The sequence below is a fragment of the Apus apus genome, chromosome 2, assembly GCF_020740795.1.
Source record: "Apus apus isolate bApuApu2 chromosome 2, bApuApu2.pri.cur, whole genome shotgun sequence".
Classification (NCBI taxonomy): domain Eukaryota; kingdom Metazoa; phylum Chordata; class Aves; order Apodiformes; family Apodidae; genus Apus; species Apus apus.
The window spans coordinates 126,897,723-126,969,811 of NC_067283.1; the positions used below are offsets into that span (position 1 = coordinate 126,897,723).

Consider the following 72,089-nt stretch of genomic DNA (forward strand, 5'->3'; position numbering starts at 1 on the left):
TCCCAGCCCCTACCCACAGACTCCTGCTGGGCCTGTGTCTGTCCCTGGTTCTTCTGCAGAGCACAGAAACACAACTTCACCAGTGCTAAGCAAACCATACTCACTCTCTGCTCAGACCTTGACTCTGTACTAATATCTGCAGCCTGCAGGACTGAACCCGAGGTTACTCACAGCGCACAATACTTGGGCTTGAAAGTTGGCAACCTAATGTGCAGGGGATTTATGGCACACCAGTGTGCGTAGCAGAATCAGATTGTTAATCCAAGAAATTGGACCAAGCCTCATCCTGACCAAGCTAGTGGTAATTTTTCTAATTGATGCATTGGGAGCAGTTCTCAGGAACTATACTGAAATGTAGTTTTCCATTAGGCTCCACCGGGCTGCAGTTTTACAAGGTGACAATTATTCAAATACCATTTCATTGTAAAAATTACAGTTTTAAGCTGTGTCATGGGTTTTGACATTTGATAAATTCATTATACATTTTACTACATGTTCCAGTTCAGGTGCTAATGTGCAAAATCCCACAAATGCAACAACATACAACAAAACTTCTGGCTTAAGATAGTAATTAGGTGATTAAACTGTCACACAAGATTTGTTTGTCCTTTGTAAATTAGCAGTGTCAATCCTCACAATTTATAAGCAGAACAAAAGACAAAACAAAAGGCAAAGGCTTGGTTCACTATGAAAACCACTAAGCTTTTACACAAGGCCCAAGCAGCCTTGGAAAAGTGATTTTCCACAGCCTACTCAGTCTTGAATAGGCTCTGCTTTGTAGAAGACGTTTCATTGAGAGAAGCCAAAACTCAACATAGCTAAGATCTTAGGAACGACATGTAATTTGCTCCATTATTTTTACTGTCATCAACATCATATTTTAATCTCATGCATTAAAGTGGGAAGAGTAAAGAAAAAATTAAAAATTGCATTTTATTACAAGGGTAAGAGAAGGGCACTATGTGAGATCTTTAGTAAAATGTGGACCATGGGAGAAGGAAAACAATTATTCATTATTTTTCACAGAAATAAGCTATGGATAAAGAGCAGATTTAAGGTAAAGAGGAGCAGGGATTTTTGTACCGTGTACAACTGTGGAACTTGTTATTGTCGGATCTAAGGACAGTCAGCACATAAATAGCCCTAGACAAATTCAGGGGACAGGACACTAAACACAGCATTTCAGGTGCTGCTTACAAAACTTCCTGACCAGTGATCTCTAACAGCCAGGAAAACCTCATCAACCTGGTCTGTCTTCTGAGTCTGACTTCGCTGTGGGCAGCAGGTTGAACCACAGACCTCCTGAGTTGGCTTCCAACCCAAACTTCCCTCTATACATGCTCTTTTCTTGCACTGGCTGGGACCAGAAACAAGTTAGAGGGCTATATGAACAGTTGATCTGAGTTGGTATGTAAGCTTCCACATGGTGGTAATAGACAAAATTGTGTCACCTGATCCAAGATATATGAAAGTCAACAGGTTTCAGTAGCTTCTCTGGTCACTGGATTGCTCTAGTTAATTTTGCCAGGATTACTCATCACAGTGCTTAAATCCAGAGGTGCCATTTGTGATCACCTAATCTGATCTACTTATCACAGACCATTACCTTTGTACTGAGCTCAATAACTTTGTGTTTGACTTAAATGCATCTTCCAGAATGACATCCCGTCTTAATTTCAAAATGAGAGATGGGAAATCCATCTCTTCCCTTCATCATATATTTCAATGATTAATCACTCTTCCTGTTAAAAACGGGCACAGAATCTCTAATTTGAATTTGGCTGGTGGCAGCTTCCAGTCATTTCTTTTGTACTTAGAATTTTCTTCTTCTGAACATGCTCACGCATTTTAATAAGGTCACCTCTGAGTCTTGTTTTTAATTCACTAACATGCCAATTTATTTATTTCTCCTGGGATGAGGTATTTCTTACAGCTCATAAATCATTTTGGTAGTTCTTTCCCTTGCTCTCAAATCTTTCAACAGTTTTTTAAATATGAATATGAATTGGATACAATATTCCCTTTCTGTGCAGGGGAAACATCTCCACAACCCTATTATGAATCTATTGATTGCAGCATACAGATTGGATTCCTTTGGATGACATAAAATCATATTGGAACACTGACAGTTACTGTATGACAGGATCTTTGATATACAAAGGTTTAGTTGAGAACTCAGCTTACTGAGTAAAGAAAAAAAATTCTTAGTGCAACATGCTGACTCTCAAGCTGTGGCCTTTCAAGTCACAATTATCACCTGACCTCACCTTCCATAACGATAAAATTGGAACAAAATCTTGTTAACCCTGAGACGCCAAGAAAAAGAAAAGCTTGCTTGCTGTATTACCATCATAGCAATTTCAATTTTCACCACAACTGAAATTTTCAAGTAATTACCCCACCTTAATATTAAAAAATTAATTTTATGCTTCAGTCCTTTCTTCTCCAGAGGCTGTTCAAAGCAAATTCTAAGTCAACAGAACCACCGTAGACACAAGAAATGCTACTGTCCTGCTGCTACAGTGGTGAAATACATGACTACTGAGACAAAAAAGGGTATGAGCTGTACTGTGCGAGTTCAAACCTCCTCAATTTTGCTAACTTTTAGCTGATAATTCTCATTTTAGAATCACTGCTGCCCTTATTGATGTTTAATAATGCCAATTTAAATGCATTGCTGAATTGAAAATCTGAGATCTCCAAAATATGCCTTATTTACTTTCAAAATTATTCCTTTTTTTGCCATAGAGACCCATGGTTTCTCAGAAGTGGCAGATGCTGCAATCCTTTTGCTGCTCAGGATTCTCATCACCCTTTCAGACCATTTAATTTCTTCCATTTGTAAAATTCATAACCAGAGGAAGGACTGTAAGTAAGACCCAATGACTGGAATCAGAACTGTTTTGGCAATACAGGAATACTTCATTGATCTATACTAATACCTAGGAATCCCACCTAAAAAATAAATAAATAAATAAATAAATAAATAAATATAAAAAAATAAAATGTATTTACTTACTCTTAGGAATTTAAACTTGAGCAATAACATGAAAAAGCTCATGAGGGATATAAATCTGTTACATTAATATAAAATATTGCTGTAAGATTCACTTCATCTTGAACTAATTTTACGGTTTGATTTTTGGAAGTGCCCTAAATAAATGTGACCACATGGAATGTCAACAGGCTGATTAACCAGAGACACTGAAGAAAACAACTGCGAGCAGACCATCTTTATCCAAAGAGGTACTTTCTAGACAGGTTCCCAAAAAAGGATCTGCTTTAAATCAGATGCAAAGCAGCATGTCAGTAATCTAAATGGGACTATTAAAGTGATGATAGAAGACATGAAAATACTAATAACGTTTGTGACTTCATATATAATTATTTGTATAATGACTCAGAGAAAGTAATAGCCATTTCCAGGCTTCAAAATTTATGAACTGATGACACTCTACTGATTGGAGCATTTACTGCACCTTCAATTGGTCAAATTAATGAAACTGCTCACAGAATTAAACACAGTACTTAGCAGGATGGCACTGTGCCCCAGTTCCTTGCAAACACCTCAACATTCAAACACTTTCGAGCTCATGGAGTGGCCTACTGAGGAGCCTACTGCTTCTCCTAATGAAGCCAGGGAGTGTTTCGTATTAGCTTCAGGTATCTTATGCTTACCTACATATGAACATAAACCTACTCATGAAACAAGTAAATCATAGCATGTGTTACCTGATGAAATAACAGTGTTAAAATACAGGTGTAAAATAATACTTGGTTCATTTTTATTTTATCAGTTATCTTTAAACTGTTATTGCAGTGATGAAGATGTAGATGGTCACTGCAACACCTGGAACCTATGTAACAGATCTGGAAAAATAGAATCATAGAATTACCATAGATTCACAGCTGGGTTGAAAGGTACCTCTAAAGGTCATATAGTCCAACCCCCCTACAAGAAGCAGAGACATCTTCAACTAGAGCATATTGCTAAGAGTCTCATCAAGCCTGACCTTGAATGTCTCCAGGGATGGGGCCTCCACCACCTCTCTAGGCAACCTGTTCCAGTGAACAGGTCCACATCCTTCTTGTGCTGGTGGCTCCAGAGCTGGATGCTGTACTCCAGGTGCCCAGGTCTCACCAGGGCAGACTAGAGGGGCAGAAACACCTCTCTCCATCTGCTGGCCACACTTCTTTCGATGCAGCCCAGGATGAGGTTGGCCCTCTGGGCTGCAGCTGCAGCTGTCCAGCTTTTCATCCACTAGTACCCCCAGGTCTTTTCCACAGGGCTGCTCTCTAGCATGTCTTCCCCCAGCCTGTATTTATATCTTGGGTTACCTTGGCCCAGGTGCAGGACCCTGCACTTGGCCTTGTTGAACCTCATGAGGTTCACCTGAGCCCACTTCTCCAGCTTGTCCAGGTCCCTTTGGATGGCATCCCAGCCCTCTGGCATATCGACCGCACCACCCAGCTTGGTGTCATCAGCAAACTTGCTGAGGGTGCTCTCAATGCCACTGTCAATATCGTTAATGAAGATATTAAACAGTACTCATCCCAGTATGGACCCAAGTGACACCACTTGTCGTAATTTTCCAACTGGACATCGAGCCATTTACCACTCCCCTCTGGATGCAACCATCCAGCCAATTCCTTATCCACTGACCAGTCCACTCATCAAACCCCTATCTCTTCAACTTAAGAGAGAAAGATGTTATGGGGGACCATGTCAAACGCCTTGCAGAAGTCCAGACAGATGACATCCATAGGTATTCCCTTGTCCACTGATGCAGTCTCTCCATTGTAGAAAGCCACCAGGTTGGTCAGGCAAGATTTGCCGCCAGTAAAGCTGTGCTGGCTGTCTTGAACCACCTCCCTGTCCTACATGTGCCTTAGCATGTCTTCCATGATCTTCCCAGGCACAGAGGTGAGGCTGACAGGTCCATAGTTCCCAAAGTCCTCCTTTCTACCCTTTTTAAAAACGGGTGTCATGTTTCCTTTCTTCCAGTCACTAAGGACTTCATCTGACTGCCATGACTTTTCAAACATCATGGCAAGTAGTTTGGCATCTACATCAGCCAGTTCCTTCAAGACTCTGGGATGCATCTCATCAGGTCCCATGGACATAATTTTGTTATATTTTGCAAATAATATAAAATTGCATTTTCATACATTCCAACACAAAGGTATAGATCCAGAAACAGGCAGTCTACCATAACAGAGAACAATAATCTGGCAAGCAGAGTCTGAAAGGTATCTGTAGGTCCCAGCAGAGAAGTGTCATGAACTCTTAAGCAGCTAAACTATGGCAAGGAAAGTGAATTCCATTTTTGAACACACGAAAAGAAAACAAATTAGCAAACGCAGAGAGGCAGTTTTTGCTTCTTGAGATCACCTGAGAATAAATATTCCTGTCCAACAGCCTTTAAAAAAAACAAAAAGAAACAAAACCAAAGAAACACACACACAAAAATAAACACAAAAAAACCCCCAAACAAACAAAACTTTAAAAAGAAGCACAGAAATGGAGTAAGAAGACCCACAAAGCTCAGGCCTAATATAATGCCTTAAAGCAAGAAATCTAAGGGGGCAGGATCATCTTGCTTTTTGAGGAAAAGGACTGAGAAGAGATTGGAAACTAAAACAATGTCCTGGTTTGAGCTGGGATTAAACCAATGACACAGAAACCATAACACAGAAAAAGACACAAAGAAAACCAGAAGATGGACTCAAAGACAAGAAATTAAAATTAAAAATTGAGACATTGTTTTTTAAGAAAGATTAGTGGATTTTTCATGTCTTGTTGCCTTCAGGTGAAGACTAGATACCTTTCTATAAAATTTTTAGGGAGAAAAAAAGGTAGAAAGGTCAGCGGAGTAAGGATTTCAGCTACAGGAGATCAAATTTTCTATCTCAATTAATCCTGTCACCAGAAACTAACTGCCAACCAAGCATCTACCGAGCAGAGTGGAGAGGCTTACACTCCAGAAGGGAGATCCACCCTCCAAGATGACCTACAGAGGCTGGAGGAGTGGGCTAGCAAGAACAGAACACATAACCCAGGAGAGCAGTTGAGACTAAGAACCACCTGCCTGGAGAGCAGCCCTGTGGAAAGGGACTTGGAGATCTTGGTGGATAACAGGCTCAACATGAGTAAACAGTGTGCTGAAGCAGCAAAGATAGCCAACAGGTCACTAGGCTGCATCAACAAGGGCATCACCATCAGAGATAAAGAAGTCATCATCCTACTCTACTCAGTACTTGTCAGACTACACCTGGAATATTGTGTTCAGTTTTGGTCTCTGCTCTACAAAAAGAATGTGGACAGGCTGGAGAGCGTCCAAAGAAAGGCCACAAGGATGATCAGAGGACTGGAGGACCAGCCATATGAGGAGAGGCTGAGAAAACTGGGTTTGTTCAGCCTTGAGAAAAGAAGGCTTCAGGGAGACCTTATTAGCATGTTCCAGTACTTAAACGGTGACTACCAAGAAGATGGAGACTCCCTATTTACAAGGAGTCACAAGGAAAAGACAAGGGGTAATGGACACAAGTTGCTCCTGGGGAGATTTCTTTTGAACACACAAGGTAAATTTTTCACCATGAGGACAGTCAAACATTGTAATAGTCTCCCAAGGGAAGTGGCAGATCACAGAATCACAGAATGTTAGGGGTTGGAAAAGCCCTTGGAATGTCTCCAGAAAAGGAAACTCCACAACCCCTCTGGGCACTCTATGATTCTATCATTCTGTGATTCAGTTTCAGAAAAGCCACATCTTGAAATAATGGAATTCGACCTTGCCTAACTGTTTAATCTATAAATCCACGATCTTAAAATTATAATCCTGTTACATATGTAGTACCCTCCTCATATTGCATGACCTCATGTTACATATACACTGCAATATTATAATGCAACAGGCTCAAAAGAAGAGTTTTATTTTTCTTCAGGTTTTGAGCATCAGTCCACACCAAAATGTTACTTACACTTTAGACGTGTGTTAGAGTATGAAGGACAGCAAAAAGTTATGGGCTAGCAGCTGAATTTTCCACTAGAAGCCATCAAACAAATGTGGTATTATAAATTCTGAAATTTTGGTTAATGAAATATATCTAATTCTAAAGTTGACTTTATTCTAAAAGCTACCAACCTTTGGAAGCTGATATCCTCTATGAGTCCACCAAATATAACTGTGGCTAGCAATAGCAGTACATATTCATCTGTCAGTGTAGATTCCTACTTGAATCTTCCGTAGAAATTAAGTTCTTCACTCTCCAGTTTACAGCCTCATTTGTTCCCCAGGAACTTCCCTCAATCATCTCTCTTTTCCTCTTTCAGCTAAAAAAAAAAAACCCTCCTGTGTTGAGTGAAACTGGAATCTGTAGGATACCAACACTGTGACCCATCCTGACTTCTCTATCTGCCAGCATCTCTGGAGGAATATAAAAAGTCCACTCCAAATCCCCCAAACACACACACTTCAAAGAGCTTTTGAATAATTTGAATTTAAGTTTAAAAGTCAGTATTAACATGTGCTCATAGCTGGTCCCATTCAGCTGCTGAACTCAAAGTTTTGTGATTTTCCATGTTTGGCCATTACAGGGGCTACATACCATGGAGCCATCAACAAAGGCAGGCAGCTTTTGCTCCTTCTTCCATTTTCTGGCTAATGTTAGAGCTGTTAAAAGACTTGAATCTAATAGTATTTTACTGAATAGGAAATCAGAAGTCAGGAATTTTTCAGCCCTAGAAAAGATAGACATGAGTTACTGCTTTAATTGGCTGTTGAACTAGCTCATATGAATAATAGCTCACGGTCTTTTCAAGTTCTGTGGTTTCATAACACTCCCTTTTACTTTGTCTGAAGATTTACTGGAAAGGATTCATTCCCTTTGGACAGAGTGATTACATTCAAACTCCCAAGGTGAAAAAAAGAAATAGCTATGCAAAGCAGAAAGCAAAAACAGTATAAGCTGCTGGTAACACTGTTTTTGTTGTGAGTTACTATGCTCCTACCCGCATCAACTCTTACTATACCATCTTGCATACAGTGGCATTAAAGATGTTCATCTAATCTCCAACAAGGCACAAGCTGTTAATGCATTGCCACTATCTTACATGGCACCAAATAAATCTCTACCTAAGCACTATTTACCCTTAGTGCACCCAACCATACTACTCAAGTATACTACTCTCCCACAAGAGACAACAATCTCCAAAAACTCCGTCATTTTCTACTCTCAGCAGACAGTGCACTCACGAACCTGACACATTTAAAATAGGAGCATAGCCATTAAAGTACTCATCACAAACCTGAAACTTCATACTAGCCAAACAAACAATCCAGCCCTGGATCAGAAAAAGGCACAAGGGGCATCAGGTCATTGTTTAATCCCCATCTTGTAAATCTTACCTGTACAAGGATGGTAATAGCATCCTGTATCTTTGTACTTTGGTACAGTCTTTAATCACTCTTTTGGCATAGGACCACTTCTTCATTCACCAAACAGCTAATCAATATTTTGCTTTCACCTCGAAACTCATTGTGTGGCCCATGCTTTGTTTACTGCCCATTATTCAATTGTGTTTTGATGGCAGAATTATTAATTTCCTCCAGGGCCTCTCAGTAGTGCTCAACACTTCAATATCTGAGAACTGAACAAATGCAAATTAATTTATCTTCACAAAAATCCACAAGTAGCAAAGAAAAGGTAGTACTGTTGTCTAACATATAGGACATGGAGCTAAAGAAAGATTAAGGGAAGAGGTATTCACTGATTTTTGATGTCCTGTCTGAAGCATCACAGTGTAATTTAGAAGCATTTAACTATTTCTCAAACACAGAGGTTGGGAGCATCAGTCACAGGTGTGACTGCCAAGCAAATTGGATTTACAACTATAAAGGTGGCCATTTAAAAATAGATAATTAGAAGCTATTAGAGTAATAGGGCTTCCAAATACAAAGATCACAGATCTGGTTTAAGTGGCTATATGAGCACTAGGCAGCTAAGGTCCAGTGCAACCATGCATTATTTCAGTCACATGACCTTCCTTTACCCTTCTTTGCTTCACTCATTAATGACCTCCCAGCTCAAACAATAAATGAGGCAGGGTCACATGGGCATCACACATCTCTCCTGTGTAGCCCTCATACATCCCTAGAGCAGGTCCATCCTGCACAACACCTGAACCAGAAATCCTGCATAAAAACAGTATCTGATCACACAAGTATCATAAGGGGACTGAGTTAAGGTTGCCAAGCAACCACCTCCCCACAATCCTTGTCCTTCATCTCTTCAGCAAACAAATGCCAGGCCCTGCCTCACAACCCTACTCGTTCCCTTGTCTGCTTCTGTGACCCTAATTAACCATGTTCCCAAAGGCTTCTTCATTGCATTTTCTTTGTCCAGCCAGTACCAGCTTTCCCTCATTACTCCAGTTGTTATTCTGTCTTTGTGTTCTTCAAAATTAGCATTTAGTACATCCCATTCCCTGACCAGCTTTCAGTCCCAAAAGATGAGACAGACACTGTTAAAAAAAATTAAAGCATTCTCAGTGAGGAAAGAAACTTCAGAGATTTTAGCTGCTAAGATTTTAGCGAGTGTCTCCAAAAGCAGTACAAAGCACAGTTTTTTCTAAAGCATTAAAATGTTGCCAAGTTTAAGCAGTATTTTTACAGTGAAAAGACAGTCTGTCTCTCTGCTACCAAAACAACTGCCTCCCAGATTTCAATTTTTATTGCAGAATAGAGCATGCTACTGAATTTCCAATAAAAAAATGATCTGAATAAGCAAAACACTGTCATATTGCATAAAACTTATCCTCAAGACCAGGTAAGAAATCTCAGCTGACTCTTTTCAAACACAAACAATAATCAATGGGCATGCAATGCTGAAAATGTCCGATTAAGATAATGAGGCCTGGCAAAGCTGTGAGTAAAAGCAGTTGTTAAATTAGATTTCCTATAAACTTTTTAATGGGCTAAGAGCAAGACTAAAAAAAAAAAAGTTCATTCTCAAAGTGGTTTTCTGCTGCTGTTTCCCTCTAAGTGTAAATTTCACCCAAGTGCAATCAGTACCTTCAAAACTATTTTATCTATCTTCAGTGTATTGTTACTTTATCATCACTTGTTGTCTTTACTGAGATAAATCACCAAGTCAAAATAAATTTTAGTTGCAAAAATTATGAGCTTGATACCAGGAACTGGATCCTTGTTTGAGAGTCAGTAGTAACATAACACACTGTCCTAAAATGCACATCTCCATGGATAAGCCTGACAAGTCTAGAATATGCATGGAGCATCAAACGGTCGGTTGTTCTTCTCCAAGAGGTGTGTGACAAAATCCATGATGAAACAGCAAATACTAACTAACAAAGAGTCACAATAAATTTAGTCAAGCCAAGGAAGCACGAAAACAGCAAAAGAAAGCTAAAATAATAATGTACATGTCATTGCAAATAGTAAGGGGGGGCAGTGAATTAGGCACTCTGCAGCATACTTCTGCTGTCTATTTCAAGTTACATGTGGTGTTTTGCTGTTCAGAAAACTGCAGTCAGAAAACCATATCAGAATGTGCCAGTATATACTTCATTTCAGTGGGACACTTGGAGGACACTTTCCAACTAGGCCTCCTGGTCTTGGAATGACTTGTGCTTTAGATCTGATGAATGTTGGCACTTTTGTTTTTCTGGAAAAAATTCAATGCGAGGCTCTGAGGTGCAGCAGGTGGTGTTGTCCCCCATCAGCCTAATGTAACTCCTTCTGCATCATCTACTTGTCTTCTGCTATATTAAAAGGAGAAACTGATCTGGTATTTTTGCCTCCATTACTTCTTACTTTAAAGAGTGAGGAACCTTATAATTCTAGGACTGAAAGCATACTTGGTATCCCACATCTAGATAAACGTAATACATCTTGGCAGGACATGTGCTTAAAATAAGCTAAAGAAGATGCCTCTTTACACACCAAGGAGCCAGCCTGTGGAGCTGACTGCCAGGGGACATTGTGGACACTGCAGAAAAAAAGAAATCTCTGTCAAGGGTTACTGAGTAGGAAAATTGTATTGCCCGGCTCAGGCATCTCCTGAGAATAGTCAGTGGCTGGAATGATCCCTGGGGGAGTATGGCACGTGCTTCTCCTACTCTCAGCCTTCCCCCAGCACTCACAGCCACTGATGACAGGGAGAGGGTGGACTACTAGGGGGTGACTAAATGTGTAGAGACCACAGGAAGGCCTCAAACTGCACAAATGGTGAGAATAACAGGAGTTATATCATATATTCTTGCCCCCTACTGCTACTTCTAGGCCTGTATTTATGAGACAGGTGTCAGGTCTTCCCTAAAAATATAAACACCTAAGACTTTGCCTCTGAACAGTCAATTAAAGAAGAAAAAAATTTGGGAAAACAAATAAAAGGGAGTACAGAAGTGGAAACAAGAAGGCAGGGGAGAATCAAAAGCTTACAAATGTAAGGGATTGACAGGGGAACATCAGGCTGAGCATCTCTAACAGCACTTCTGTGAGCACCCTGAATATATGCAATGATGTGGGGAAACTGCCCAGTGGTGGCCGACCCAGAGACACGTCAGGATGAGAAAACCAAAACAGGCCCACAGGAGATGCCCCCTTCAAGGCAAACTTCAAGGTGCCTCCTCTAAGACCTGCAGCCAATAAGTTCACCCAAGGGAAGAACATCACTGACTAGATAATTCTGTTATCTCATTGGGCCACCAGATAATATCCCTCTCTTGCAACACAGGTTTGGTTAAAGGTTGGACTTGATGATCTTAAAGGCATTTTTCAACCAAAATGATTCTATGATTCTAAGGGGAGGATATGCAATTTACAGGCTACTGGATCGATGGCCTCTTGGCCTGATCCCACACAACAGTTCTCATGGCCTCATGAACATGCTGCCCTCTTTCAGAATCACACAGTTGATTTCCTCCTCAACTTCCCCCATCTTCCTCCAGCAGGTCTATGGTGATTTATATATTTTCAGTACAGGACAAACTTCAGCTCCAACCATGTCACTCCCACATGTGGCTTTGTACAGCTCTAGCTCACAGAGGAGGGTGTGAAGGGAGATCTCATTACATACAATCCCTCTCTTAGGACTAAGCCATTGCTTACAGATTTCTAGGAAAAAAAAATCCACAAATACCATAATACCATTATTCAGCTTCCCCACAGTGATCCTGAATGCTGCTGAAAAGAACACCATGTGCAGCTGTGCAAGTATAAAAGCTTGCATTAAACCAGGCAAGCACTAAAGCTGTAGTATTCCAACCTGGATGTGAAATGAGCAGCAACTGAAATCAGTAATGGCGACATTGTCTGCAGCTGGCTTATCAAGCCACTATCAAGCTTTAACAGGATGATTTTTAAGATAGTCTACACCCAGGAAAACAGCACTATTTTAGAAATGGAGAAATGCTGATAGAAATATAGCAGCACATTACTGCTTTATAACTCCAGTGTTACATAAGAAAATTAAAGGATAAGACAAATATTAATAAAGAAGAAAATGGTGACCATGCTTCAGATATAAGACACAGTTGCGCACGAATCAGTGCTCCTTCTTTCTCCTTATGCTTTTAGTACACAGCTAATCTTGTCATCTGCTTGGTGCATTTATACCATTATACAGAAAAATTCAGGAAAAGTCACCAAAAAAGCCAAAACATTGCAAGAATTACAAAAACACACATGCGTATCTTCGTAGTCTTGTCTCTCTAAATTTCACATTAAAATAGGCAGGATTTAGTTGCTTACTGAAACACAAATTATGTTACCATATCCTAATTTCCTCTTAACCTGCTGGAACAAATAAAGCTAGACAAAAGATTTTTTTTCGCCCGTGTTAGGAACATATTGTGTCAAACATTCCTGCAAGAAAATCTTCATTGTACCCATGCTTTCAAGGGCACAGGGGACTGTATCAAGGTTCTGTTTTATTACAACAGAATGAAAATAAAAATAGTGCTTACCAAGGGAGTACCATCCATCTTGTTATGCATGTAGGCAGAATCTGGTGGAAAAAACAGCACATGAGTATGTAATTAAAAATGGAATCATTACATATATGCATAGGAAGTGTACTTAACGTTGCACAGGCACCATTCTTCTCTAACTTCTGAGGACTTCATTGTACAAGCTGAGTATCTTTTTTCCGTAGCCTTCGTTGGAATCAACAGGGATGAAAACAAGCTAATAATGAACGATTTACTAATTAATTTTCTAAAATTGCACAGACACAAAGAGAAAATCCTCATGGAGGCCTAAGGAAGGAGTAGCCAAAGGGGGGGCGGGGGGGGGAATTAAAAATCAGCTGCTCTAAATAAGGTCCATTACATTTCCTAATGATGAAGGTTAAGTGTAATCAAGGGTCCCAAAAGTCATAAGAAAAAGCTGAATGTCTTAAGTTATTTAAGAACCCTAAACAAGGCTGCAGTCTCCCAGACTATGCAAGAGACACAAAGCATGTGACCTACTCCCATCTCTGCTACTTCTATTATTTCAGTGCCAATGTGGTTGATCTTCCTAGCAACAACAGCCTTCAAAGTGCTGCAAAAATATTTATCTTTGCAGTTTCATCTCCCCTTCTCCCTTTCCTGCAAGAGGGTTCAAAAGTAAGACCCTTTCTAACAAATGGAGGAAAGAACAAATTGGGCATGAAGAACAAAAGGTTTTCAACGATCTGGCCAAAGAAACAGAAGTGTCTAACAAAAGTGGTATGAAAGCTCGTTATGTTCCACTGCTATTTAGAAGCAATTAAGGAGAGCTTCACTCAGCAGCACATCTTAACAGCTCGTACATCCACAGAGGTGGAGGTAGGCAAGGCTGCAAATTCATTTTAATGTCAATCAAGAGAAGGCCCTGCCTGTGAATAGGAAAAAAGTCCTAACCTTGCTAGAGCTTAATTCAGGAGCCTCTAAAATGTGAAACACAACGTGGCTCAGAAATTTATATACAGTGTCTAGTTAACTGTTCCCGTTTATGTCAAGGGATTCACACGGTAGTGATCGCCACACAACTTCTTGCACAGCTTTCTCGGCACCCCAAATCCCAGGAGCCCGGTGCCCCCTTCTGCCCCGCTGCCCCCGGCCCGACCGCCCGCGCCCGCTCCCTCGGGAGGGGCTGGGGCACCCGGGACCCGAGCAGACAAGCCGAGGGCCGGGGCGGTGCCGGCAAAGGGAGGGGGAAAACGCCGCGGGCACTGCGGCAGGGGCTGCAGGAGAGGCGGAAGGAAGCGAGACCCTGCAGGGGTGCGGGAATCCTCCCGCTCTGCCCGCCGCCGTCGGCTGCTGCTTTGGCTCGGAGGAGAGGGAAAACAGAATTAAATAAAAAGACGCAGGGCGGGTTCGCTGCCTGCTGGGCGTGCCGCGGCGGGGGATGTGCAGCCAAGCCGAGATGCATTATGGCAACACCGCCCCGGTGTCTCCCCGCCCTGCCCCCGCACAGCTGAGCCCGCAGAGCCCAGCCCAGCGCCCCGCCGTCCGGGCAGGCACCAGGGAGCAGCCGGGCCGGGCGGGGCCAGCACCGCGGTCCCTCACCCGCTCCGCGCTGCGGCTGCCGCGCCCAACCCTGCCTGTCCCCGCCCTGCCTGCTCCTGCCCGGCCTCACCCCTCCTCCTTCTGTCTCTGCCCCGCCCTGGCTGCCTCCCAGCCTGTCTCCTGCCCCCGGTCCGCTTCCCTGCCTCCCTTCCCCCTCTCTTGCCTGTCTCCTGCCTCCTCCCTGCCGGTCCCTCCCCCACCCGGCCGCCGCCCCGGGCGGCACCGGCGCCTCCAGCACCACGGAGAGCGCCCGGGCTCGCTCCTCCCGCCCCGCCCCGCGCCGCGCCGCGCTGAGCCGGGCCGGGCCGGGCCGAGCAGCGGTGGTTGGGCGGTGCGGTGCGGGGCCGGGCTGGGTCAGGCCGGGCTGGCCGCCTTATTCCCTGCGGGGCCAGCCCCCCATCACGGCATGCATGCTCCGGAGTCCGGGGTAGGGCCACACCTGCCCGGGTACTGGGGACCGAGGGGGTGTTACTCGGTTAGGGCAAAGCTCCCCAGCCCTGTGAGGTGTCCACCCTTACATGTGCAGCACTCAGTCATCCCTCGCCATTTCTCTTCAGGAATAAGCTCCTCTCACTACAGACATCCCGGCATGATTAGATCTCTTGTCTCCCGCTCTTGCCAGCCGACACAGCTGAAGGCCCAGAAATGGGCCCCGAACGGCCGCGGGGCCCCCAGGCCGCCTTCCCGCCAAGATGAGGGCAGGGCCTTCCAGGAAGGCAGATCATCCCCCCGCATCCAGGCAACCTGCCTCATCCCGCTCCCGCCAGCGAGCCAAAGCTGCCTCAGCAGGGAGCCATCACAGCATCTGCCGTGCTGCAGCTCACAGGCTGCTGAAACACACCCTCTCTGTGCACCCTGCACGCTTTGGGAATGTTTCCTTCCCGCATCTCACTTCCAGACTTCTCTGTTCACATTCAAGAAAAAACACTTGTTCCTGCAATTCAGAAATCACCTCAAAAGAGAAAGCTGTCCTCAGGCTCATGCGCTGGGCCCTGCTGTACTCAAAGATGCTGTTTACTGACTGCAAGGAAGCTGGAAAAGCATAATCCTACGTAGCCTGTTCTAGGGAAGCACACGGAGGAAGAGCACAGCAGTAAGTGCCAGTGCACTGCATGGACTGTGCAGCTGCACATGTCACCTCTGAAGGGAGGAGAACCATGCCAATGCCCTGCCTGTTCTGGGAAAACACACCTCTGCCCTGGAGACCTCTGCCCATTCTCCTACTTTTTTCAACCACCAATAGACATCACAAAACAACCCCGTAGGAGGGTTTGGAGTGTCCTCTAGATTTCAAGCTGAAGATGTTCTCTGTGCCTTGTCTCTCTGCAAGCAATGTGTGGGTCTGTCATCACTGCAAGCTTTTGACAATAAGGTTGGTTTTCCCCAGGGAGCGGCAAATGAGCTTGAGTTGGACAGCATAAGGATGAGAAGATAAAGATGGAGTGTCCTTTTTGTACCAACGTCTGGGATGCTCACTCCTCAAGGCCAGCAGCTGCTTCCTGCCCTAGGAGGTGTACAAATAGCTCCCATCACTGCCGTGTTTTTAGCAAGAATTTCAATTAATCACCCACATAGTGGCTGTCAGCCATGTCACTAGTTTTCCTCTTGCTGGGGATAGGGGAACCGTAAAATTAGTGTAGAGAGAGTCCTTAGAATGTGTCCATCCCCTTTCATGTAATAATCATATCAGGTCCCATTCTGCACACTTTATCAAGTGAATCAAGCTCACAGACTCCCAGTGAAGAAGGAAATTATTATTGACAGTTCTTTTCACGTTTGTCCCGGTTTTGGCTTTCCAGAGCCCTTTAAGAGTGTAAGCAAGTCCTGCTGCCATTCCTCAAGTTTTAGCAGAGTTTGGGTTGTCCAGAGTCAGGTCTGGGGATTCTAAAATAGATACTGGATTGCAGAAACATCCAGCATAGAACAATTGCATATGGTACGTGTACACATTTGTCGGAAATGGGATGCAGAGGTAAAATTTCTCTCAGCAGCTGTTTTAAAGAAATGGTTTAGAAAATCCCTTGCATCAGTCCCTTTTGTTCTCATATCTTTGGAACAAAATGTGTTAAAATGAATTTGTGGATGTTTTGCAGGTAGCAACAGCACAGCCTTCAACACCAATAGGCTTTTTTCATGTAAGACATAAAACATTTGACATGGACTGTACTATTAAAGGCAGACCGAGGGGGGAGAGGCATTCAAGGACTGATTTCCATTTCAAACTGCATTCTGGCACTTTGTACTCCAGCACCATTGGTGGATCAATATTTAATGCCCGGAGATTCTGGCTCTGCAGGAGTCATGTCAGGGGACCTCTAGAGCCAATCTGCTTGGGTAGAGGAGTGATAATTATTCATGGGCTCCTGCCTCTTGCTCCTTCTCTTGCACAGCCCCACTCTGCTGACTCAGTGCCTTATTCAGTCTTCTCTCCCTCTCTCCACTGCTGTAGCTGGACCCCTTTGCCTTCACCACCTCTGAGAGTCTGCACATCCCACCATGGCTAAAACAGCAATGGGTAAGAAACCGCATCTCTTTTTCTTCAGCCAAGACAACGGCCACTATTTCCTAGGACTGCAACCTACACTGGGTCTTGTCCTCAGGGTCCCGAGGGTTTAGAAAAAATCACGACAATGCTAAACATTATTTTAATTTATTTGATCAGAAAAGAAAAAAAAAAAAAAAGGGAGGGGATGTGGGATCCCGGGGCTCCTTTAATGCCCTGAGATCATTTTCTGACGGGCGAGGTTGGAACAAGAGCATAGCCTCATTTTGAAACGGCTTGCATTAATTTTAAATATGAAAGAATATATATATATATATATATATATAGGTACTTAAATAAATAAATAAATAAGCGGAAAGTTATCCCCGCGATAAATATGCCTCCCACTGCCCCCAAGCCCCCTCGGCCGGGGCCAGCGCTGCCCCCTGCTTCTGAAACGAACGGCGTGGGGACGAGAAGGCAAGGGGCGGGCGGTGGGGCAGCGCCGAGCGGGACTCGGCACCGCGGGCAGACGGGGCTGCGGGCGGCGGCCCTGGCGGGCGGTGCGGGGCGGGCGGGGCGGCGGTGCGGTGCGGTGCGTGGGGCGGGCGGGGCGGTGGGGCGGCTGCGGCGCCGGGGGGGCTGCAGCGGGGCGGGCACCCGCCGCGGAGCGCACTGCGGGCCGGCCGCGCCCAGCCCGGCGCCGGGGGCTGCGGGGGGGCGGGAAGGAGCCGCCGCCTGCCTGCTGCCCCGGCACTGCCCGCACCTGCAGGCTTGGGGAAGGCGGTGGACGGGGCGGGAGGGGGCTGAAGTAGGTCACTGCAGCATGGATAGCCAGTATTTTCTAGCAGGTCCCACCCTGGTTTTCTCTCCCGCGGGGCAGCTCCCAGGGCTGTTGTTCTCTTGCCTTTTTGAGCCGCAAGCAAAGCATCCCTCCAACCCACCTCGGTTCGGCCCCCACGCCCGCAGCTTCCCGGCCAGAAGCCGCACCCTGCGCCCCGCAGCCGCGGCGTGCAGCCCCCTCCCCATCCCGCGGGCCCCGGGGAGCGGCCGGGCGGGGCAGCCCGGCTCCGGAGAGCCCCCGGGGCTCGGAGAGACGTGTGCCGTCGAGTGCTTTCTGGACACGGGGAGGTTGTCCTGGCGGCAGGAGTTAGAGGAGCAGCCGGGCTGCGGCCCCTTTGTTCGAGGGAGGCTGCTGAGGGGAGTGGGTGGGAGAGCGGCAAATGGCAGTGGAAGTGTGGGAGGAGGAGAACAACAGTGGGGTCAGACTGTGGAAAGCATCCGAACCTTATCAGTCCTCGATTTTCTTTTTTCTTTTTTCTTTTTTTTTTTTCCTTTTTCTGGTGGAGGGGAATGAGGCAGGACCTACATTGACGCATTCCAATTCAAGTTTTCACAATCATTCACTCTTAAAGTCATGCACACACAAATCCTTCAAGATAAGGGTGGAGAGCTGCAACGCTATAATTATCCTTTTCCAAGAAGCAAATCTTACTCAAATTCCCATTCGGTGCAGACTCTTCAACACTCATCATCACACTGCACAAAGTTACACCAAATCCCCCTGGCACGGGCTGTAACTGATGCATTATACATTAATTTCTTTGAATGCTGCTTTTCTGCTCCCGAGGAATAATCGGTGTGGATGGAAAGCATTTTAACCCGGCCCTGGCACCCCTGAGAATGAGACATAGAGGAGGGAGACAAGGGCTGTGGGAGTCTGGCCAGCCCTGCAGTGCCGAGCACACGGTCCCCTCCCCACTGCAGCAATCTGGTAATCAGTATTGATAATTTGTAGTCAGTCGGAGGACTTACCACTGCAGAAGGCCCTGTTAGGAATTCTGTCACTAGGGAAGAAGCGGCTCTTCAGCCTTTGATTAATGATCTCGCAGCACACAAATACAAAGGTTTCTGCAGCAAGAGAGATGCCTGGAATCATTGGGTTTGCCCAGAGATAGGTTGGCTGTGTGCTGCCAGCCTGCCTGTTAATACCTGGCTGACAGACTACATAAATGAGCAATAGTAAGCAATGTAACTACCTAGGATTCTAAAAACACTAATTAGAGCAGCATTCAATTAAAAAAAATGTGAGTTTACGTTATTAAAAGCATCTTCCCTCTTTTGACTCACAAAAGGTTCAAGGATTCTCTTCACTGTTTCTTTAAAGCTTCTTCTTTGCTGTAGTTATTTGTAGAGAAAATTTGGCTCTAGGCAATGTATTAGAATAAGACACTTCATTTCAAGAGTTTCATCAAGGCAGCAAATTTTATTTTCCTGTGGAAAAATAGATGTGTTCTCAGTCATACAGATTTCCAGTTAGTGCTAAGTAAGCTATATTTGTTTTGTACTCAAGCTTTACCCAATAGACCACTGAGACAACTACAGAGTGCTTGATTTTTTTCCCCCTGTTGAGCACTGTGTTTTGCAAAGTGGCAATAAAGGCTAGATCTTTCTGCCACTGGAGCCAGCAGAACATTTCAAATCAGCTTAAGCTGGCCCACTATTATGTTTCTGGCCCTGGTCCAGCAAGGCACTTAAGCAGGTGTCTGAGTCTGAGCATGTGAATAGTCCTACTGGCTTTGGACAGAACTCTTCACACAACTCAGGTTAGGCAGATGCTAAATACCTTGATAAGCCTGTGTTTATATTCTGCCACTGAATGCAAAATTAAGCCTCATTTTCTCTTAGGTTTTTCAAGCTCCTGTGACTTACATAGGAATTTCAACCACTATTTCATTGTTTCCTTGCAGTGTTTAATTTAAAGAGTATTTATTATTAAAACATCTTCAGACAATTATTTTATAGGAAGTCTCAATCCCAGTTATGGTTCTTGTTGATTTTTTAGGAAGTTGTTCAACAGAAGTACATGGGGTATGTGTTAATAATGTGTTAAATAAATGTTTTAATTCAGATTACTTTTGAGATAGGAAATTTGTGAGGTTATAAATGGGTGGAATTATGAGGATAATGTGAATTCAGGCAGCCCTGTGCTGCCTACTTTGCATAACTCAGTAAAACTGATTAAACTATTGTAAAAGTCCTTCAGAATTGTTCTTCTGGTTTGTCATTTGCATTTTAGTTACAAGCTCAGATCTTGATGCTTAGACTGATGGGTGCAATGTCACTGCTAAAATTTGTCTGTTACCTGAGTACTGCATGATTGTTCTATCTGGTATGTAAACATACATATGAAGTGATGGTTGTTGAGTTTAACAACTAGTTAATAACAGCCTAGCTAGTAAGTAGACTTTTTTACTGCAAAGGGATAAGCACTCTGCCTCTGATCTTCCAGGACACTTAAACAATTGCTTGATCTTCAACAGTTGCACATGAATAGTCATCTGGACATCAATGACAGTGACAAGCTGCAAGTTAAACAACATAGAATGAAGCGCCAGGCTGAATTTACACTGAACGTGCTCCTTTCTACATTATGCAGTTTTTGGCAGAAGGCTTTAACCTTCCCCATTTATAAATAAATACAGCTCTTTCCCTTTTATAAATGAATGAACACAAGGCAGCACTGAATTATTTTCAACCGTCAGAAAATTACATTATCTATGTAGACAAATAGGAGATTAAGATGAGAATGAATATTGACAAGATTCAGGGAAGTGTTCATTGTCTCATAATGTTAGCAGGAATGTGATTTGACTGGCACCATTAATGCAAATTTTGTCAAGACACAGCAGAAGAAACATTTCAATTAGTTTCTCCTTCTGAGAATGTTGATAACTAAGCTCACTTGAAGTTGCTGGCAAGTAATAATTCACTAGAGAACTGAAGGTTGACACCTATTTACAATCTTTTCCCATTTTAAAAGAGTAGATCACTCTCCTGCCTACTGAGAATTCAGGTAGTAAAAAGTTTTAAAACAGTCCATATGGCTAAGAATTTGTCTTGCCTAGTAGCAGATCTTTACTTACCCTGTGAAGTGTACATGCAGGAGGATGGAGCATCATCTATTCCGTCATCTTATGGAAGAGATCCCATAACATGCTGAGGAAATAAAAATAAAATTCAGCAGCTTGCACACTTCCAAAATGTTCTCTCACCTCCACCTCCGTTGTCTCTTTGTCAAATATAAGCTCTGTTAGACTAAAGGCTTCCCTGTTTAATAATGTATTCCGTTAATTCATTCACATTGATTTTGTCAGTTTGAATTTCCTTTAATTAAGTAAGCCTGGATTTTATTTTATTTTTTCATATCTTTGGTACTTTTACTACAGTAATAGATTTCTCTAGATCACATTTTGCACACCTATTTTTTACTATAAATATACATGTAATCTGACCTCATGGTTAGATTTTTCTCAGGTGACATTTATATTAATTTCTTTAGAAAATAATTCTCCGTTTTCAGATTAATAACATTAATTTTAAAAACTCATTACAGAAGAGAGATGGGACACGCATATCCAGTAATACATTTAGATAGCACTTTAGCTTTCAAAGACTGTACAAAATTAACTAATTAATTATCCTAAGAGCCTTCAGTGAGAAGTAAGCATTATTATGTAGTTTGAAACACAGAGATCAGAGAGTTCTCTCAACAGTTAGGTCTGGGCAATATTTGTCTCGTGCAACATTTTCATGTAGGTCTAATTTAACTACTTTATTAGTTCATAGTCAAAGAAACAAGTGATCTTCAGTGCTTCTGAAAAGCATGAAGCCCTAGGTGTCTTAAAGTAGGTGTCCTAAAATGGTGTCACTCCAGATAATTTGTAGAGCTGGAAAACTAACTCACTGAAAGATTTGCTAAAGATTATACAGCAAGACAGCCAGCACTTGAACGTAAGGGACTGAGAGAAGGCTCCCAACCCAATGACCAATGGACAGCAACACAGCTGGAAATGAAGTCCTCCAACAAGTCATCTGGAATACTGTGCTCCCCCCAGGCTGTGTATGTATCGAGTACATTTGCCCTTCAACTTGGGTTAGCAGGCTTCAAAGCCCTTCATCCTGGCACTCTCCATAGTTCTGCTCAGTGCTTTAAGGACCAAATGTCAGATCATGGAGCAGCAGTTCTTACTTACCTCTGCAGTAACTACCTTCAAAAATCCAATCTTGGTTCTCCATACAAATCACCTCTATAAACAGAAATGGTTGCTGTCATCAGGTGGATTGTAGAGAACATGGTTTTTTTTAGCAGTATCCATGAAATGGTGGATAGATGAACCAACTTGGCAAATGAGTCTTGCCTCACTGGAGTCAGTAGAGTTCAGGCACTGCCCTCAGCACAATTAGCTGATCTATGGCCCATGGGGACACAGAAACTGGTAGCTGATTTGGAGGAATGGCTGCTATTGAGTTCTTTCTAGGCTACACACAATCCTTGCTCTGTTAATTCTGAGGATATAGTCTGAAGTGGTGTTGAGTTTCATTCAGTTTAGAAATACTGTTGATCCAACTTGGAAGTGTGAGTCTGCAGATGATCATCAGCCAGCAATTCTGCCTGGGACACAGATCTCAATCCTGCAAGGTTCTAGGCACCCATTACTATAGTGCAGGCCGTTATCTATTGCTCTAGTTGCTCAGCTCTTCTCAAAAACAAAAACTGGCTTTGAAGACCTCAACTTGCACAGACCTGCATCCTCAGTCAAAGAAATGAACTGATGCAGAAATGTTGGCCCCTGGGAACAAAATACTCAAGACATGGTGTGTCTGAGCATTATCAATGTACAAGGCTGCTCTGTAATTATGTAATTTTCTCTTCCACTTGTTATGTTTTTCTTTTTCCTGTCTGCTAGTACATGATTTGACAAATTAAGTGAATTTAAGCTCTTTCTGCCAGGATGTGCAGTTAAAACCGATGCACACCATCTACACCACACATTAGGCTTTACTGGATACATTTAGAAATGTTATTTTTTTGAAGTTATAGCTGTCTAATACAAGAAGTTAATAAATTATCATCTATGCATTCATTCTAATACACAAAAATAATCATTTTTGTAGCAGTTACTGTGCAGAGAAATTGTGACCCTTCACGTACACAATCACAAAACAGGATTGTTGGGGTTTGGTGGGGGATTTTTTCACCATTTTTGCCCCAGGCAGGTGGTTTAGTTTAGGGAAGTGACTGAGGATAGAGTTAGTAAAGCTCTGAGGCACCTGTGGTGGGTTACAAATGTGGCTGTCCCTCCACAGCTTATGGGGAGAGGACAGCACCTCTAGCTATGGTCAAACAGCACAGTGCTGCTGTCTGCCCAGAGCAGATGTACTCATTAGTCAGTCACCTGGAGAGAAATGCAGGGGGCAGTGGTGAATCTTCAGACATCCTTTGGGCACTTCACCTGTGGCCACAGAGAAGCCCTGCTTCAGTCTTCACCGTCATGGCAGATGGAAAAAGAGGTGGTGATGGATGCACTCCTCCCCCTCAGCTTCTGGGTGTGGCATCGGGATGTGGTGGCCTCTCATCCCTATATGTCCTTCATCCCTGAAGAGTGCTGAAACCATCAAGCTGTGTCCTCTTCCCACCCTCTCGTGGGAATAGCGTCCTGCTGGAGAGAGGACGAAAGTGCACACAGAAGGGAGCATGACCTCCACCTAGTAACGGGGAATCCCTGGCTTACAGGACCATCACTGGATTTTGCATGATACAGCAAAACAGAAACAGGTTCGGGAACAGAAAATAGAACTTGAGTTTCTTTGGGTAGTAATTAGGACTCTTCAGCTTGAATCCCCTCATTTCTGAAAGAAATTGAAGCCAACTCTGGCATTTCCCAGTCAAAGATGCTCCCTCTAGACAGTTGTCCTAAAGGAGTAAGCCAGTAGCTCTTCTGCTCAGATGCCTTTTCAGATAAAGCAGTGGCTGCCCTTGCAGTTCTGAAGGACCCTGTCCTATCTGTGTATGCCAGTGCTCTCAGGAAATAGGCTACACAGGTTACTTCAGAGGATGAGGACTGGTTTGGAAAAACACCAAGTTCCCAATGTTTCAGGATTAAACATTTCCAGTCTGAGGCACCCTTGCTTATACAAAAATGTAGCGTCCTGCAATGCACCACTTATTTGAAGAGCACAGACTGTGGTGTTTATGGATTTTCATTACCTCTCTGAAGCCCTGCAGAAATTTGCAGAATCCACATTTTGGATTTAGAAGTCTGAATTTGTTTTAAATATAATTTAAAGCTCCTAGCTCCTTTATTGGATTTGTCCCTCAATCTTTCTATGACCTGACTTTCCCTTCATTAAGATGGGGATAATCTTATATACTTACATCAGAATTGTGGGGTGAGTTTATGTTCCATACTGTGTGGAAATACATAGTATTGTTACATAACATGTTACAGAAGTTGCAAAACTCCATACTGATCAGATTAGGACATAGAGCAACTTCACTTCTGAAGCTGTTTTAGCATTCTGTGCTATTCAGGTACTTTTTATAAGGCTTAGGGAGTTTCTTAGATAAAGAAAAAAAACATTGTGTGTGTAGTTCATACTCCTGATTGGCATAGAAGTTTACAGATGGAGAATTTACCTGAAGTGAAAGGACCTTTTTTTGTGAAGCTAGCTAAGGTACCTTTTAATGTTTACAGTTTTTACATATAAATATAGTCAGTAGCTATTAAGTAACAATGTAACTATAACTTTTGATCTTGATACTATTTTTAATCATTTGTAAAGTTATTGAAAACACAAATTGCCCTGTTGGCCTAAGATTTCTATTAAACATGTTCAAATTATTCTGATGGTTTTCACTAGGAGAGCTCCTGATGAGATTTCATTGGCCAGGCTTCCTGAAGTGTCTAATATTATTGTGGTTATTATTTTTTCCTTTTCAAAATACTGTAGAGACCACAGACAGGTAAAAGATGCATAAAATTTTTTACCACCATTTGTACATAGACGTGTAGCAAAAAAGTGGAGTACTTTTGTTTACCAGTATTTTTGTACTGTGAATCCTCCAGTTACATGAATTGAGCCATAAGAAGTGTTTGCATGCTCCTGGGGAACTTCCAAAAATTAAAATGTACGCATGAATCCAGGTCTATAGTTTTGCAAAGACATTTTTGGAAGTGAAACTCACTTCTGTAACCAACTTTATTTGCCTTTACTAAATACTAAATTTAACTATTTTGATATATTTGTTTCTTGTATTACTCATGTGAAAAGAAGAGCAACTGTATCACTTGGCAGACATGTTCATAGTGACTTGAATATATAACCTTTATCTCCAGGTACTGGCATTTGTTCGATTTATTGTGTAGATGTAATACAAAAGACTATTTCTAAGGTAATATATTTTCTATGTGTTTAGATAGTTTTTGACACTGTCAATAATGCAGTCAAGGAGCTATCAATATTATATATGTTGTAGATAGGAAAGAAGCCCATACTCATTGTGGTTTAAAAAAGTAAATGTTTAATATTTGTCTACAAAATGCTTGTTCTTAAGGCAAATATCTTCTCGCTGGGAAATTATGATTTACCTCTAAACAATATTTTCTAAGTGAAATATCAATAATAACTTCTTAAGAAGAGAAATAGTAAGATATTTGTTGTAATCTGCATTGAGGATTCAAGTTATTCCCTTTTGAATTGCATTCACACTTTTTACAGTGAAACATTAAAGGAGAATCACACTGTGTATGTGTGTAAAGAATTTCACCTTATAGTGGTGGGAGGCCTGAAAACTGGGATTCAACATGATAGCAGTACTTTTAAGTATTCTGCAAAATTGTAATTACCTGTTTGCGTAGCTTGGCAATGCTATTCCAGAGGACTCAGCTCTGCCAGCATCCTGATTTCTGCACAAAAGATTGGAGCAGTAATGTCAAGGGTAAAAATTTGCAATAATAAGAATAAATACTGAACCCTGGCAGAAAACTCAAGGCATTTAGAGAAACAAGCAAGAGTACTGAACAATACAAAGATTACAAAACTACATTTAATTCATTTCTGTGTAGCTATATGGATATAATTTCCTAGATTAAAAATTCAGAAAAAGTATCCTGGAAACAGAATATTATACTGGATGGACCACAGTCAAGTCCCTGAACTGCTACTCTAATATTTTTTGTAGTCTTCTAGTGTGATTTGTGTATTAGAGGAAAGTATGAGCTAGCAGTCAGGAAGATTTCTGTTTCAGGGGTCTCAGAACTTCCTTGTGAACAATCTGCCATCCTAATGAGTTTCCCGTCTGCTCCATCCCTGCAACCTACTGATTTCCAGTCCAGGCCATTTCCTCAGTACCCTTTTCTTCATTTTCTTAGCCCAATCTCATTATCCAGTTGTTCACAGTGTCACTCTCATTCTTGGTCCGGCTTCACTTATCGCATCTCTTGACTGACTTGACTTTCTGGTTTGTGAGGTTTTTTTCCTTCTTTTTTTAATTCATCTGCTCTCAGCAATTTCTTCCGCCAGACAGATTCAGCTCTCATCCCTTCACTCAGCCCACTCCTTCTGCTAATCCTCCACACTTCTGCAGGACCAGAAGGGGAGGAATTAAGACTACGTGATAGTTGTTTCCCCTTCTGTTTCCAGTTTCCAGCACTCCTTGGGTCCGTGGCAACCAGGAGAAGCAGTTCTTGAAGCATCACTCTCAGCCCATGTGGAATCAGTCATGTCCAGCAGAATGCATCTTCAGAGAAGTTGGCTGTAAAACTTGAACACGTGTCTCCCAGCCACAGATGAATCCTGAAATCAGATCTTTCAATTACTTTTTCCAAGGCTAGGCTTAGGCAGATTTTTAAAATGAAGAATGATTTCCTGGCACAAAGTGCTAGAGACTTTCAAGCAAATATGGGAAGTGCTTGGTTAGTTTACCACATGCAAGCTATGTATTTTTCCCCAGTCGTCTTCCCAGAAATAGTGAAATGGTTGTTGCTAAAAGCTTCTTCACAGTTCAGCAAGAGGTATCCCTCTAGCCAAAAAAACGGTAGGCCAACTCGTTGTAATTTAATAAAGCAACAGTCGGTGCAAGGACAACTCCCATATTTTCTAATGCAGTGGGAGTAAAAAAAGTGGCACTAGATGGGAAGTAGCAATGGCTCACTGTGGTGTATGGCTCACACATTGAAGTGGCTAATATCACTTCACAAAGGCCAGGAACACCAGTCTCACCAATCATGCTGGAATTAGATCCTAAACAAGTACCAATCTACAGTAGTAGAAATCTGATAATTTTCCCCCTTTAAGTCTCCTGGAGCAGCAATTCAGGAAGGAAACATCTCCATTATTGTTTTGAAAATTCATGTCAAAGCCAACTGCACTAATAAAGGAGAATTTGATTACATAGGAAAAGAGATGCTTTTATATGGGAAAAAGAATTGGATTACACACAAAAGAGAAAAACAGGCCATGTTTGGATATTTCCAGCTCCTTTTATAACATGCTGAAAAGTATGATGGCCAAGCCAGTCTCTTATAAACAGGCTGAACAACACTGAAGTTCTGATTTACCTTTAATGAGAGACTATTGATGCTGGCACAGTGCCCTGAAAATCTAGCTATTGTGAGTATCTTTTTTTTTTATTCAAAATGAGCCAAGCACCCTCACATCAGAGCCCCACAGAATTCAATGAAGCATCTCTGCAGGGATCAGCTTCTCTCGTGGTTAATTTAGTAGCAGAGCAGCATCTCTGAATGTATCACTTCTGTGTAAGTGGAGGCCAGTACTGCAGAAAAATGACAGATAGATTGACAGAGACAGATAGACAGATAGCTACAGAGAGATAAACAGACTGTCAAAGCAAATGAATTCTAGAAAATTTCAGTAATATTTCAGGACAGGAAAAAAAATCATTGAACTGAAAAGCAGTAAAAAAAAAAAAGATTTGTTGTGCTCTCTAAGTTAATACTCACTGACAAACAGGATGCTGTTTTATTTGCGATGATTCCAAGAATGAAGTGATCATGTAGACTCTGCAAGCTATACAAAATTTTCCCAGTGAGGCAAATAATTTAAAATAATAGTTGCAATAATTATATTTATTTGCCTTTATGTGTCTTTTTATTGTCTGTCTATTCTGTATGACTTACTGCTTTCTTTGCAAAGAAGTTTAAGTGCCAAGAGAGTTTTTACCAAATGTTAAAGGGTACTTGGAAGACTCCCATTTCAAAAAAGAGGTAGGATGACTGAGGAAGTGGCCTATGATGATGGCCATGTGAAGTCCAGCAGCTGAACAGCTGGAGGGGTCTTCCTGGTGCAGCCCAGACATGGTGCTCTTGGAACATGGGGTTCTTTAGCAAGAAAGGAGGTTAGATGGAGGGCAGTGAATGTGTGATTGGGGGAAGATCCAGGAAAGCAGCCTGAGAGATTTGGTTCAGTAATGTGCTGGGGATGAGCTCACCGAGAGTCTACAGGTAATGCACAAGCCCTGAATTACAGCAATACTGCAGAGATCCAGTGAGACAAGATGTCTTTTTGTTGGGATAGCAAGCACTGTCCTGCTTGAAGAAGGACCATCACCACTTTGTCTAGCTACCTTCTGAATAGGTGGTCTCACAACTTCCCAAGCCACAAACTGTGGCTGTTGTTCCTTCTTCTGTTACCTGGAAGAGCTTGGGTCTGTCATTTCACTGGTCTTTCCTTCAAATAGCTGTAAGCAGCTAGTGTATTGTCTCTTAGCCACCTCTTAGCCCATCTGAACAAGCCTAGCACCTTCCACCACACTTCTCAGACCACATGCTTCAGGTCCCTCAACTTCCTGGGAGCCCTCCGCTGGACCTTCACCTGCTCTTTGTGTCCCTCTTAGACTGGGGGGTCAAAAGCTGGATTAAGTACCTCAGGTGCAGCTCCACAGCACCAGCTACCTTCAACCACTTGCGAATTCAGCCTCCCCTCCTGTTGATTCTCACACACCTCTGCTCTGGCCTGCTTCCTCTTTGCTTTTCTCCAGTCTGACCCCTTTAAGAGGCAGGTTGAAAGAAATAGCAAAAATTTCTTCCTTGTGAGACGTTCAGAGTCAACCTCCATATGCTGAAATTATTTCTGTAAATTTATTTTTAAAAGAGTCACTGGCCCAGTATTTGTGCCTAGTTTGGTGCTTAGACATCATCTTTCAGCATTGATGGTTAAGGGTCTACATAGCCACACACCAAAACATCATCTGAAATCTCACTTGAGAATTTGTACTGTCTTTAGCGCTGTGTAGAAGACTAGCAGAAAATTACTTTATGTCTTTAAATGCTGTGAAAATAGATTTCACAGTGAACATGTTGAATGCTGAAATGTCTACAAGTATCCCAAGTTTCTCGGTTTAGGGACCTTCCAAAATATACTTTTCCTGTTCATTCTACTGCCCACTTGCTAGGAGGTAGTGCCAAATGAAGAGATGAGTTCTGCAGAATCTGTGTTGTGTCACCATGGTTAATTGGTTTTGAGTGCTATCAAAGTCCTTCAAAACCTAAAGGCATAATTTTTGAACCAAAGGAATTAAAATCATAGAATCATAGAATGGTTTGGGTTGGAAGGGACCTTAAATGTCATCTAGTTCCAACTCCCCTGCCATTGACAGGGGCACCTCCTATTAGATCAGGTTGCTCAAAGCCCCATCCTGGGATAAACACACCCTAGACAGGTTTCCTGCCCAGGCAGACTTCCTTAAATTAGGGACTAAAATTCAGTAAACCCAGAAATTCAATCTTTTGTAACATATTTTAATTAAATAAATACAGCCCCTCTCTCCCACATATTCCCAATTGAGTAGGCACTGAAGTTAGTATGAAAGCTTTTAAATTTCTATAGTCTTCATTATGAAAAAGGGGAATTAAGCCATACAATATAAAGCACAAGAGTATAAACCAGAGTATCAGGGTATCTGCAACACAGCTTTCATTATCACATTTCCTTGGATTTAAAGCAAAATTCTCCACAAATATGAGTTACATCAACAGGCAAACTCTAATACCAAACCATTTTATACAGAAACTTAAAAAGTAATTTTCTAGGAGCTTATTTTGTTCTGGCATTCAAATTTAAAATACTATTATTAATTAACACAATTCAATGGTGGATGCCATTGCTTTAATTATTGTAAGAATATGAACCCTTCATTTTTAAGTAATCTACTTTAAAATGTCATTTGCAATCGTGTACAGAATGCAAGCTAATGCCTCTGTCCAAACTGATGAGACATCCTTCTTTGAAATGTCCCACAACATTAAAATTTCATTCAAAAGCCAGAAGGAAAATGGATTTTTTTAAACTGTCTCCTTTCATTGTCTTCTGCATTTTGACATTTAGTCTGCAGTCATGGCAGCCAGTAAGAGTGAGTGTGTAGCATAAAGATGCAATTATACATGTTTGTCTTGGGGTTGACTACATTAAGAACATGTGGATTGCTCAAAATCAACTAAAAAACTTATGTTAAAAAAACCTTTATCTATATATGCACATTTTTATGTATACATATATATCAACTAAATATTGAATTTTTCCATGTGTTTCCTATTCAGACACTATAAAATGGGTTTTGTAGGCTATATTAAATTATTAGTTTGAGGTGTACCTTCCACAGCCTTCACAGCAGCATGTTGTCTCTAAAATGGATTCTCCTGGTAGGTATGGTGTGAAAATAATTGCAATAGATTGTGCACTTAGTGAAATGACTCAGCAAGCAAGGACTGCATTTCATTACTGGAATATAAAGATCAAGTATCCACCCCTACTGTAAATTATAATTGCATTTCTCTCATATAATACAAACACAAGTTTCTACTTAGCTGATTGTCAGCATTTTCTTTGCCTAGAGCAAAACTGCACCTTGCAATAGAATTTACTTACTGTTTTCTGAGCCTTAACTTAGGGCTAACTAGCATTTTGGCTTTCATCAGTGCAAAGCACAACTTTTAAGATGTTGGAAGGTGTGAAAGCTATTAGGACTTTGGACTGGCACAGGGTATCTGTTAGTGAGGGTTGTGGGTATAACGCCTGTATGAGTTACAAAAAATAAGGTCACATTTTATGTTTGACTCACAGTTCTATTAGAACAACATGTATATCTGATCCCAGAAAAATAGCAAGGACCAAACTCGTTGTTAATGGGAACTGATAGCACTGCAGCTCTGTTCCCTTGACTGAGGTACTCCACAGCAGCTGAGACTTCCCAAATGATGACAACAGAAAAAGTTGGATTCTTTACCCATTCTGCCTCAATTGCTTAGGATGAAACATTTTGGGTTATTTCTTTGCTTGATGCTGTGTCAATTACTTGCTTGCAGAACAACTGGGTAATGCTTCAAATTTACTCTGTTGAGAAGGTCAATATGGCTCTTAAAGCAATTTCACTGTAATCTCAGTCTAAAGATGAGGTGGAGGGGTTTCATAATATAATTGAAATTAAATCAGTACAACTCCAGAAAGGATCCACTGTGTCCAGTGGCAGAACTCTTACTTCAATATAAAAAACTGTCAGTATGCCAGGATTATGTCATTACTCTCTGGGTTTCATGTTACGCAGCCTCCATGGAATAAAATGACATCCGATATCTGTGGGTGATGCATGGCTGGCTGGTGCAAGACCAGGGAGAGTTTGTCGAGCCCACATGAAGGGGTCAGCCTGATGTAGAACTAAGCCAGTGGAAGCCTCTAAAGAGGTCATTATGAAAAACTGAATAAATGCACCATTCCAAACACACATGGCAGAGGGAGAGATTCAGAAATATAAATGTAGGCAGCCAGCTCTGTCACATCCTGCTCTAGTAACCCAGTCTTACTGTGCCAAAACAGAACCCAGAGCACGATTCATACCTTGGGAAGATGCTGTTTGATCATAGCAGGCTGTGTCACAAAACCATTGCCATTCTATTTCATCGTACTTGATCTGCATCCTCACTGTAGGGGTTGTTTCACAAGCCAGCACCCAGATTGTCTACAGAACTCTCAAAAGACAGCCTGTGCCAATGGAGTTGTCACCATCCAGAAACTGGGAGACCTGTGTTCCCCACCAAGCTTCCCTACAGTGGGTCTGTGACCTGAAGCAGTTTTTTTCACTTCTGGGTCATTTTTTCCCCAGCATCTCTTGCCTGTCTTGCTCACTTACACCACAAGCTCTTTGGCACAGGGTGTTTGCATACGATGTGTTTGTACAGCAAGCAGTGCAGATCTCAGCTGGGCCTCCATGTCCTCCCACGCTAAAATAACAAGATGACCTTAAGAGCTTACTGGGAGCCAGGAGCCATCTCCAGTAGCCTAGTCCCTGACCGCTTGGTGCTCCAGGGGAAGCTGGTATGCTCAGCACAAGGACTCGATGTTGCCCTTCCCACCCAGCACCTGGATCACTGGCAAGCTGAAGACAGTAGACATACTGCCATTGCGGTGACAGAGGATCATAGAATCATAGAATGGTTTGGGTTAGAAGGCTCTTAAAGATCATCTAGTTCCAATCCCCCTCCATGAGCCAGGACACCTTCCACTAGACCAGGTTGCTGGAATATACATCTAGAATATATATCATACATATCTATACAGCCAGGTTGCTGGAATAGATATCTGCGTGCCAGGTCTGTCAGGGGAAAGCAGGCTCCTGTAAGCTCTGCAGCTTCTGTCCTTCCAGGCTTTAATTTGGTCCACCTCACATCTCACTTGTCATCTCTTGTGGCCACACTGAAGAATTACCATCTCCTTTGCACAGCCTCCCCTGGTGCTTCACCCACCAGTGCAGGCCCAGGACCAAGCCAAGCACCACGTCTTTGCACCCAGGAAGCAGTGTGGCCTCGGGGGCTCATCAGCACTACATGGCCTTTTCAGAGGGAAGGTTCATAAATCTGGGATTGTCCTGCTGCCAGGAAGTCCTGAAGCAAACTCCACAAGGCTGAAGTTAAATCAGACTAGTAGAGGTGGTAACCTCAAAGTCAGAAATGCTGAAACAAGCTAACCTGTGTGTAGGTGAGTTGTGATGGGTGTGTTGAGTCTCCAAGATGTCTTCTGCTTCTCTGGCCTTCGCTTGAGAACATTACTGTTCCTGAAAACACTGCTTTTAGCTTTTCTAGAGAGTGAGGTTCAGATTCAATGCTGCTTGCCAAGGGAGATCTTCAAAGTCACGTTAGTGGAAATTTTGAAGTATCTGGGATTTTATGCCAATTCATATGTAACTTGTCTCAGAAATAGAAGAGGTTAATGTCATGTTGGGCTGGTGAAAAGGTATGTCACAGGCATACGATGTGATACATTACAGACAGTGAGCATTAAATCCTGGAAAGCAAATCCGCCAATTCAGAAATTCCAGGGCTTGAGGTTTTGATCCTTGAATCATTCCTGTAAGACTCTGAGTGATAGCTCAGAGGATAGGGATTTTTCTTGAGAATGGTTAATGATAGGATCAGACCCAGAACAATAATGTGCAGAATCGTTACTACTGCTCTATCAGTAGTCCTAAACCGAAGATTATGGTTTGTCGATAAAACATGACAGAGCCAAGTTTGCTACAATACCAGTCAAAAGAGACTGGTTTCCCCGTGTGCAGGTTATGTAGCAAAACCTGCAACAGTTCTGAAGCAAGTAAGGTGAGCCAAATAAGGAGGGTTGTTTCCCTCTGTTGCAGCTGCTGCCACCTATTCCCTTTTTCTATCTAGTTCACATTCAAGAATATCTTTTCAGTTTATACCATCTCCTAGCTGAATTTCCAGTCTTTTGTGTTTTCACAGAATACAGGAGACAGCAGATAGCAGAATGGTTACTCGGTGGCGCTGCCTTAAACATTTGCAAAGTATTGATGCTTACATGACTTTCACACTTAGGTGATAATAGTGTATCAGGAACTGTCTGTGGCTGTGTGGCCTCTTATGAAGGTAGCCATAAGTTAGGCGTCTTACACTTCAGAATACTGCCAGAGCATCTGAAGAACAGGGGAACTGCAGAAAACTGAACAATTGTTTTCTGTTAACCAGCAGGAAATAAAGCTGTCTTAGGAGCACTGTAGCTTTTGAGGTCATTCCTCACTGTTCATCCTCTCCACTGTCTTCAAAGTCTGTTTTAGTAGCTCACATCCTGTCCTACATCAAAAGTTCTAGGGGAAGGGAGATAGGCTGTGGAGGTAGGAAGGGAAATACGGGGGGCATAGAATCATAGAATCCTAGGGGTTGGAAGGGACCTCGAAAGATCATCTAGTCCAACCCCCCTGCCAGAGCAGGGTCACCTAGAGTACATCACACAGGAAGGCGTCCAGGCGGGTTTTGAATGTCTCCAGCGAAGGAGACTCCACAACCTCTCTGGGCAGCCTGTTCCAGTGCTCTGTCACTCTTACAGTAAAAAATTTTTTCCTGATATTCATCTTAAACCTCCTATGCTCCAACTTGTATCCATTACCCCTTGTCCTATCACTGGTCTTCACTGAAAAAAGCTTAACTCCATCGTCTTGACACTCACCCTTTACATATTTGTAAACATTGATGAGGTCCCCCCTCAGTCTCCTTTTCTCCAAACTAAAGAGACCCAGCTCCCTCAGCCTTTCCTCATAAGGGAGATGTTCCACTCCCTTAATCATCCTTGTGGCTCTGCGCTGGACTCTTTCAAGCACTTCCCTGTCCTTCTTGAACTGAGGGGCCCAGAACTGGACACAATATTCCAGATGTGGCCTCACCAATGCAGAATAGAGGGGGAGGAGAACCTCTCTTGACCTACTAACCACACCCTTTCTAATACACCCCAGGATGCCATTGGCCTTCTTAGCCACAAGGGCACACTGCTGACTCATGGTCATCCTCCTGTCTACCATGACCCCCAGGTCCCTTTCACCTACACTGCTCTCCAGCAGGTCAGCCCCCAACCTGTACTGGTGCATGGCGTTTTTCTTCCCCAAATGCAAAACTCTACACTTGCTCTTGTTAAACTTCATCAGGTTTTTCCCCGCCCAAGTCTCCAGCCTGTCTAAGTCTCTCTGAATGGCAGCACAGCCTTCTGGTGTGTCAGCCACTCCTCCCAGCTTGGTGTCATCAGCAAACTTGCTGAGGGTACATTCTGTGCCCTCATCCAGGTCGTTGATGAAGATATTGAACAACACCGGTCCCAGTACCGACCCCTGAGGGACTCCACTAGTCACAGGCCTCCAACTAGATTCTGCCCCATTGACTACAACTCTCTGACTTCTTCCTTTCAACCAGTTCTTGATCCACCTCACTGCCTGATCATCAAACCCATACTTGATCAACTTATCTACAAGGATGCTGTGGGAGACGGTGTCAAATGCTTTACTGAAATCAAGATAGACCACATCTACCGCTCTACCATCATCTATCCACCTAGTAATTTCCTCATAGAAGGCTATGAGGTTAGTCAAACATGACTTACCCTTGGTAAAACCATGTTGACTGCTCTTGATGACCCCCATCTCCTTGATATGTCTAGAGATAGTGCCAAGGACAAGTTGTTCCATTACCTTTCCAGGGATGGAGGTGAGGCTGACCGGTCTATAGTTACCCGGGTCCTCCTTCTTGCCCTTCTTGTAGACTGGAGTGACGTTTGCTATCCTCCAGTCCTCAGGCACCTCTCCAGTTACCCATGACTTACCGAAGATGATGGAGAGTGGACTAGCAATGACCTCCGCCAGCTCCCTCAGCACCCTGAGGTGCATACCTGGAACAAATTGCAAAGGCAGACCTTAAAGAAGGAGCTCTTCTCCCTCTGAGAAAAAAAAAAATGGAATTTTTATGTACACCCAGGCTGAAGTTCGCTGACATTCAAATGGAATTCAGGAGGGCTGCAGACCTCTGTCTTAGCATTGTTCTCCACCACCTTCCCCTCCCTCCTGGAGGGCTGCTGAAACTGAACTACCAAGAGCTTCCTGATGCTGATGTATGTGATGAGCTGGCTCTCCAAAGGGTTGGTTTACAAGAGTGAGTGCAGCATCTGGCTCCGACACTGCTACAGACTACTTTTTGCAGAGCTGGAGGAGAGGGAGAAGCTTACCCATAGCTTTCTTGTCTGGCTTACTTCTGTTCTTCCCATGCTTCCACCAGCATGCAATGTTTGATGCTGTTGGGGCTCTGAACAAGGGTCTGACAGACTTTGGACAGGCAGATGTCTGTATTCCTTCCACACTGGAAGGAAATGTGTGTGTATATATATATATATCTGTAAACAGAATCTATTCCAAGACTCTCTAACAGTGGCTATGGCAGAGCATCTGCATCACTGTTTCAGGTAACAATGACAGGATTTTTTTTCCCCAAATTCAAAGAAAAACTCTTCCATTAAAATCTCATTTTGACAATGCAGTTGCATTAGCTGACAAAATTGTTCCATTAACTCGTGTCACAGATGACCATAACAGGCAGGGTTTAGGATATGGATTTTCTCATCGCTTCAGCAGTGAAAATTCCATGAGTTGAAATAACAGTGTCTTCGGAGCTAAACTGAGGAAGTGTGGTCTAGATGATTGGGTAGTGAGGTGGATTGTGAATTGATTGAAGGAAGAAGTCAGAGAGTTGTGGTCAGTGGGACAGAGTCTAGCTGGAGGCCTATATCTAGTGGAGTCCCTCAGGGGTCTGTACTGGGACCAGGACTATTCAATATATTCATCAACGACCTGGCTGAGGGAACAGAGGACACTGTCAGCAAGTTTGCTGATGACTCCAGACCATGAGGAGTGGCTGACACACCAGAAGGCTGGGCTGCCATTCAGGGAGACCTGGACAGGCTGGAAAGTTGTGCAGGAAGAAATGTAATTAAATATAATAAGGGCAAGTGTAGAGTCTTGCATCTGGCAAAGAACAACCCAACGTACCAGTATAGGTTGGGGATTGACCTGTTGGAGAGCAGTGTAGGGGAAAGGGACATGGAGGTCTTGGTGGACAAAGGGATCATCATGAGCCAGCAATTTGCCCTTGTGGCCAAGAAGGCCAATGGCATCCTGAGATATATTAGAAGGGGTGTGGTTAGTAGGTCTACTCTGCCCTGGTGAGGCCACCTCTGGAACATTGTGTCCAGTTCTGGGCCCCTCAGTTCAAGAAGGACAGGGAACTGCTTGAAAGAATCCAGCGCAGAGCCACAAAGATGATTAAGGGAGTGCAACATCCCCCTTATGAGGAAAGGCTGAGGGAGCTGGGTCTCTTTAGCTTGGACAAAAGGAGACTGAGGGGCGACCTCATCAATGTTTATAAATATGTAAAGAGTGAGTGTCAGGAGGACAGAGCCAAGCACTTCTCAGTGATAGGGTAAGGGGTAGCAGGTGCAAGCTGGGTCACAGGAGGTTCCACATAAACATGAGGAAAACGTTTTTCACTGAGGGGATGACAGACACTGGAACAGCCTGCCCAGAGAGGTTGTGTAGTCTCCTCTGGAGACATTAAAAACCAAGCCTGGATGTGTTCCTGTGTGACCTACTCTAGGCAATCCTGCAGGGAGTTGGGGGGTTCGACTAGATGATCTTTCAAGGTCCCTTCCAATCCCTAACATTCTGTGATTCTGTGTAACACAAACCAGCAACTTCACAACTTAACATTCTGACATCAGAAAATAAAGTGAACAAAGACATTTGAATCCAGTCACATACATTAAGTAAGAATCATAGACATGGCATCTGGAGTAGTCCATTTTAGTCCAAAAATCCATAGTGATGATCAGTAATTAAGCTGTAAATTCAGGGGCAGTTTTCAGGGACACTTGTGCCACCCTCCAATCTACATATTTGCATGTGTTTGCATCTACACACCTTAGATGCAAGAAAGTCAAGTGTTGGGCAGTCTCTGCATAAGCAAACAGCTGCTTGTGTGTTCCTTGGCATGGGTTTTCCAGCCAGATCCTGTACTGTGCTGTAGAAGTGGCATGCAAGGGCTTGCACTCAAGGACAGGGTTCGTTATTGCAATTTAACCCAGTCTTAATAGGAAGCTGAAGGGTCATATCTGTTGCTTGTATATTTTTTTGTGGTTTTGTGTTTTCAAGAAGCGATGCTAAAGTGCTCCCTGATTTCACTGCCCCCTGGGCTTTTATGAATGGTACTACTGCTTGATTCTGTTCCAAGCCATTTCAAAGCCATTTGTTAAAAAATTTCCAATACTTCTGTCAAAACCCAGGGACCTTTAGTGACCTCAGAATGGTCATGAGGGTTACCAAAATTAATGCCTAAAGCTACTTTTTAAAACTCGGAGTTGCCACAGAAGCAGATTAGATATGTCCAAGTTCTTTCTTAGTCATGTTCTGGACATATGGTAGGATATGCTGGAGCCTCTCTTGACAGAGGAAACTCAGTCATTCACAATTTCTTTTCCTCATTTTCCATTTCTTGTTTCCTTGTTACCTATTTACGGCCTAGATACAGAAATATCACAACATTCAGGGGCAGGGGACATGACCAAAACTCTGTGTTCATCTCTGTATTAAACTGCATTGCAATATACGAAGAGTGCAATTTTAAAGACTTGGTCACAAAAGAGTGGCCGCAAGTGAGTGAGGGTCCCATGCCTCCTTCCCCACCAGTGACATGTGAGCACTATAGGACATTAAAGAGGCAGTTCTGTCAAGCTCATCTCAAGCTGTTAGTACAATCTAATTTTTCCTGGGGAAACTGGGCAAGTGAACGTGTACATGAGATTGTGGGATGAACTCACACCACATACTCCATTGAGCAGTGTTTTGCACTCAGAGAGACAGTCACAAAATAAGCCCCACCTGTGTGAACCACCAGAATGAGATGTCACTCATGACTGAGTGTAAGGGATGGATAAGATGTGTTCACTTCAGAAGCTTTTGCTTGCGTTCACTTAATCGCTGGTGACTCCATAAGCCTTAGGTTTTCTGGCAATGGAGGACAATTCATTTGCCTTAAGACAATCTAATTCTTTTACCTTAGACATCTGTCTTGAAATGAGACCAGTTACTCTCTGGTGGAGCTTTTCTCTTCATTGACTAAAATGAAAGCTTTTGTGACTGCTGCAAACTCCCTGTCTTAAATGTTAGGTGGCCAGCATTAATTAAAGTGAATCCCAGACTCATACATCTCAGATGAGTGCCAAAACTTAAATGTGTAGAATCCCTATCCCTCATGTCCCATACTGAGTTTTACTTCCCCCAGTCCCATGTGCTAGTTCCAGTACTAGTTCACCATTTTACCAGTGCTCATCTTGTAGCTTTTGACAAATACCCACCAGCTATGGGGAAACAATAGCAGTTATGATCATGTAACACCATTTCATTTGACATAAAGGGATGCATCACACTACTAAAATGGATAATAAAAACACGGGCCAACAAAGTATGTCTGTTGGTATTCACAAAACGCCATGGCTTTTCGTGGCTTAAAGCATTGTCTTGACAAACCAAGAACTCTAGCACTTCAAAGGGAGCACTAAGTGAAATTTGTAACAAACTGCTTTGTCAATAAGGTCCGTGAAAAATCAATGTAAAGGATGGCTGTGGTAGGTCTTCTGTACCTTGCATTTCATGCTTCACCTGACTTGAATTTTTACTTCTGCCGTTTCTTCCAGAGCAGAAAACAAAGCAAGATTTCAGTTAAGTCTCAGCAACCTGACTTTCTCACAGGTGCCTGGCAAAGGAACATGGGGCTGGGCAGTGTTGCGGGCTGCACATTTTGACCATAGGCAATGTGCCATTTTCAGTTTCCTTCCAGGTGTGCAGAATTTCAGGAATTGGTTGACCAGTGGGACTTGAAGTGCCAAAAATCAGTAACACTTCATTATATGCAGACTGTATTTGGTAAGGCAAAGGGAATTAACAGATTTGGTTTAATCAGATGTTAATTATAAGTAACATTTACACATCTCTCTCTGCTTTCATGCATTAAAAATAGTCTTGCTTACGAACGATAGTCTCTGCTGTGACCCAGCAATCTGTCCTAGCTGTGCTTTGCCAAGGAAAAAAATATGACCCGAATTGCCCGTGGTCTGTCAGCCAGGACAGATTTTCATTGTACAGTGTAAACTGTAAAAAATTCCTTATAGCTATTGGATAACAGATGGAAACAGACAGGGTGGTTTTACCAGTGCTTTCCCTAATCTTCCTATTTCTCCCAGCAACAAGTCAGTGGTTGCTGTCTTCTAGTGGCAGCCATAGCAGCCTTCCTTATTACCTTGACTCAGTGGGCAAGTGAGCTGCAGGACTGGCAATGGAATAATTTTCTGTTAGTGGAGAAATATGGGATATATCTGAATAAGTATATTATTTGAGACCATGTAAGCACTTTTGAAGAGAAACATCAAAACAAACACCCCAGCACATAAGGAACCCAAAAAGAAAGAGCATGGAAACACTCACCCAACACAGGGAGTGGCTTCACAGTTTCTAGATACAGCTGTTAAGGGCAGTTAGAGCAAATTGTGAGATTAGCTTAAAACAACGATACTAAGGTGTGTTAGGGACTTGCTCAGAAAAAAAAAAAATGAAATTGTGAGTTTGAAACTTGCCTGAGTTTCTTCTCTGAAGCTGTCAAATCTTTTAGGGGCATTAGATAACATTTCCAAGGCTTTCTCTGCAACTCTGAATATGATGGATTTATTTTAAAAAATAGATCAGGTTCTGAAATAATCACAACAGCTCCAGAATTAAAGAAGACCTGCAAATACCAGGATATTCACAGCAAATCTCCAAGAGTTGCTAATCCTGAAATCCCTTTTGGTTTTAGCAAAAAAATCTGGGTTCTGCTCTTGCCCAACTTGGAAGCATTTAATGCATCTAAACATTTAAATCTCACTGCATATAACTGAGAAGATACTGTTGCTGTCTTTTGTCAACATTGTTCTTTCCTAGCAATTTTCCTATCAAAGCTTTTGTACAATTATGATTACCATAATTTACTTTCCTTCATTTAACTTACATAGTTAATGGAATTATATGTACCCTGCATGACTGCATAAGGAGCTATATAATTAGCAAGCCAGTTGAAACACATTTGGAAAATAAACTTTGTTGCAATCACTGCTTGTCTTCAGGGTTTTTTAAAAGCTCCACTGTAAGACAGATAATTGTTGTACCTATTTCAGTTGACACAAGAGGTCCTGTGCAGATTGCATAAATGTTGGGCAGTTGGCTTTCTTACCTAAGTGTGCTGCTGCTTTAATGGCAAAGTGAACCAGTTTCCATGGCTAAACACTAACTCCTCAGGACTTAGGAGGGCACAGCTATCTCCCTCTTTAACTGTTGTAACATTGGTCTGCCACTCTATTCAGACAACTAACTACAAGTGCCACACAGATGTAACTGGGCTAACATTACTGCTCTTTTTTCTAGTATATGGCAGTTTAAGGAAGGGACAGCTGAGCAAAGCAGGGCTTCTGCTACTCTGTGCTATCAAATAAACTGTTCCTTGCCTGGTCAAGGGGAACAAGTCACAATGTTGATGTTGGAAGCCTAAGGAGATGGGTAGTTCTTGTTCCTTGGAGGCCCATGGCCCTTGTCTCCAACAGGAAAAGCAGTGCTTCTCAACACCTCAGGAATACAATGCATTAGTCAATGCATTGCCTACTCCCTGAATCATCCCCTGAAGCAGAGTAGGACTCCTTTCCTATCCTCTCCTGTGTCATACACATATTGCTTGGTTCCCAGAGTTGCAACAGCCTCAGAACTTGCTGTGACTATTCAAGCCAAGTTCCAACTAAGGTTGAAGGACTTTCTAGGGCAAATGGAGACTTAATCAATACCATGAAAAAAGAAAATGTAATGCTCGTAAAGCATGGAAAGCCATCCTAATTCTATCAGTGGCCAGAATGAGACAGGACAATCATTTTCCCAGCGTGTTCTCAGTGTAGCTATTGTGCTGAAAGCAAACAGAGCTGAGCACGTTCTTATCTTTCTCCAGACATGTTTTGCAGATGACAAGCTAGGAGAACAAACACTATTTTCTAATTGGTTTAAATGCTATTAAAAACCAAGACATACTCAATGTCAAGCAAAGATAAAAAGACAATAACAAAGGCCCCAAAAGACAGGATTCCTAGGACACTGGTTTGCGTGCCCCTCTCTGTGAAGATATTACAAGGTATACATTATACTAGAGACTTAGCAAACCTTGTACAAGAGTTTAGTGTTCAGCTTGGTCCTATCTTTAGCTTGCAACACAGCATCCATTTTTTGTGTGTTTAGCAGCCTCCCAGACAGCCTGCAGGATCTCATTGCATCCACTCCACAACCTTCTTGCTGAAAAGGATGCAATTCTGGTGGTGTGGGGAGCCAGCTGGGCAAGCTCTCCTCAGAGGACAGTCTGGACTACCACACCTGTGCTCTTAGAATTACACATGCTGTTAAATGCTTTGTTGGATGGAGGCCTAAATTACCATATCATTGTGTTAACAGACATGAGCTGGACATGATTTGTCTCTTCAGAGGATTTTTGAATTCCTATGTAGAAGCTGGTACTTACGTTTCCAAGCAAAAAACTTGTCAAGTCCAAGCTTCCATGACAACCTCAGTGCACAGAAAGCAAAGTCTTCAATACAGCTCTTGCCCTGAGATGCTGGCTTTCACCAGTGGTTTCTGTAAAGCTTTATTTGGGTGGGTTATTTAGTGTCTCTGATTAGACTGCCCCCTTGCAAAGCTTAAGTACATTAATTAATCAGTGGCAGTTAGAAATCCATTCCTGAACTGATGTATCATAGAATCATAGAATCATTTAGGTTGGAAAATACCTTTAAGTTCATCATTAAGTGCACTGAGTGTGGGACCCAGCACTTGTCCTTGTTGAACCTCATACAGCTGGCTTTGGTACATTGATCCAGCCTTTCCAGGTCCCTCTATAGAGCCTACCTTCCCTCAGGCAGATAATCGCTCCTGCCCATCCTGCCCAGCTTGGTGTAAACTTACTGAGGGTGCACTCAATCCCCTGGAAGAACTGTAGTTCCCTGGATCCTCCTTCTGGCCCTTGTTGTAGATGAGGGTCACATTAGCTAATAATCTCCAGTCAACTGGGACCTGCCTGGTTAACCAGGACTGCTGATAAATTATGGAAAGTGGCTTGGTGAGCACTTCCACTAGCTGCCTCAGTACCTTTGAGTGGACCTCATCCTGCCTCATACACTTGTGTGTGTCTAAGTGGTGTAGGATGTTGCAAACTATTTCCCCTTGGATTATGTGGGCTCTATTCTGCTTCCTGTCTGTCTTCCAGCTGAGGGGAATACTAAGCTTGGCTACCCCAGGAACAGCTGCTCTTACTACTAAAGACTGAGACAAAGTTGGCATTAAGTATTTCACCTTTTCCTCAGCCTTTGTCACTAAGTTTCCCCAGCATCCTATAAAGGATGGAGATTCACCTTAGCTTGCCTTTTGTTCTTAATGTGTTTATAGCAACATTTTAATTGGCTTTTTATAGAAACATTTTTAATGGTTTTTTACAGCAGTGCAGTGTCATTCAAATGCCACCATTTTGAGCAGCACCTAAAGGCTCTCAAGCCCTCATCAACTTCAGGGGTCTTTGTGAGTAGGAAAGTATTCAAAAAGCCAAAAAGCACAATGGCATATATGACAAAAGATGAACAATAGTTTCCTATGTATCCGCAATTTGAAGGTCAAAGGTCTGATTTTCCTTTGGTAACATGAAGAATTAATTTGGTGTAATCTGTTAAGCACAATACTTTGAGCCTGAGTTATATTTTAAGCCATGTTTTCACTTGCTGGCAGCAAATGTTTGTCTGCCTCTATATATATGATTTCAATAGTAGCAGGGATCTGTGTGTGCCAAGATGAATTTTGAAGCAACCACCCCCTAAATATATGCAGTGTGGGCTGTAGCTAGGGTATTGGCCCAGGACCCAGGAGAGCTGCCTCTAGTCCAGGGTCTGTCATTGACTTGCCAAGTGACCAGATACAAGACTATTTTCCTGCTGACAAGCTGGGATTAAGGTGAATGGAGGACATTGTGTAGTGGTTGGTACCACCATTCTGGTATCACCATTTCTGAATCATTACAAAGTAAAGGTAACACTGTAAAGGTAAATTGCAAGGGTATTTATTACATCAGCAGATATATGCTAGACCTGAGTATGGAGGCAAGTAAACAAGGTAGGAGAAGTTTTGTTTCAAATAGTTACGCATATGAAGGACATTATGCAAAGGATTTGGTAAATGTATCCTCATTTCTGGTTTTATTTTTAATTCTCTGGATGACATTTTCATTTGTAACACATAATGTCTTTAGCATCTGCCTATGGCAACACACAAGCAGCATTTCAGAGCTGTTCTCAGTTGCATTTGGGTACGTCAGAGAATTTGTAAGCACTTCATTTCTCTCCACCTGCCAGAAGAGAGTGGAGTGATGGCTCTCTTCCAATGCTAAATACATTTCCTGGTAGCCAGTGTCACTTTGTATAAACGAAAGAGGTCTGCCTGTGCTAGACCCAAGGCTGAGGTTATGTAGGAGGTAAGATAGTCTCTGTAGTACTGGCCATCTCATGTATGATTTGGTAAAGGCTCAAAGTTCGGAAGAAATATTTGAAAGTAAATATTCTAGAGAAGTCTGCCAGGTGGGCAACAGAGCAGATTTGCTGGTCCCCAGACAGTCACCTCAGTTAGAGATTCACTAGAAAATCTGGGAAAGTGAAGCATGCTAACAAGGTCTCTCATTTCAGCTTACAAGGAAAAGATGAAGGAGCTGTCCATGCTCTCCCTGATCTGCTCCTGTTTTTATCCTGAACCTCGCAACATGAACATCTATAAATATGATGGTGAGTGACTTTCACTGGAAATCATCCTGCATGTCAGATAATGTGCCAGTGCTGGGAAATTACTCAGTTCACCATCCCAGTCCATAGTGTTACTCAGTGGAGGTTTTGCTGACTTTGGCTATTACCTTCTATTCATTGCATATTACTAGTGACGCTGGATATGGTTCCTAATAGCAGCTAACTAAACTCTTAAAGTTAGCCCTCTAACACTGAGCTGTACTTTTCCTGCTACCCATTTGAGAATTCCAGCTCTTCAAAGCTGACATAACTCCCAAGGAAACCAAGAGAAGATGAAAGCATGCTTAAAAAATTAATCAGTTTGGGAACTGCTCACAGGAGTTGTGAAATGACACAGCAATAAGATTCCAAAATTGCTGTAAATTTTTATCTGTATGAGATTAAGATATAATCAAGCTATTACTGATTAAATGAAACGTTCTTCTCCTGAGAAGTTTTCAGCCCATAATCTGCCATTGCATTTAAAATGCCCAAGGCAAAGATGATAAATCTTCTGTTTGTGCTTCTGATCTTACACTGAAGTCTGCACTGCTTCTCTCCTCAATACCACTGAGGTATTGAAGGACTCACCATTTCTCACTTTGTTGTGCAGACATGGAAGTGAAACAAATCAACAAACGTGCCTCAGGCCAGGCCTTTGAGCTGATTCTAAAGCCACCATCTCCGGTCTCAGAAGCACCACGAACTTTAGCTTCTCCAAAGAAGAAAGAACTCTCTCTTGAGGAGATCCAGAAAAAGCTGGAGGCTGCAGAGGAGAGGAGAAAGGTATCATTCCTTAAAAAAAAATGCTAGTAATTGAACGTGACTTAGCATACAGAGTAACAGCCAGTCCGTCCACTGATGTGTTTTCTGTTGCCATCACTGACTCACAGTGGCCTGCCTAGACAAAAATTGACATGTTTGAAGAAGCAAATTACTTCACTTTCTTTCAGCAGCTTGCAAACAAACCTCACTGGTTTTGGTACTTGGGAAGTACGCATCACAAACTACAGGTAGCTTTGGACAGGAAACCCAAGTGGGTTCAAATATGCATGCTTACTGTGTGAGTGGAAGTTGTTCATTCAGAGCATCTATAATAGTTGCTGAAAGCCAGGACAATTCTTCTAATGTCTAAATTAAGAGATGGTTGTCCAAAGAGTTGCTGTCTGAGCTACCAGATCCTGACTCCTTGTAGTGCCCGTGGAAATTACTCACAAGGCCTGAGGCAGATGAAAAGTCTTGCTTATGCAGCATAGAGGCATAGCAGCTCTGACTAAAGAGCATTCTGGATCATTCACTGAACACCTGAATGAAGATGCTAGTGTAGCACACCTACGAAGAGAGCCATATCTGGCCAACAGTCTCAGTAGTGCTGGAAGTTGGCCTTGTAGGGTAGACTCTACGGAGTAAGTCTTCCCTTCTTTATGACCTTACTAATAATGGTAAAGCCCTGTTTCATAATCAATAAATTATCACATGGGGTTTGCAAGGGTTGTTATACCTTCTTCACAAAGTTTAGCACAACATGCAGCAGGAAGTCCACATAAACTATTTGTCTTTCATCATGACTGATGTGTTGAAGAGGTCTTTATTTGCTCTTAAGAAAGAGCTCGCTCAGATTGCCACATTTTATTTTCTTTTTTTTCCAAAAGATAAAAGGCCAAATACCAGATCAGGTAAGTTGGAGGATGACAGGCAAAGCCAATGAGACACTCACCATTGCCAGCCTGGGTTGCCAGTCTGAAACACAGCAGTGTTCATTTAGCAGTGTTCAATCATCAGTTCTATTACATACAGACAAAAAAATACACACAAGTCCAGGAACAGCAAATTTGCCACAGACAGCACATGGAGCAGCTCCAACAAAAGCAGCTCACTTGTCCTTTCACTCCTGTCAGACTAGATCAGGGTTGCTTCCAGGCAACCCAATGCAGTGATTACATTGGTGTATGGTGAGATGTGAGTCCATTGAAGTCCATAAATCTGTAGCATTGACAGGTCCTTAAAAGCTGGTGCACAGTTTTAATTTGCAGTGAAACATGACTATTCTGGACCTCACTAATTTGAATGATTCATTTAGGTGAACACTGCAGTGTTGCCACATTTGCCATTTCCGCTGCCTTGCTAACACAAGGCTCTGCTTCTAATGCACAAGTATTAGCAGTATTGCTTCTTTCAAAGAAATACTTCTGCCTGAGTATTTGTTTCAAAGGACCTGACTGTGTGAAAGGAATATACATTTGCATTAGCACCTGCCCAGAGCTATGAGCTTTCACACACCCAAATGATGATATGCCCCAAAGACTCGGTCTGTGAAGTGCCTCTATACTGAGTACGAATTCTCAAGTAAATATATGGACACAGAATGAAATGGCAGCAATTAAGAAGCCTGATATTATGCACAGACTTAGTGGAAAATAGAAATTGAATGTCCCAGATATTTAATTCCATTCATTTCATTACTGTTCATTTCTTCCTAAAGAAAAACTCATTATGTGATAAACTAGTAATCAGTGATAGCAATACAGACACTTGCCATTTCTTCCCGTTGGAACTATATTAATTTTGAATTAACATGTAACTGAGTTATTTTAATAGACAGGATCCTCCACATTAGCATTGCAGCAGAAATAGCTGGGAAAGGAACAAAGAACAGAGCAGAAAACTCCATTATCTCATTGATAAAATCCTTGGTGTTCCCACATCTCAGCTATTGCCTTCATTTTTGGCCTGAAAAGGACTATATTGCAGAAAAGGATTAAAAAGCACACTTTCTGACATCTGGCATGACATTTGTTATCATACTTTTCAATCTATGTATGACAGCTGTCAGGCATGAGCATTCTAGATCATGTCCTTCCAGCACAGTTCTAATTAAAATAAAGTATAACTAATGGATGAGAATTGCCTTTTGGAAAAATACTAATTGATTTCACACTGTTTAGGAATTAGGTTCTGTTCTGTTAATTAGGCAGCGTTCATTAAAAAATTTTCTAACTCATGAGAACACATACAGCAGTACACGCACCTCAGCAATCTCCTACTTAGGCAGTTTCACCTGAGGCATTTTTTTCTTTTCCACCACATGGCTAGAGCCATTTGGGCTAGTTACAGATTTCTCCTTTCCATTTATAGAATTCTCTTTACAGCATGCCATTTTTATCCCATTATTTTTTTGGTATATGTGTGCTGTATTTTCCCACCTTGGTAGATAATCAGAAAGATCTTTTCATCCCTCTCACTTAAGAAATTACAGCACAGTGACATTGTAAGCGGCAGCAGTTTATTTCTTACAGAACCTTTAATATTTTTCAATTTTTATCCATTAGCCTTGAATTTTTAGCTATTATTACATTTGATATACAGACTTCAAGAGCTGTATGCTGAGTTATGTATCTTTATTGCTCATGTTCAACTTACTAACATAAAAATGAAACACCAAAGGGATGCATATTTCTACTAAACTTTAATACTGGGAGAGAAATAATTTGTAATTAAATCTTCTTCATGACTTTGCATTGGGATGTAATTGAATCAGGCTTGTCCCTGGTGCCTAGCAAAGAATGCAGAACAGTCATAATTTTTAACTTTCATGCTGTTGGATATAGACTTACAGCTTCATGAGGTTTTAATATCCTTACTATGAAATGCTGCAGACAAGCACCCTGGGCAGCCCAGCCTGGGAAGGGCTCGCTGTGCTCCCTGAAAACATCACTAAATCAACTCACTATTTCTTTCTGATGAAGAAATACCTAGGCTTCACCTTGGCACTTACATTGCAATAGGAGCTTTTAATCCTGTCTTCACATTATGCCTCATTAATAGTATCTTGTAAATACACACTACACTGGTGAATATCAAGGTTAATGCAGCTTCTGCTGAACAATTTAATTTTTAAAAATCCAGCCAGTGAATGAATGTGTTATGAAAGGGGAGATCTTATGACTGTTAGCTTGCCTCATCCATCCTAATAACTAAGGATCCTAGTAGCTAAGGTGAATATATTCAGGCTGAAATTCCCAGTTTAAAAGCAGTTATCTGAGCCCATTTATTGCTTAATTTTATCTCTGCATAAATGACTTCAATATTTGGATGTGTATGACAAAGAAGAGTAGATAAATGTGAGAAAATAAAGTATTGGTTACTCCTCAGGTAAGCAGAATTTTCTTCCTGTGAGTAATAAATTAAAAATATATGTCTTTCCAAGGCAAATTTCCATAAATAATTTTGCTCACTAAGTGAGTGTTTAGTTGGCTGCATCTGTCTTTGGCCAGCTAAGTATGAGATGTGGATTTCCTTTAGAAGCACTCATCTCTGGAAACTGGGGATCCACATGATCCTTTAGAAATATGATATGAAGATCATAGGAGTTTGCCTGCATTAGCTTATGCTTAGCACAGCAGTACATTTCTAGGAGCAAAGGTATCTGTACCAGGAATATTTTTCAACATTTTTATTCCTCCACATATAGCATAAGATGCTGTAACTGTAGCTGCATTGATTATGTCTTGTTATATTCAAGAAGTCTTCTGTATATTCCACTTGAGTACTACTTTTTTCTTTCTCCACCATTTCATACTTTTCTCTCCTTATTAATTTTCTTTATCTTTCCATACCATTTCCAGCTTTTTTTACTCATTTTCTCACAGAAGCTGTACAAAAAGCACTTAACCACAAGCCATTCTACCACAAGTGTGGTAGAACATGGTCTGTCAAGGATTTGAAAATATCTTTTCAGCACCTCAAACAATACAATGTTGAAAATAAACTTGGAATAAAAAAAACTTCCTGTGTCTGTTGGAATCCTGGATGAAGACTGTGGGAGTCCAAACACAGTGATAAAATGCCAACACAAACATCAAAGGGAGTTTATTAATCCCTGCCCCTCTAGGTATCTGGGGCCATTCATTTAGCCATTTCTGGATGTGCAGTGGACTTTGCACAGACAGGGTGGCCAAGTTCTCTTGCCAAATGTGTTCGGAACAGAAAATCATTTGACAATCCAGTACACACAGACCAACTGCCTTCCAGAATTGTTGTGAGGGGCTTCCAAAAATGGTCTGAACATCAGGAAAATGGGCAGAACCACAGCTGGGGTACAACAGCATTAGAACATGGGCATCAGTCTAAATGAGACTATTCCATTGATGCTTTCTGGCAGGCAGGGGTGCCCCTTTGTTTTGAACCTGAAATGGTACCTTGAACTTTTTGAGTGAGGAAAAGGAATGCCATTTAAGGCTTATCATAAAGGAAAGTGGCATTAGGGCTGTGCAGTCAGTTCCTGAGGCCTGGTTTAGCTTTCATTCAGACTCTTACTGGTGCCAGCACAATTTGCATCCGGTAAATACTTCATTAGAGTATAAGGATTTTCTTCATTATCATGTGTTAGTGGACAAATTACTTTTGAATGTGCTGTCTGCCAGCATAGCCTCCAGAACAGTGTGTACTTTGATATGGAACTCTATTTTTTAACTGTTCTCCTGGATTTATTATAATAAGAAGTATTTCCAGAGGCAAAGGGTTTGAATGGAAGAAAATAAATCCTGAAAAATGGGCAAGTGCCCCAGAGTCTCAAAGGCATTTTGTTACCTCCCATTGAAAGCCAATGTTCTTTTAAAAAATACTGCTTACAGGCACAGTCCAAATCCTACTTTTTATTATAGCATCTCCCAGGACCCTGGATATGTCCTTGGAAATGTCTGTTTTACAAATCTGAGTATGCTTGATTTTATAACACATTCTATATACATATTTAAATACCATCAAATGTTAGCCATCCAAATTAACAAGTCACTTCTTACACATTTCATAGGAAAGGACATCACAATTGGTATCAAGAGTATCTTTTCTCTTTAAAATCCCAACAGGAAGTGAAATAGATTCTTAGATTATCAAAGTTACTTCTAGATCACTTAAGCAAAGGGTTCACAAAATTCGCATCAGCAACCAAAATTTAATGACAATAACTTTTCTGAAATTTTACAGAAGATTGCCATTGAACAATAAATCAAACAGAAAATGCAGAATAACTTCACAAGCACTGGTCAAACTGAGCCACTCACATTAGTCCAAAAATGGAAAAGGAAGATGAAGATATTAAATTATTTCAGTTTTACATTTTATCAAATCTTTAAAATTAACTTTTTTACTTTTTGAAGTAGCTTACAGTTAAACAAATGTTAAATACCAAGTATCTGAAATATTTTGTTTCAAAATAAGCTATTTTTGTTATATTAAAATTATTTATGCTTTTGTCAAATATATGGGACTTCTATGATTTTCCAATAAGTCTAAAAAATCCCTTCTTTGCCCAGCTCTTTTTCCCTTTAGCTCATCCTCCTTCCTTCTCCACCAGTAAAACTCCTCTGCTCTTTGCTGTGCCTGTCTGGGGACTTTTTGTTCCCATTTGCAACATCTTTTGACCTGCACAACAGTTATTTTCTCTGGGTTAAAGATCCGAAAAATGCTTGCTCTATTACTCTCTGTTCAGTATATGCTACAATTGAGGTAAGAGCAAGGAGGAGGCTGTATAAGGTACCACTTCAGCAGACCATTCCCATCAGCAAGTGCTCCAGGGATCAGAGTGTGAGAAATGAGCCCTTAACTGCAGTCAGGCTAGGGGCAAGAGCAAAAACATTTAACTGGTCAAGATGGATGAAAGCAGCTTTGTCCTCTGATCTCAAGCAAACCATTACAGCCTTGCAAAAACAGATGTTTTTTACTCCTTGCTGCAGGAGGTTCTGCCTGGCTTTTGCAGCCTTTTCTAGAATCTGCTTTCTTTGCCTTGTCAGTGCATTTGGCATTTTGTGTCTTACCTTCATTAAAATTCTTGGTTTCTCCTTCTAGTTGAATCTCACTCATGTAGAAGAATTGCAGCTTTTTTCACTCCAGTTGAAGCCATATGATAGAATTTAATTGGATTCTTTACCAGTAATTGTAATTATTAGTTAAAGCCTTTAATTTAGGCCTTAAACTAATTCATTTTTGTGGATAACAATGGCAACAATGCATTGTGATCTGTGCTGAAATACACACTTAGCTTCCCAGAGCCACATTTCATTCCCTGTTTTCTGTTTGCTTCTTCTGCTCCCTCTTAATTTATTTTATCCAAAAGCGTACAATGTTGTTTATTATTTCCAAATAACCCATCTGAAACATACTGTCTTTTAGACTAGACTTGCCTGGAGCATGGGCCCGATGCTGCCAGTTCTTTGGCTTCTCTCCTGGGATTAGTGGTTTCATGTTAGTAATTTGATGTAAAATAAACAACAAAGTTTATGCTTCTGAGCAAAGCGTTTACAAAGAAGAATAACGCATTATTGCACGTAGGCTGCAACTATTTGATTCCTACCTGCAGTTTTCATCTGTCTTGCAAAATCTGAATTTTAAACTTAAAATGGCTCTTTTGTTTTCTATAGAATAAAACCTTATTTTTAATTTTTCCCTTCCTAATCAGTAAGATGAAGCCAAACATTAATATAATGTCCCCATAATATAATGGGGAAAAAAATATCATCTGAATTGATTCTGTTTGTCTTTCACAGCAGTGAACTTCAAAGCCTGCTATTAACTGTCCAAGCACATTAGCAGATAGTCCAGCCTAGGTAAAAAATGCACCTCTCCTGTGGTGGGAGCCTCCTTTTTAACACTCTACATACCTTCAGCCCGCAGTCCCGTATCTCTACAAATAAAGTACTCACAGCTCATAGGCTGCAGCTGTCAGAGGTTGAGCAACCACCGCAGTAACCCGAACAACCCAAGGCAGTATCATATGACAGCATTTTGTGTTTACAGAAGTGCTTTGGACACTGCTCTGCTGCTGCCCAAGGCACGTACCCCACATTTAGCCAGTGCCTCTAAGCCCCCATTGTTGAAGTTAATCTGGTTTATACAGAGAAGTGATCTTTCCACACAGTGCGGGTAACAGCAAAGCAACAAACTTTACATGGTTTCCAAACTTGGTGAGCTGTTTGCCCTATGGGTTGGGGGTTTTTTTGGCTCCACATGAGTATTTCATTTCAGCCTCATGTCTCCCTGTTTCCAGTCCCAGGAGGCCCAGGTGCTGAAACATCTGGCAGAGAAGAGAGAACATGAGCGAGAAGTGCTTCAGAAGGCTTTGGAGGAGAACAATAACTTCAGCAAAATGGCAGAGGAGAAGCTGATACTGAAAATGGAACAGATCAAAGAAAACCGTGAAGCTAATTTAGCTGCTCTTATTGAACGTCTCCAAGAAAAGGTAAACACACCACACTCCTCACCTTAGACTAGAGAGGAAGATCTAATCCACATTTTTAAGAGGGGCTGTGGGTAACTCTTATATCACTTGCTGCACTTGAGAAATTTTTGAATCAGAGACCCTGATCTAAACCACCACTCACTTTTGAGAAAAACTGAACTTTTATAATCACACAGTCACAGAATGTTTGAGGTGGGAAGGGACCTCTGATGGTCATATGGTCCAACCCCCCTGCTCAAGCAGGGCTACCTAGAGCCAGTTGCTCAGGACCATGTCCAAACAGTTTTTGAGTAACTCCTGGGATGGAGACTCTACAACATCTCTGGGCAACCTGTGCCAGTGCTCAGTCACCCTCACAGTGAAGAAGTGTTTCCTGATGTTCAGAGGGAACCTTCTGTGTTTCAGTGAGTGCCCATTGCCTCTGGTCCTGTCACAAGGCACCACTGAAAAGAGCTTGGCATTTTGTACCCTCCATTCAGGAATTTATAAACATTAATGAGATACCCCATCCCCCTGAGCCTTCTCTTCTCCAGGATGAACAGTCCCAGCTCTCTCAGCTTTCCCTCATAGAAGAGGCTGAGAATTGCTCCAGTTCCTTTAATCTTCATGACCCTAACTGTCTTCAGAGAAAGAATGATTTTTTAGTTTTTAAAGAAGTGCTGTGAGCAAATGAAAAGTCTCTTGTGTTTAGGTTTTGGCTTTTAAGAAAATCTATTGATCAATTCAAGCAGTTGCCCCATGTCTGTAGTTCTTGGTTTTTCAGAGGAGAAATATGGAAAAATACAGGGAAAAAAATATTTCCTATGCATCAAAAGGGGCCTCCATAAATTTTTACAGCTAAAAGCAACTAAATTTTGGCAATCCTTGAAGTAAATGGGTAAATTACAAACTCCACCATGCAGGATCAAGAGTGCTCTTCTCCAAAACAACCCTTCTGCTCAAGAGAGGGAAACATACAGAGAAAGATTTAGAACTGTTAAGAAAAAATTACTGTATGAGCAATCACTTTTTTCTCTCAGTGATGAACTCTATAATGTGATAGTAAATTGACTAAGAGAAGAAAGTAGCTCTCAGTGCTTTTCAATGAGGTCTTCCTCATAAACACTTCTGCTTCTTTGATAAAGACAAAAGCCTCAGAGAGCAGGAAAGAAACAACAGAAGCCAAAGAATGATGTTACAAGAGACTACGCAAATGGGATAATTCTTGAGCTTAAGAACTGTACTCAGCTTGACATTTTTGCATTAGATTAGTTTGAAGGCACATACCCCCAAGATTATGAAAACAAAGGGAAAAGCCAATTAACCATCACTGAAGTCCAAAAGAAATGGAAAGGACAGCTGATCCATCTCTCTGTTGTAGTTTAATGTTAACAAACTGTTAAGCCCCATTTCTCAGAAATATGATGGCATATGTGCATCCAAAGGAAGCTTCTGAATAAAGATGACAATAACTTATTTGGGAACATTTGTATATATCAGTAATTAAAAATAGTGCAACTATACAATTTACCAACACAAAAGTAAACCCTGAATATGCAAAAAAAAAGGAGTAGAGAGATATCTGGGTCCCAAGCTTCAGAAGTTACACAGAACTGTAGATGCCCCAAGGTTTTTGGTGTCAAGAATTTCCTACAATCAAAGATAACTTCTCTATACTGAAATTAACAAGAGCAAGGAACAAGTCTCATAAAAAAAATTAGCATTCATAATTATGGATCTTATAAGAACCTGTGATTTACAGAGTCAGTTGATGCAATAAGCTGTCTTGGCCCGTGATCCATAGACCAACTCAAACAGTGAAAAAGTAACTGTTTACTTCAGTGAATTTTCAACCTTTAAAAACACTAATGTAATGAAATACCTAGGGAGTGCCTTAAACTGAAGGCAGCTGGGGATGGATGTTTGCTTCTGTGGTCATCTTGTGCTTGTCATTTGATTGGCAATTTTTCAGTGATCAGACAAAAGAGGTAGAAGTCTGATATTTTGACAGTTGAAAGGAGAGAGGCATAAACCAAAAAGCCTAAAATCCAGACACTGACAAATAAAACAGTTTTATAAACACCCCAAGTAGAACATTCCTAAGTTAATTAGACAGTTGTTGCTTTTGACCACAGGCCCATTTCCATGGATGTGGCTGAAGCAAGTCTAAGTCAATTACGCCTGCTTTTTAAAAGGGATGACAGCACAGCTGGAAGTGGACAGAAGGATCTAGTATTGACTTTTGGTAACTGCATCCTGCCTCCATCATAGCCAAAAAAAGAATGGAGAGAACAGATGGCTTCATCATTCAGTCTAAGGGGATGTTTGAGATGTTCAGATTGACCTTTCTTGGTGGAACTAAATTATTGAACCTCTGTTCGTGATTCCTACATGCTACAGAGAACACAGTAACTAACACTTCTTCTGCATACAGTGTGCAAGCAATTCAGTGAAGTCAGATTATCTTTCCCTGTGTTTAGTTTTAACATCCAAGAACTCAAAGGGCAGATGTGAGCATGTGGCACATTTTAGTCTGCAAGCAGAATCTCTTTATATTGGCCTTGAAAATGAAACTCTTTGAGATGCTGAGGATTATAAATAACACTGTATCAGACAAAAGAGTGAGGTCCAGAGCATAAGTAGAACATAAGCATTGAACATGGTGTGGTGGGTGACACCTTCCTGAGTTGCATCCTTTAGAGGTGGTTGTACTGTGAAGTAAGTTTTGCACAAGCATCAAATGCACAGGTTGTTGTCAGGAGGCTCCCCAGAGCAGGTGGAATGAGAAAGAGGTTTTATTTTTCCCTTCTTGATGTTTTCCAGGAGAGGCATGCTGCAGAGGTCCGTAGAAACAAGGAGCTCCAGGTGGAACTGTCTGGCTGAAAACAGTAATGGTGGATGTGACCCATCCCCACCATTAGTAAACTCCCCCTGCCTATATTATTATGGATCATGCGATATCAGTATGGGAAATGTATGACATGGTTTAAAATAAAAAAAAAAAAATCAAGAACTCAATAAAAAACTTTAAAAAAGAAACAAAAATAAAAACAAAAACAAATGCCGTCTCTTTGCAGAATGATTTGCTTGATGTTTAAAAAACTTGGATCTTATTTTGTAAATACTTACATTTTTGTTAAAAAATACAAGTATTGCATTATGCAAGTTATTTCATAATCTTACATGTCCTGTAACAGGCTTCTGATGTTGTCTATTTCCACTCGGTTGAATTTGCTGGGTCTGTCCATTAGAAGCACCTCATGTCTAATTCCATTCCCTGCAACTTTCATTCCAACCACCACGAGGTCAGTAGTAGTTCTACGGTGCTAGAGACCAGTCATTGCCTAATAACCTAGACTGCTTTGCCATCAATAGGCTTTGTTGGAACAGTGACTAGATCACAAGTATCATGACTTCACATTCAGGTGTCCAAGACAAAAGGCTCTTAAAATGTAGTTTCTTCAAATGCAATTTAGCTACAGGACTCTGTAGTGTGCTACATAATTGAGGTTAAATCGCCACAGGCAGTACTTGTTGCTTCTTTTTGAGGTGAGAGACAACAAATACAGCTGTGCAACAGATTGACAGCAAGTGGGATCAGTTTGAGGCAAATTCAAGAGGCGCATTGTAACCATCAAGCTATGACAGCTTCTGGATGATGCCAAACAGCCATACAAACGCTAATTGTAAAGTGAGCTTAATTTACCACTTGAAAATTTATTGATGGAGCAACTACAAACATCAAGTGGCTTTTATCTGTAGGTGCCATGATCTATTATACTTACCTGATGCAATCACATTACGTGTAATAGTACAAGAGGCTACCGAATATCTCACCTGGAACCCATGAGCCAGTAGTTACCTTTTCTTTTTTTTTGACACTGCTGACTTCCATTCATCATGACCTTTCCTCTTCAGTGTTAGCCAACCCTACCTAGTGACAGACATCTAGGACCAAGAGGGCTGAAGCAGGAGGAATGACTAGACAGGGTGCTTGTGCCAACTACAGTATCACCAAACCTAACACATCATCCCCGAAATAGCTGCGGTTTTGAAGTTGTCCCTACCCCCCTGGAGGTTGCTGCCTGCATATTCTACTCTTCATTAGTGCTATTTTCCTGTATGTCATTGTGAGCAAGCTGTGATTAATAAAGAATTGGGGTTCTGTGAACTGAAAAAGGGCTTGTCTCTTCTCTCGCTCCATTACTTCTCTGACATGTGCCCATGTGAGCTGAAAATATAATGTAGTCATAAAAGCACAGAAATGAGATTTAAATAAGACCTATTAATAAACCTACCCTATTTATCTCCTAATACAGGGATAACCCCTGCTATGTACTTTTCCGTGCTTAAGCTGGTTGTTTTTAAAGATTGCCATCTAAACTGAGTCTATAGATGTGATCTCTAGCACTGAGTTTATTAACAAAGAGAAGGCTACACACACATGCATTAATCCTGACTCAATATTAGCAAAAAAAAATTAATCTGGGGAAAGGAAAGTGAATAATGCAACTCTGGGCACATACATGAATAGCTGCAGCAAGATTCTGGCTGTTTAAACACTGACTTTCAGGGTAAAGGATTAATTTACAGGATATACTGAAAAACAAAAACTTGCTAGGGAAGCTGATGAAATGCAGAGATGAGATACAAAGTTGAACTGAACCCCATTTTAGAACTGGACAGATGATTGAGAATTACCTCTAGGATTATTTTTCTGATTTACACTCATGGAAGTGGCATCATTTACTCGGTCTTTCAGAGCAATGGATTTCCAAAAGGTCCAGATCTGCAACAGTCAGTTGCTGACGCACGCAGCCTGTTTTATTTCAGAGCCAAGTTCTGCCCCTGGAAGATCTGGCCTGCAGACAAACCCAGCAGATGCTGACCCAGGCTCAAGGCTGCAAGCCCAGCTCTGTGTGCAGGGAGCTCTGCACCACAGAGTGTGAGGAGTACTCCAACTTGTCTTTCTGGCAAAATTACCAGAAGTAAATCTGGCAGAGAAGCCAAATAGCAAGCTTTGGATCAGGATGTCAAGAGCTTCAGTGTTGCCAAGCACTCAACGTTTGTGTATTGTTTTAAGCCCTACTGAAAAAGGTCATTCAGTCAAGCTTGTATTTCAATTTAAGACCCAGGATCTTGGTCTGAGGGTCCCTGAATTGTTGTTTCATTTCCCAATGTCAAGTCACTCACAGTTTTCCCCATTAGTTTATTTAATAAGCTCTGGTTGTGCTTCAGGTCCCTTTCCTGTTTGTCCCACTGGCTGTGCTTGCTCACGGAACAGACCAAGAACAAAGCTCTGTCCCGAGGCCAAGCAGGGCAGCCTGCCTCACCTCCCTGGGGCTACACTCTCTTCCTGCACAACTGAGGGCATCCACATCCAAAGCACCTGTTGGGATGGTCCCCAACGCATGCTCATCCCAGCACAGACCTGGGAATTGCCTGGGAAATGCTTCTCTGCAAATACCAAGACTGTACCAGGGAAATGAGTGAAGAACAAGACGGTGTGAGTGGGCACTATACACCCACGACAGAGCCTATGCTCGCTCCTCTTATTAGAGTTCATTTTATTAATCTAAAACTACCTTTTAAAAGCCTGTTTACAACTACACTGCATATTTCAGTGGCAAGCAGAGAGCTCAGGACTTTGAAATAAAAAAAAAAAAATTAGGCAGCTTCTTTGGTTAACTGTAGATGCCCAACTAGATGCTGTGAGCTTTAAGCAGCTGATGCTGCAAAGCAGAGCATTTTTCTTATGCTTCCTGACACCTCCCGAAGGACAGGAGGGAGCCTGGAGCGCTGGCGTTGCACCACGTAGATGCTCCCTCCTCCCGCCAAGCTGTATGACAGCTCAGCAGCCTGGCAGAGCTGTGCTGCACACCCAGAAAGGTGAGCTATGGCCTTCACAGGTCCTGGGACTTCCCCGCTGAGGAGGGACTAGGCTTGTGTTCCGATTAGGCAAGCCATCAGTTATGTCAAGGCTGCCACAATGTGACTGCCTGAGTAATCAAAGAGGAATGATCCAAACCTGTCACACTTCATGTTGTCCTACTGAAGCCATAAAATTCATGCTCAGTGTGTCCCAGATCAGAAGGCTTGGATGTAGGGGTTAAACCCATCACTGATTCAGACCTTGAAAACAATGCCTTTTTTTCCCCTTTGTTATCATGTTTCTTGTCATGTTGAGGGTTTTTTTTTCTAATGACTGGAAAAAAATCCTAACCCCTCTACAGCCACAAAGCAGAGAGCGATAAGGCCTCCTCTCAGTCTGCTCTTCTTCAGATGAAACAACCCCAGTTCCATCAATGCTCATAAGACTTTCTCTCCAGACCCTTTTCCAGCTTGGTTGCCCTTCTCTGTAATCACTCCAGCACCTCAATGTCCTCCTTGTAATGAGGGGCCCAAACTGAACACAGTATTTGAAGTGCAGCCTCACCAGTGCAGACAGAGTACAGCGGGACAGACACTTCCCTAGTCCTGCTGGCCACACTATTCCTGTACAGTGGCAGAAAGAAGGGAGGATTGCAGGGGAAGAGGCAGGCCCTACTTCCATCTGGCAGCACACACACCATTCTAAACACATTTCAACAGTGGAAGGAGGCATCATTCACTCAGGAGAAGGGATACTGCGAGGGAAGTAGTAGGAGACTTTTAGATAATCTTCCCCATTCCTCAGGGCTGGTGTCACAGTGATGCTGGTGCAGTGGTGCCATGCAGTGGTCAGTCTTGAGAAAAGAGATCATCTCTAAATACATCAGGGACTGCAAGGATTTCTGCTCTGAAAGATATCCATTTACTCTGCTGCACAGTTCACACTATGTCTCTTTATAAGGTAGATGGTGGCTCCAAAATCTGAAGACTGAGTCCAGACATTTTCAGGTTTAACGACACTTTAACACAAGTGGCACAGCCATGGAGAGCTGTAAGACCAAAAAGGGCTGATATTTTTGTGATGAACAAGGAGTATCCAGAATTACAACTACAGCAACATCATCATCAGAAACTCTTGTGACTCTGAGAATATCTGCATGAGTGAAACTTCAAGCATGTCTAGAAAGCAACAGGAAATAGACAGTTACCAGCTCAAGAGGGAGACAGAGGCAATGATAAAAGCAACATCAAAAAATACAAGGAACAGCAGGAAAAGCTAGCATCAAAACCATCAGCAGATCAGGGGCTAAATGAGCAATGAAACAACTCACATTTGAAAAGCAGAGCTCACGTCCCAGCAGAGGAGAGAACATGGTCCCCCTTGAAGCTGCCACCCTTGAAAAAAACAACTCTTTCTCCACTCCCACCCCAATACTTAGAACTAGGGCACAAGACAGAAGAGTCTAAAATCCAGCCCACAGTACATATGTAAATATAGCCTATAGCTCTGACAGCAGCAGAAACAAGAGTCTGCTATGGACTCCCCATGGACTAAGGGGTTCTCCAATGTACAATAAAGTGCCTGAGCTTCAGGCATTCATAACTACAGTGTTGCTGATGCTCTGATAGGATCTGAGCTTTAACTCTTCCTCTGAGGAAGTTAATGGTGGTTCCTTTTCTATTCAAATATGCACAAAGACCCCAGGAATCCATGTAATTTATAATTTACCCAGGGAAACGTTCACCTTCTTCAAGTTTACAATGTAATGCCAGCCTCTCTTTCTTTTGTGTGGTAGTTAATAGTTGCTGGAAAATGTATTCCTACTGTAACAGAGTGGCTTTGGTCAGATGTATCCTAGAAAAGGAAGCCCCTGGGCAGCTCCTGAAGAAGAAGGACATGAAAAGCATAACTTATCCAAGATACAGGCTAGATTTATGAGATATAGGGAAATAGCCGAGCTATTACTTTATTTTAGGTATCATAGTTGCAACAGACTTTTAAACAAACTTTAGAAAACAAGTACACCATGTTAAAATACCTGTTAAAAACATTAATTCTTAAAATAAAAGGTTAGACAAAGAGTCTTTTAGATAATAATTTCCACAGGATCATAGCAGTTCACGAAAAATCCCCGTGTACAACACTTTGTGACCAGAAGAGGGCAAGCTCTGATTATTTAACAGGCAAACAGAGAAGATAAATTTAAAAAGCCTGTCAAACTGAGCTCTAGACTGAAATGCCTCTTCAGAGCTTCGTGGATATTGATGTTATTTGCCCTAAAATCTGGATTCGGGTTTATATACAACATAAAATACAGTAATTTTTCCTTTGGTAAAATTCATTACTTTGGCTAAATTTTCTTAAAAACACAGTACTGGGGAGGCATTGTATACACTAAAGGAGAAGGCAGCCACATGAATAAAGGGGTAAAAACTAGTTTTCCATTAGTCTGGAGTTAGGAGCTGACTCCTGCCCCCAGGGAGTCTGAACCAGCTCTCCTGAGTGCAGGATGAAGGCAGGAAAATCTCACTGCTTTTCAGCTGGATTTCAAGCAGGCTAGGAAACAGTGATGCTCACAGCAGAAGGAACCAGACTCAACAGCTGGGACATCCCTTCCTGCAATGTGTTCTACACTCACACATTTGCAGGTGGTGAAGAAACTGGTGAAGCACTGGGACACATGACCAGCTCTCAATGAACCAAGGACCAGTTACCTGGATTGCAGATTAATCTTTACACAGGTATTATCTTGGGAGCAGCACTGGACAAATGCACATCTTCTGCCTCCAGGGACAGATCTGGAAGCAGCATAGCTACTTGCTCACAAAATACAGCCTGTGTTTGAATTAACAGTTTCTGTTAGACCTTTAGATGTCCCTATGAAGGGCCAGCTCAGTTTGCCTTTTGCCATGCTCCTAGGACACCCTACCAATGCTGGAGGGAGCCTGGCTCAACCCAGCCTGGTCTGTCAGTCTGGATGCCTGCCTGCCCAGACACAGCATGCAGCAGAGCTGGAGGGAAATAAGACATTCCCTGGGAACTGCAGAGAAGGAGGAGGCATCTTGCTGCCACTGGGAGCCAGCAGAAAACTGTTAGCAGAGCTGGGGAAGGGCAAGGGCAAAGTTGGGGGTGAGCTTCTGCTTTGGGTCCCCTCCCATCCCTGGAACTTCAGGAGGGGTCCTGTGGGAAGGTGTGCTGTGTACAGGGTCACAGGGCATCTGGGGATCTGCTCTCTAGATCCATCCAAGATGCTCTCCACCACTGGTACACCACTGCATGGGTCTGTGCCCCTGTGCTCCCCAGCTCACAACAGGTCATCAGCTTTGGGCATTACCTGCTGATCCTGGCCAGCTGATGGTTCCATATCAGAGCTGGCTGTAGAAATTATACTACTTTTTTTATTTTTCCAGTACATTTTTACCCTCCTGCTTTATGCAATAATCAAATGCTTGGGCTAGTTTTTTAAAAAAAATTCATTATTCTATTAAAGGATTCGTTATGGCTTTTGAAGTCAGGCACGCATCTCTCTCCTCTCAGCAGGCTACCTCTATAGCTTTGAAACAGCTCATCAGCAAACCAAGCTGGAATTTATGATATTGAAATCAGAGAGTTTCTTTCTCATTATTTCTCATCATTTATATGATTATCCAAGGTGGTCAGTCTCTCCACATCAAGGCTGAAGACAGTTATTTTTTTCCCTCAAAGCTACATAGTTGTGGAGGACAAGAAGGAGACAGCTGAAAATAAAAAAGCCACCTAATATCACTCTTCTAATATCTTCTCCATTTTACCAAGTTGATAACTTGGACATCTTCTTCCAGAGCCCTGGAACATGCAGAGTTTACAGTGTTGCCAGGCTCACTTTTGGCTACTCCAAACTGTGCCTGGCAGGTCTCTGGCCTGGTTGAGGAGTCCCATGTCCCTACCAGGCAGCCTGCATACAGCTGTGCTGCTTGGACACTGAGATTGTTTACTGAGACACAGGCTGTTTGCACCATTTGGCCTCCATGCCAAGGCGTGTTGGATGATCATAAATGTAGCAAGCTGTCTTGGCTCTACAAAGTGCTTTGCATTGCCCAAAGCATCCACTGGGCTCTTGCAGCACATGTGCAAGGATGTACACAAACAGCCCTAAGCTCCCTAGTCTGGGCTCAGGGCTGGCTGAGCTCAGCCAGCTTGGAAACAGGATCATCCCAGCCAAGAGCTTCCATGCTGGGAGTCCCAGGACATGCCAGCCAAGCACTCAGCAGCCATAGCACATGGGCTCCAGCTCTCCATCAGCTCAGTTCTGCAGTGAAGAGGGCCAGCACAGCCACCACAGCTGCCCAGGTCTCTGCAGTCCCTGAAGTCAAGGCAGAGCTGGAACTTTGTCCTCCACCAAACTCTGGCTCATTTTTCCCCAGTGCAGCAGGGTCCTCTGGTCAAGGCTTCCCATGTTGTGTGTCCTCACTCTTCCTGCAGCCAAGCTGGTCACTTCTGTCTTTTTCTTCCAAAGCCCATTTGGTCCTTGAGTGTTTCTTTCTCCATGAGGCACTGGGTAAGCCAGTTGGCTGCTGTGACTGAGGCTGATTCCCAAAGCCATTCATCCACCTCCTTCCCTTCACTGCACCCCTGCACCGAGACCCCTGCCAAAGGTAAGTAGGAAGGGAAGGGTACAGGCAGGACTTGCAGGTTTGTCCTGTAGCACTCAGCAGGGTTCCCCAAAACAATGACCAATTTTTCAAGCTTTTCCAGAGCCCTCCTACTGTTTCCCCTCTGAATTTATCTAGTACGTAACTGCAAGAATGATGTCTTACAGGTTTGATTAATTCTACATCTTTTGAATCTTCACTTGCAAGAGCAGCTGCACCAGGTGAGATCAAGTACCCGTTTGTCCCAGTTCACTGCTGGTGGGCAGTAACAGAGCCAAAGAGGAGTCCTTGCCATAAGGAGAAGGACTGTCTTCATGCAGGGCCTCAGAAATGGAGTGGCTCTTCTGACTCACTGGAAATGGATACCCAGGCACACAGTGTTTTCAAAGCTTCTGTCTCAGGATGGAAAGCTGCCACATGGAAACCCTCCTCACTAGCACAGGTCACTCAGAAGTGCTAATGCTTACTACTCTAGGTAAGGAACACTGTTCCAAATTATATCAAAAACTGGATTTTTTATAATACTGAAGAAGAGTCCTTTCTTTTTATTTTGACCAACAAAACATAGAGAATACTTTTCCATTTTCACATTTTACTTCTTCCCAAGATAAATTAGATATTTATTAGTTTGGAGAATAATTCCCTACACCGGAATAGGATCCCTGCTTTCCCCTGTCCTGAAACACAGGGACACCACCATGCAGTCAGATACTATTTTACCTGTAGCCTTCTACAGATTCTCCAAGAAGGCAAGAGGTTTCTACATCAATGATAACTGCTTCACCAGGGGAATAAAGTACGTAGGTGTTGCCTGTATCTCTCCTCTTTTACACCATATTTCAGACTGTTTTCCATGGAACATAAAGGCAGGACAAAACAAGAAAAGAACAAAATACTCTTGCTTGTTAAAGCTCTGTGTGCATTGTGTAGCTCCAAAGTCCTCCACTGTAGGATGATGTAGCAATCTGCAGCTTAAACAAAAACAAATAATTAAAAAGGAATCACACCATGTTTCTAAGCAGTATATTGATTTCTGCAGTGGAAATCAAACACAAATACCCTGATACTGAATCGCAGCATAGTTATACCCATAAAATTAATCTTCCTTGGTTTCTCTGTAACATGGGAAAACAGGATCTTTCTCCTTGGTCTGCTCAGTGATTTATTAATGATTCTGGTGTTAACAATGACTTTTTTTCCTTTCCACTGGCCTTTTAGTAGAAGCTATGGTTGACTGCAAGCACAGAGACATTTTTGCATGGTGCATATTATCTCACTAAGAAAAAGGCTTAAAACATGGTTTCATGTCTTTGCATCACTATGAAGACAGTCTCGTTCTTCAAATGACCACCATGTTTACAGTCATCTTAAAAGAAAGGAAAGAGAAATGAAATATGAAATTACCTCCATTATACTTGGCCAGACAGGGGCAGGCTGAAAACAGTGCTGCAACTGGCCAGAGCAGTTGCAGTTTTATTCAGTAGCTGGTCTTAGAGAAAGACTATGAATTTGACATATCAAAATGCCTAAGAAAGGGTTGGAACAACTGCACTGTTCTCTCAGAATTAGGTAAGATCCATGAACCTCACCGCCTTGAGGGCTATTTCTGAGAAAGTGACTGGAGATGGAGATTAATAGCATTGATGAAGCAACAGACTTTAGGAAGACAAAAAGCAAATGGGTATGTGCATGATACTACAAATATTCATGGCATTCATTGCATTGCATGAGGTAGCTGCTGCACATCAACAGAGATAACTATGCCAGTAATTGTAGATGTTTTATTACATATACATCTGAGGAATAACTGCACTATAAAATTACAAATGTGGCACTTTCAATAGTAAGTGTAGCAATCCTCCTGCCACTGGAGAAACCATTAACTATCTGTCTTCACAGGCTTTGGGTATGATATACCAGTAATGTAATACAATCTGTGAAGCATTAACAACTCCACATGGAATAATGCCATTATTTTCACATAATTATCCAAAAAGCTGCAGAAAAGAACACCCTTTAACAAGGGACCAGCAGGGAGGGGTCTTCATGCAGAAGAATTGAAATAATCCTACACAGAAACAATCTTCTTGTGAAGCAGAGCCCACCTACAAGACACAGAATGGCCACTCCTGCAGACAGTGGGTCAGGTAGGTACATGGCTGTGGTGAAAATGTCTTGCATTCAGATAGCTGCAATTACCTGGCCACGACTGACAGATTTTAAGCTGCCTTGGAAATTTGTTGGAAGCGCAGACCCTGTTGCTATAAATAGTATTAAATTCAAGGCAACTCAATGGAGAAATTAAAGCTTCTCTAACTTGGTCTTCTCCCCCACACTTCAGATGACTCACATGCTGCCTACCTAAGTGGGCCTCTCTCATAACCCAGGTTCTCCAGCCAACTGCCCTAGTTACCTTTACAAGCTACCCACCCTCTGAGTAAGCCTGTGCATGGCACAGACATGAGAGAATAAGAGAATATGAATCCACAAACTTCTCACGTGCTATTGAACATCTCATAAAGGACACACACACTCCCTCTCACTACAAACTATTCTAGTACTTTCTGGCAAAAGAGCTCTTAGAGGCCATGATAGAGAAAAAATACATAGAGGGAAAGGCAGACTGTTTCTAAAATATGTCTGGTTTACCCCATCTTATGTATTTTGTCTATCATAGCATAAAATAATACTCACAAGTCCTGCGAAAAGTGTCTCATGGCAAACACAGGTCATTTTTTGGGATTTGCATGAGTGGATGAAACAACATAAATAATAAGGTAGCACATCATTTTGAGTGTATGAACCTCATCAATTCATGTGTGCTTCTTGAAACTGCAATGCTCACCCTCTGGAAACCTGTTTGAGTCACACACAAGGAATTGCACAGAATCCAATACTTGTCAAACTGACAAAGTGTTTTACTTGGTGAAGAATTAACTTTGTCTCTCAAAAAACAGATGTAGATCTGCAAAATTACTTAAGGATGTTTCTTTCCTTTTCTTTCCCATTAATCACAGCCTGGTTTACCTAATTTACTTATATCTGGACTGGTTCCATGGATTCTTAAAAGAGAATGAAATGGCTGTGGCATTAGGAACATATATGGAATTCTTCAACTGGACATCACTGGTAAGTGCTGCAAATGTTTTGTGTTACATTAGCATTTAATTGGTTTTGATTGTCTATGTTTTAATCTCTGAGAGAATACTGAATTAATTTTAGTTGTTGAAATATTATCTCAGTTTTTTATTATTCTAAAGAATAATTTATGGTGCTATAACAGTCACAAATAAAGAAATCCCCAAATAAATTAATTTTAGTTATAGATTTAAATCTTTAGATTTTGACTATACTTCAAAAAAGGCCTCCAAAAGAAAGAAAGAAACAAACAAGCAAAAAAAAAAAAAAAAACCACAACCAAAAACTAAAATTAACTATAATCTTCATAGAAAAGAACTAAATAACACCTCAAAGGTGTAGTTGTTCATTTGATCTTTACACAGGTAACAAAGGGTCTGACTTCACTATTCACTAATACCAACAGAAATCTGAAATTTTTTCCACAATATCAGTAAATGTTGAATCAGGCTCTGAACAGGTCATTCAAATCTCATAGTTGAAAAGTTGAGTCATTGTAAAAAGGAAATATTTAGAGTCACTGGAATAAATACAAGAGGTGCATACATGGCCCTTCAGACAACATCTTCTTTTCCAGCTACCATGGCATAATTTTCCCTAACATGGAAAGTACATTGGAGAAGAACTATGCCAAGCATTCATTATGTATACCCAAACACTACCTGTATCTGACTGCAAATAATAATCTGACTGGAAATAATCTCTTCAGCTAAGTTACCTGGTTAAGTACCTGTGACCTTGTGCGGACTCAGCTCAGAAGCTACATCTCCACTCTCTGACACAGATGAACTTTCTAGTTGTGCTGCCTTCCTACCTTCCTGCTTGCCAGAGCTCTCATGAGTTTATCAGTCCTTGTTGTGCTAGTAAGGAAGCCACCAGAATAGTAAGCTTGCTACAAGACACAAACACTAACAAACTCTACATCTTAACATAGCACCTAAGCAGTGGCACATATTAAGAGCAAATCCTCATGTGCTGGATGCAGGCAACACAAGCCTCACGTTGGCAGCAGGAAGAAATGCATGGAGCTTGCCTGCTTCACCGTAACTCCCAGTCACAAACCAACCTGTCTTTAAAGTAGAAAGCCAGGGCACAGCCCTATGCATCCCACCCGATTCTCCCATTATATTTGGTGCTAAATCTAAAGTCAAAGATGTGTTGTATAAATTGTAGTTAGGCATCTGTGACAATTATTGCAAAGATCACTTATATATATTTTAATCCGCCCCAACATGGAATTTCTTTATCTGCCCTTTTGGAGAGATGTAAATGATAAAACCTTTATGCTTACTTGATTTAATGATAGATGTTTTGGGGCATGCTCCCTGTGGCCCATCACCCAGAATACTTCAGGGATCCAGAAGAAACTGCCAGGAGTAAAGGAGCTCAATAGAGATTCTATGACATTTAGGATTATATAGGATTCTGGAAGGATATCCCAAGTAAGCACAGCACCATGTAGGAGCCATATGAACAGAGAACCTGATTAATCCCAGTGTTAAAAAATTACTGAACTCTGAGCAAATTCACTGGTGGTTCTATGTACCAGCACAGGCCTGAAGTAAAGATAACAACAAATGATGCCTGGTGATGACAGCTAAAACCAGAGTCCTAAAACATGTATCTGCTGAACATAGCCAAGCAAATCATAAGCTGGTGCCTCTGATCAAAGGCCACCAAGCAAGAGCTGCAGCATTCCTTGGCACGTTTAGGGGATCCCGTTGGCTATTTTTGACAACTACCACATGGTGGCCAGCCAATATATTCTGCAGATGGGCAGATGATCAAGCCTTGTTGTCAAAAAGCTTTAAGAGGTTTAGTCTCTTAAAGAGATCCACAGGATTTCTGAGCTCTCTACCAGGCAGTAGCACCTCAGTATAGCATGTGCTCTGAGTGTCCAGCTGATCATGGGGCCTTTCAGCTCACTTCTCAAAAGATAGTGCAGAGCTATGATGCTCCTTCAGCCAATTCAAGGAACACCTCAAAGTCACCCATGCACCCAGAGGAATTATAGTGTCAAGGCCATGAAGGTGTCTTTGTCATGGGTGAAGTCTGGTTTTGGGCATAGACATGCTGTTTTGCAGTGTGTCTCAGGCAACAAGTGAAAACATAAATCTGTTCAAATTTGAGGGGTGATTTATACAGAGCTGAAGCCCCTTTGAGTAACACTCTTCTGTCAGCAGAAAATAAATCATGGGGATATTATGCCAACCGAGCATCCTTTTTAGCATTTTCAAACACAATGTCACGTAGGAGGATGCCAGAGAAGTAGTGGAAAAAAACACAAAAGAAACTGCAAGTCAGGGTCTTGCAAGTCTCCAGTGGAAATGGTTTTCATGTCAAATGACGTAAGTGTCAAATATGAGTCACTGCTGCCATTTCTCCCTGCTCAGAAGAGGGAAATGTATACTCTGTGGTCAAGGCAGAGCAGGATAGGATGATAAATATTATGCAGTCGGACTCCAGTGCAAATGAGCTGTTGAGGTTTAATAAAGATCTCTCTTTATAATGCACATTACATTTCCATGGCACTCCATGAAGGAGTGGAACGGGGTTTTCCAGCCAGTGTGAGTTTACCCACATTTCAGTGACAGAAAGCAATATTCTTGGAAAACTTTCCTGAGTCACTGCCCGCATTTGGTAGCTGTGGTGAATAATACAAAGCTGTTGTTTTAAAAATCACTTTGGAACTTTAGAACTGTGGTTTTCCTTCATTTTCCTCCCTGATTATATTTCAAGTGGCAGTGACGACTGACAGTTCAATACAAGGAAAAGTTTAGTTTGGGGTGCTATTATTTAGACGTTACAAAAGGAGAAGGACCTGCAAAAGTATGTCCACAGAAAACATGTCTTTTCTTTTGGAGAGCATGGTTGTATATAAAGGGGGCTTTTTAAACCAGGAGCAAAGCCATTACAGTATTTTGAGCAAAGCTCTCCCAGCCAAGGATCTGGCCTTTTGTCTGCCATTCAACTCCACTTCATTGTCTGGGAGATTCGTCTTCCGTTTACCCAAGTTGAGTGTACTTCAGTAATTCGGTCAACAGAGGGAAGTAAATGGCAAACATTCGCTCCCAGAAACCTGGGCTTCCTTTCTGGTACTTCAGCTCTTTGAGAGCCATTGCCGATGCAGATCCTGCAGCCAGCACCGCTTTGCTTTGCCATCAGGCTTTCTCTCTAGTCAAGGCATCACTGCCTCTTAAAAGTCAAAGTGACACGGCCCGGTTTTGGTACCCAGCAGTGTACGTGGTTTGAATCACATCTCACCTCTTCAACGATTTGCTGAGAATGAAGCATCTGTTAGGAAAAAAAAACAGAAACACTGATCCTTCCTTGCTCATCTGGACACTTTAGAGGCATGCGTGTTGTTAAGGTCACACTGTGTCATCCCTTGCATGTGATGCACAGGCTGGGTTATCTCTGAGATTATGGGAGGAAGTTCAGGAGGGAGGATTTGCAGTGATACCCACAACTGCTGTTAGGTTTTAGGCATGCTTATATGGGAGCCTGCGGGACTTAGCTGAGTGTGCCCACCATATTTCACTTTTCAGACTGGGCTTCTCTGTCACTATTTTCTCTGTTTTTAATAACAGTTAATTTAGATCTATGTATAGTGACTGTTTCAACAAAGCATGAATACAACACCTCATCTGGAAGGGGCGTTTCCAGGAGTGTGACTGTCTCTCCATAGAGATGCCAGCACAGCTCCAGTGCAAAAAGATATTTTCTGACACTAGGTATTTTCTCTAAGGGATCTCTTGGTGCTCAGTGGCACCAAAATCATTATTTTGCAGTTTTGACCACATAACACTTGATCCTACCGGTCCCAGAAAGAAAAGGTGCTCTTGGACTGCAACAGGATCTTATCCCCATGAAGAAAGCAGGGTGAAACTTTTAATTATTGCCCATCATGCCAGGTGTCTGCACAGGTGTTTCAGGTTTGTTTTGGGTCCTGAAGGAAATCCTCCTTCCCCTGTGTCCTATGTGTTAGAACTGAGCTCAGCCACAGTTGCTGGCTTTAGAGGGAGAGGAAGGAAAATCAAGGGGACCCAGCCCACTGTGCCCCAACGTGCAGAAAGCCACAGAGATGTGAGGAGACAATACATACTATAAAGTCCTCCACTGGAACAAAAGCATCCTCGTTGCACTCTCATTCTCTTTTAAATCAACCAAGTTGTAAAAGTTATTTCTATAGAAGCCTATTTTCTCTCTCTCATAAAACTGTATGAGAGAGTTTCCCAAACAGCTCCGTGGCTATTGTGCAGCCAACACCCCCGCCCCAGACGGCGCTCCTTTGCTCCCATGGGCCACGCTGCTGAATTCAGCAATTGCTCTGCTGCCTCACAGCCTTCCCCCTCTGTCTTGTGAAAACCGGAGCATAAACCAAAATTGTTCCTGAGACAATAATCTGTAACGTGTTTTTGTTCACTCCCTAAGAAGAGACATAACTGACATATTTGTGTATGTCCTCTAGGAAAGAGTTTTCCTGCCTGCTTTAAGGCGATTTATTATTTTTCTCCTCATGAAGGACCCCTAAACAAGTCTCCTGCCCGAATTAGATTTTTTTTCCTGACATCACCATGAGGAGGCCACTTGCCCAAGTTTTTAAGGGCTCCTTGTTCACTTCTTGAATAGGTTCTTGCCATTGCTTCAAGGTACAGATTGGTCATTTGAAGCAATTAAGCCATGTGCAGCCACAAATGCTTTGCTGAAGCACCTTCTAGTTTATTTAGTGCTACACTTTTTTGATCATTCCCAGTATCAGGCAGTAGAACTAGAGAGACAACAGAAGGGAAACAACTAATTATTCAGGGGAAGAATTATCTACCACAGTACTGCTTGTGCCCAGGGAAGACTTGTGCACAGCTGTGTCTGCAGCAATTCAGATTCTGGGTGACCTTGTGCAAAAGGAGCAATTGCTCCTTTTTCATTGCCAGCTTCTCATCCAGGTAATTATGTTCATCTAATGAATAGAGGCAACTTCAGTGAGAATAAAGGTCCAGCCAAACTGATGGTGATTCTGCTTCTCATGTCCAGGTTAGTGATGAGTCATGCAGGGTTGGTAACCACCATGACATTTTTGGCAAATGAAGAGGATTGAGGAGAGTATCCTCTCCCTTCACACACGAGTCTTTCCTCTACCCTAACCTTCTTCCACCCTCCCAACCAGTTTCCTTTCATCTCTTTAACTCCTCCCAAAGTTGCACCTTGCCAATTTTCACCTCCTAAACATTTTTGTCAGTGCAAGATTTTCCACTGGGATCCCGGCTTGCACCTCCCCATGTCCCTGCCATGACCCAGTGCCACACTGGCAATCTGTCCCGTTTAAACAGAACCTTCAGCTGTGCATCCCCCGCCATCAGTCTCACACAAAACTCTTCAAATTGATCCATTTCTCCCCAATGAATCCACTCTACTGTAGGTCTGGTCCACATGAAGATAACCTACATGTGACACCAATTGTCCCTCCCAGTTGAAGGAGTCTGAGCAGCAAATCCAAGACCCTCAAGCCCTACTGATTAATCATATGCATGATGATTCTGAGACATCATAAGGGAAGCTGTGCCTTCGAATAACTTATTTAAGACCTGGTACATTATACACAAAAGACTGTTAAGAAATACAATGTTGAGTTGTGAAGTTAAACACACAAAAAC

At 42.1% G+C, this 72,089-nt stretch overlaps 1 protein-coding gene across 1 annotated transcript; it reads left to right on the forward strand.

Moving 5' to 3' along the window:
* The first annotated feature begins 16,796 nt into the window (after positions 1 to 16,796).
* On the forward strand, positions 16,797 to 56,973 carry STMN2 (stathmin 2). Its single transcript, XM_051612038.1, has 5 exons — positions 16,797 to 17,066; positions 44,487 to 44,582; positions 45,193 to 45,365; positions 52,624 to 52,815; positions 55,618 to 56,973. The coding sequence occupies exons 1-5, from the start codon at positions 17,048 to 17,050 to the stop codon at positions 55,675 to 55,677; spliced, it is 540 nt and encodes a 179-aa protein (XP_051467998.1). The 5' UTR covers positions 16,797 to 17,047; the 3' UTR covers positions 55,678 to 56,973.
* The last annotated feature ends 15,116 nt before the right edge of the window (positions 56,974 to 72,089 follow it).

Bases quoted from the DNA above. Each gene is read 5' to 3' on its own strand.
- STMN2 (XM_051612038.1), top strand. The intron at 44,583-45,192 runs GTGAGTGACTTT...TTTGTTGTGCAG, and splicing joins GAACATCTATAAATATGATG to ACATGGAAGTGAAACAAATC. The intron at 45,366-52,623 runs GTATCATTCCTT...CCCTGTTTCCAG, and splicing joins CTGCAGAGGAGAGGAGAAAG to TCCCAGGAGGCCCAGGTGCT.